This window comes from Leptonotus elevatus, chromosome 7 (assembly GCF_054856555.1).
Source record: "Leptonotus elevatus isolate MCC_2025b chromosome 7, RoL_Lele_1.0, whole genome shotgun sequence".
Lineage (NCBI taxonomy): Eukaryota > Metazoa > Chordata > Actinopteri > Syngnathiformes > Syngnathidae > Leptonotus > Leptonotus elevatus.
The window spans coordinates 26,137,186-26,205,780 of record NC_141245.1 but is presented as its reverse complement, the minus strand read 5'-3'; the positions used below and the strand labels follow the sequence as shown (position 1 = coordinate 26,205,780).

The 68,595-nt window shown below is 43.4% G+C and overlaps 8 protein-coding genes across 11 annotated transcripts in view; 3 read left to right on the top strand and 5 right to left on the bottom strand.

The window, feature by feature from the left end:
* Positions 1-13,735, bottom strand: part of nek8 (NIMA-related kinase 8) — a 15,098-nt gene extending 1,363 nt beyond the window's left edge. Inside the window, exons 1-16 of one of the 3 annotated variants that reach the window (XM_086081067.1) lie at positions 13,648-13,664; positions 13,527-13,576; positions 12,576-12,781; positions 12,055-12,287; positions 11,426-11,557; positions 11,128-11,336; positions 10,845-10,924; positions 9,686-9,861; positions 9,050-9,197; positions 8,045-8,121; positions 6,952-7,069; positions 6,725-6,869; positions 5,996-6,159; positions 5,069-5,221; positions 2,415-2,573; positions 979-1,692 (exon numbers count right to left, since the gene is read on the bottom strand). In XM_086081067.1, the coding sequence (XP_085937193.1) occupies positions 1,664-1,692; positions 2,415-2,573; positions 5,069-5,221; positions 5,996-6,159; positions 6,725-6,869; positions 6,952-7,069; positions 8,045-8,121; positions 9,050-9,197; positions 9,686-9,861; positions 10,845-10,924; positions 11,128-11,336; positions 11,426-11,557; positions 12,055-12,287; positions 12,576-12,711 (1,959 nt within the window). In that variant the 5' untranslated portion in view covers positions 12,712-12,781; positions 13,527-13,576; positions 13,648-13,664 and the 3' untranslated portion in view covers positions 979-1,663. Of the gene's footprint in view, positions 1-978; positions 1,693-2,414; positions 2,574-5,068; positions 5,222-5,995; positions 6,160-6,724; positions 6,870-6,951; positions 7,070-8,044; positions 8,122-9,049; positions 9,198-9,685; positions 9,862-10,844; positions 10,925-11,127; positions 11,337-11,425; positions 11,558-12,054; positions 12,288-12,575; positions 12,782-13,526; positions 13,577-13,647 lie in introns of those variants that run through there. The other 2 variants (XR_015095610.1, XM_086081066.1) reach the window with 2 other exon arrangements.
* A 4,630-nt stretch (positions 13,736-18,365) lies between these two features.
* On the bottom strand, positions 18,366-23,970 carry proca1 (protein interacting with cyclin A1). The gene is made up of 5 exons (XM_086080521.1): positions 23,486-23,970; positions 22,912-23,044; positions 20,866-21,000; positions 19,572-20,773; positions 18,366-18,890 (listed from the first exon to the last, which is right to left on the bottom strand). The coding sequence occupies exons 1-5, from the start codon at positions 23,781-23,783 to the stop codon at positions 18,487-18,489; spliced, it is 2,172 nt and encodes a 723-aa protein (XP_085936647.1). The 5' UTR covers positions 23,784-23,970; the 3' UTR covers positions 18,366-18,486.
* Positions 23,642-30,764, top strand: LOC147171703 (uncharacterized). The gene is made up of 6 exons (XM_086080523.1): positions 23,642-23,750; positions 26,815-27,020; positions 27,102-27,195; positions 28,775-28,921; positions 29,014-29,109; positions 30,228-30,764. The coding sequence occupies exons 2-6, from the start codon at positions 26,895-26,897 to the stop codon at positions 30,368-30,370; spliced, it is 606 nt and encodes a 201-aa protein (XP_085936649.1). The 5' UTR covers positions 23,642-23,750; positions 26,815-26,894; the 3' UTR covers positions 30,371-30,764.
* Positions 30,389-38,183, bottom strand: LOC147171702 (ras-related protein Rab-34-like). Its single transcript, XM_086080522.1, has 11 exons — positions 37,914-38,183; positions 36,694-36,773; positions 36,417-36,508; positions 36,268-36,333; positions 35,111-35,212; positions 34,954-35,018; positions 33,704-33,755; positions 33,357-33,438; positions 33,172-33,262; positions 32,269-32,376; positions 30,389-32,181 (listed from the first exon to the last, which is right to left on the bottom strand). The coding sequence occupies exons 2-11, from the start codon at positions 36,766-36,768 to the stop codon at positions 32,114-32,116; spliced, it is 801 nt and encodes a 266-aa protein (XP_085936648.1). The 5' UTR covers positions 36,769-36,773; positions 37,914-38,183; the 3' UTR covers positions 30,389-32,113.
* Positions 38,184-38,428: 245 nt separating this feature from the next.
* Positions 38,429-47,230, bottom strand: tlcd1 (TLC domain containing 1). The gene is given in 5 exon segments (XM_086081539.1): positions 38,429-40,828; positions 40,830-40,961; positions 41,039-41,121; positions 43,465-43,547; positions 46,801-47,230. Coding segments are annotated over 5 exon segments (804 nt in total). The 5' UTR covers positions 47,007-47,230; the 3' UTR covers positions 38,429-40,528.
* A 2,028-nt stretch (positions 47,231-49,258) lies between these two features.
* On the top strand, positions 49,259-53,579 carry ca4b (carbonic anhydrase 4b). Its single transcript, XM_086079793.1, has 7 exons — positions 49,259-49,316; positions 49,546-49,710; positions 50,027-50,172; positions 50,238-50,330; positions 51,103-51,169; positions 51,956-52,119; positions 53,363-53,579. The coding sequence occupies exons 1-7, from the start codon at positions 49,259-49,261 to the stop codon at positions 53,549-53,551; spliced, it is 882 nt and encodes a 293-aa protein (XP_085935919.1). The 3' UTR covers positions 53,552-53,579.
* A 2,121-nt stretch (positions 53,580-55,700) lies between these two features.
* Positions 55,701-59,903, bottom strand: LOC147171699 (RIMS-binding protein 2). 2 transcript variants are annotated; one of them, XM_086080106.1, is made up of 5 exons: positions 58,604-59,433; positions 57,392-57,548; positions 56,782-56,903; positions 56,340-56,411; positions 55,701-56,281 (listed from the first exon to the last, which is right to left on the bottom strand). In XM_086080106.1, exons 1-5 carry the CDS (start codon positions 58,871-58,873, stop codon positions 56,216-56,218), a joined length of 687 nt encoding a protein of 228 aa, XP_085936232.1. In that variant the 5' UTR covers positions 58,874-59,433; the 3' UTR covers positions 55,701-56,215. The 2 variants fall into 2 exon arrangements, with proteins under 2 accessions (XP_085936232.1, XP_085936231.1); XM_086080105.1 differs by having other exon boundaries at positions 55,701-56,411; positions 58,604-59,903.
* A 103-nt stretch (positions 59,904-60,006) lies between these two features.
* ywhag2 (3-monooxygenase/tryptophan 5-monooxygenase activation protein, gamma polypeptide 2) lies at positions 60,007-67,402 on the top strand. Its single transcript, XM_086080107.1, has 2 exons — positions 60,007-60,397; positions 64,082-67,402. The coding sequence occupies exons 1-2, from the start codon at positions 60,311-60,313 to the stop codon at positions 64,736-64,738; spliced, it is 744 nt and encodes a 247-aa protein (XP_085936233.1). The 5' UTR covers positions 60,007-60,310; the 3' UTR covers positions 64,739-67,402.
* Positions 67,403-68,595: the final 1,193 nt, after the last annotated feature.

Sequence of the window (68,595 nt, the reverse complement as noted above, 5' to 3'; positions counted from 1 at the left end):
AAATAGTCTTCATTAGACTAATGAATACGTATCATGTAAGGTTTATTTGGTAGGTTTGTGTTAAAATGATCACACACAAAAAAAAAGTGAATGTGAATTTGTCATGTAAAAAAATGACATCCATCTTGAAGTTAGGCTTGAAATATTTCTGTTATCTGTGCTTCTCGCCACGTCGAGAGCGCGAGCACTTCCACCAGCGTCTGTCAGGAAGTGCTTCATCCCATCAAGTACGATGCGAGCAGCGTGTCCGGGGATCGGCACGCCTCGGCCGGCGCGGCTCGTTTGACTGACCAGTCACTTCAACGCTCCGCTCACTCTTCTGTCTGCTGCGCATTGCAAACACCTTCCTTAACGGCAAATCTTAAAAGAGGCGGGCCTGGAACCGGTTCGACACTCATACGGGCCTTTTGCCGGCTCGTCACGCGCGTGACGCCGGACAATGGCGGGATAACGGCGGCTTGATGGCGTCCACTCACAGCCAGTTGCAGCTCGCCGTCCGTTTTTTAAAGGCCTGTGCGAAACCGTGCTGCTTTGTGATATGATCTCAATTATTTTGACGCGATGAATGAAGTGAATGGAAAATCTGTTCATCTGTTCCAGCCTTCAGTGGACTTTTTGGACTGTGCAATATTCCTTTTTCATGACTTTAAAACCTTTTCACACTTTTGTTTTTAACTCATTTGCTCCCCAAAACATCCAAATACGTTCTTTTAAATATTACCAGGCTCCCAAAGACGTTTTTATGAGTTTTTTTCTATGCTAGAGCATAAAGAGAACAGCTTTGACGCAGCCTCTGACCTGAAGAGAATGCACAGAGCAATGGTAGTTATTACACAAACGGCCAGCAGGTGGCAGCAGAGTATAAGAGATCAACCAGGGCCATGTTGCAAAAAAGTGCTTTTCTCTTGAGTTTTCAGCAGGTTGGTGAATAATGATGAAACTTAGCTATAGTCTAATGCTAATTGCTGCAAAAACGGAAACAGATAGAAGCGGTTTAATTTTTCTGATGAAATAAGACACTCAAATCTTTCTTTTGGTAGGTTTCATAGCAATAGAACAGAATATTCTTAGGGCCTTTCAAAATCAGTCAAACAGCCGGGAGCAAAGGGGGTTGCTTCAGGGAAAATGGCTGCCAGTGAATGAATTTATTTAAAAAGAAAGATAACTTTAAAATCTTTAGAAAATTATTTTCACAGGCGGCACATTTTGTGTTCTTATTTGGAAAAATGGAAATGTTCTTTCAGTTGATGTACGTTTTACTTCCCGATTCTTATGCATGCAACGATCTTGTTGATCTTTGACAATAACGTCTCGTGGAGGATCATCTCGCACGTATGAGCGTGTTTTTCGAGGCTTTTTTCTTGTTGCTCGTTTTGACATCGATAAATACGGGTAACCTTTCCTCTCTTTGTGCTACTCCATTGTTGTAACATTTTGGAAGCTTTGTGGAAACACTTTGTTCAATTTGTCCCGTTCCAAGTGCACAAAAACAAAATCCCTACGCACACGCACGCACACGCGCACGCAAACGCGCACACTCACAGAACTTGTCCAAAGTCTTCCTCTTATTTTCATAAGAAGCTTTTTTTGTTGATGGCGTGAAGTGAGAGGACGCGCAAGTGACCGTTCGGTCCTGAAGGGAACGCTGGGAACGTTCACGTCGTCATCTCGGTGCCGTTTCATCGAGTAAAGCTGAAACAAGCAGAGACCAAAGAAACCAAACATGAGGAATAAATAATTGATCAATCAACATGCCAATAATGATAATAATAATACTAATAATTGATAGTTTGCACGTTTTATTGTCTGTCGTGAGCGATGTGTTGTCTTCAGGTCAGCTGCGTTTTCAAACCGCAGCGACAACATCTCGAAAACTCGCTGTCATCTTCTTGAAATCTGCATCTATTTCTAACGTGGGATCCAGGAGGAGAATTTAATCCCACCTTTGCTGCTGGAATGGATTTGTGGGGTTATTCCAGATTCAGCGTTGTCGTCCGTCTCGAGGAGTACAAACGCTTCCGATTTGGATGCGATCCGACCCTCGGGAATCAAACTCAAAATGGCCGCCGGCGTCTGCTCGGCCAGGGCGTCTTTACCAAGTGAAAATGGCTTTGGGGGATATATTCAATAATTTGTTTGATGTTTTATAACCTTGCAGTTGTCAAAGTTCACAACCAAGTTGTGTCCACACATTGCGATCAAAACTGAGGGAGCAATCGGACAAAATCTCGAGTTATTATCACTTCAAACTAAAATGGCCGACACTTCCTGCGTCTCTTTGACCTCGAACTTTATTGTGGTCTACTCATGATAAAAATGCCTACTAAAGTGTTTCAACCACATTTGGTGGCTGGATTAGTAACCCCCCCCCCCCCAATAAAAAAAAAGAAGAAGGCCAATAGGCAAAATATTACGTTTGATTGCCAGCAGGCTGTTGCCATGACAACAAGCCACCGAGGTGACGGTGAAGGGGTGGCTCTCGTCCAGCTGCAGCGCCTTCGGTATCCCCGAGTCCTCCTCTTTCCTCCCCAGGCGTCCGCGGGCGCCTTTTCCCCACGTGTACACGTCGCCATCTGCCCACACGCAAGATGAGAGCAAATTCAGCTCGGCACGCGACACGCACGCACGCACGCACGCACGCACGCACGCACGCACGCACGCACGCACGCACAACTTGATCAATTGCTTTGTTTCACCAGCTTTTAGTTTCCCATAAAAAAGAAAAATAATAATTCAATTCAAAAATTGGCTCCAGAAAGTAGTTGCTCAGTTTTGTGGGGACGACTTTTTTGGTTCTCATAAAAAAATTATAAAAATGTGATTTATTTCATGTACAGTAAAAACATGTACAAATCAAGATTATTTTAGTTAACGAAAACTAACATTTAAAAAACAACTTTGTTAACGAAATAAAATAAAAACGAAAATGCTTTTTGAAAAAACTAACTGAAACTACATTTTATGTTTACAAAACTAACAAGAATTATAGCGAAAATTTCCTTCATTTTAATTTTTGGTAATCAATTTAATGCATGAGCCTTTGGGGATTATTTTGAATGTGATTTTAAGAATATTTATTTCGGCATTAACCGGAATAAAGACGTTTGAAAGTGCGTCACAAATAAGTGACGTCATGTAGCAGCAGCCAATAGAAAAGCACCTTCAGATGACGTCGCTCCGAGAAGACAATTTTGCTGCTCCAAAGGCTCGCCTGCTTTTTCATTTAACTCAGCCCAAATGCAACGCTAGCTAAGAAATGTGGTACTTTTTACTTTTTTCAAGTAATACACATTTTAAAAAAACAAAAACAAAAAACAAAAAACTAACACTAATACTGAAACTAAACTAAAACTAAGCATTAAAAACATTTTTTTTAATAAAAACTAACAGAACCCCTAACTAATTCAAACTAACTACTTTTAAAAAAGAGAACTCAAAACGAAATAAAAACAAACCAAAATGAAAATTCCAAAACTTTAATAACCCGAGCACACACACAAACGTCGCAGGGTATCTCCTGCAGGGGCGACACAATGGCTCCATCTGCCAACAAAGGCGTCCCTTGATGGGCAGAAGCGGGGGGGGGTCATTCACTGTCACAATGTGACATTTCCCCATTTGTACCCTCCAGCGTGACACACGCGCGCACACACACACACACACACACACACACACACACACACACACACACACACACACACACACACACACACACACACACACACACACACACACACACACACACACACACACACACACACGTACACACCCTACACCCTTTGTGTGGCCATCCATGGACATAATGCATTTCCTAGCCCCGCCCCCTAACACCAAGCTTCAAAAAATGATTGGCTACCCCCATTCCTTACCCAACCATAAGCCAATTCAAACCTAAACTCTAAAACCAAGTCTTGACCCTCAAAAAGAGGTCTGAAGTTGTGGGGCCCTCCAAAATGGCCCTACAAGAACAGTCTGTAAAAACTCGGAAATGGACCCCACAAAAAACAAAAAACACACGCGTGCACATCTGTGACAAATCATCTTCAATCCCCCCCCCAAAAAAACGGTTTACATTAATGCCATCCATTTTCAGCCTAGTGCCCCCCCCCCCCCCCGTTCCATGAAAGATGCAAGAAGGGGTACACGTCAACCCTCCTTTGCTTATTCCATGCCTAAAACAATGAGTACAGATCTGAGGCAGCGCGATTCCATCCAGCCATTTTTATTTGAATTTTTAAGAAATGTGAAAATAAAACCGAATGGAAAGACTAGAAATTCGCACCCCAAAAAAATTATGCTTAGATGGGGTGGATTTTGAAGCGTATCGAAAAAAAGGAAAATGCAAATTTTGGCGGTGGAAACACGTTATGCGAATAAACGCTGACAGACCGCATATGACGTCACACGTACGTTCGTAGTCACAAAGCAATGTCGGACGATGACGTAAGGTATGTTTGGGGGGGGGGGGGGGGGGCGGGGGGCAAACAGAAATCTTGTTGAAATTAAAGAAGCGAATATTCATGCCATTCGAGATGAAAAACAGCAAAGAAACGCTACGGTTGATCAACAATTACAAAAGCAAACTCGGACGACGTCATCGCACGGCGCAGTCGCTTCCTGGTCTTCTTCTTCTTTATTTCTAAATTACTGGTGGATCACATTTCTATGGCGTATAGCGCCACCTACAGCTGCGGAGTCCCGTCTCAATAGTCGCAAAAGAAGAACAAATTGAAACGGGCAGAAGTCGCATGTCCGTTTTGCGCATTGTCAGTAAATTTGCTTAAAAATTTTCAAAACATTTGGATGGAATCTTATTGATAAAATAATTGACAGATTAATCGTTAGTTGCAGTCCAACACTGAAGAAAAGCCGTGGCCTAAGAATTTAAGGTGCACATTATTGATTGATTGACATGATTACCACCACCTGGCGCAATAGAAAAAAACGATACTACAAACGATTGACAAATAGTAGACGATTGCAGTATTCCAGTTCTGCACAAAGAAACGTAGGCCCGCCGAAAAACGTCACCGGGCCAGTGAGGAATTCCTCGTGGCCGTGTACTCACCCGACCTGATGGCCAGCGTGAAGGCATCTCCGCAGGCCGCCACGGCGACGCCCTGCAGGCCGGGCACGGGGTGAGGAGCGCGGCTGCCCCGTCGGGAACTGCAGCCCGTCTGCCCGTGTTGGTTGCTGCCAAAGGTGATGCACTGGCCGCTCTCTGGAGGGGGACAACCACGCAAAGGTGAGCGGCCGACCACGCAAAGGTGAGCGGCCGTCCACGCCGCTTTCATGACGACAAAACACCTTGACGCTCCCGTTAGGTTTCTTTCTTTAGGAGCATCTTTTTCAAACTAAGGCCCATGAACCGCAAAACAATTTGGAAAGAAAAACGTTTTATGCATGCATATGGGGAACGCGCACAAAAACACGCAGTATGTGTGGAGCGCAGGCTCCCTCTAGTGGTATGCAAAAGAATCGCTGAATTATTACTTTTCTTGCTTTGAAAGGAAAAAACCCTTCTTAAGAAGAAAAAATAGCACGTCCGCCTCCCAGTGCAAAGGTTGTGAGATCAAGTCCGGGCTTCGGCCTTCCTGGGTGGCGTTTGCATGTTCTCCCCGTGCCTGCGTGGCTTTTCTCCGGGTACTCCGGTTTCCTCCCACATTCCAAAAACATGCATGGCAGGTGAATTGGACACTCCAAATTGTCCATAGGTGCGATTGTGAGTATGGTTGTTCGTCTCTGCGTGCCCTGCGATTGGCTGGCAACCAGTTCAGGGTGTACCCCGCCTACTGCCCGAAGCCAGCTGGGATAGGCTCCAGCAACCCCCGCGACCCTTGTGAGGACAAGCGGTACAGAAAATGGACGGATGGATGGAAGAAGAAAAAATATTTATAAACAAAAAAACAAATTCTCACTTGAGTTTTAACCTTAAACAGATAAGATTCGATTTTGCGTTTTGAGTGTCGCAAGAGGCGGGTTGATGTGATCGGACCTGTCACGGCGACCGAGTGGGCAGTGCCGATGTCAATGCAGACGATCTTCTCCTTGTTGAGCGGCGCCGAGCGGACGGGCGCAAACGAGTGCACCTCCTCCACCTGGCTGGAGGGACTGGGCTCCTCGTTGGACGTGATCTTGTCCAGGCCCAACTTGTTGAACCTAGCAACAAAAAGTTTCCTCAGGTGGCTGCAGACGACGGCCATGTTGGTTCGCGACAAGTCATCAAAATGGGCAAATGTACGCACACTCAGCAATTAAGTAGAAGTACAGATAACAGATCATTTTTAAAGAAAAATTAATCGGATTCACCAATTAATCGAAACCAATAATTGACAGATGAATCGATAATTATCTTGAATGTAAGTCAAGGATCGATTGTGAAATGTACTCAACCCATTAAGGCGTAACTGGGTTAAATACAACAGATTTTGAACATGCCGTCGTAAACAACAAAAATGGAGAAAAAAAAAGAAATTCTACTATATAAATATTCCAAATTGAAACATGATGTGCTCCGAGCCTGAGAAGCCACAGGAAGAAGTTCAACTTGAGTTACACGTTTGCTCCTAATGAGAAGAAGAAAAAAAACGCATGTTGCCATTTTATGCAAGCAAAACAAACGCAGCTTTACCTACACAGTTATTAAGAGAAAAACGCACCTTACATTCCTTTCTAATCCCAAAGTATGAGTACTCAGTTACTTCCCACCGCCGCAAGTAATGACCTGTTGCTTCCGCATGCCAGGATGCTGTTGCCGGCGCTGATCATCATGGAGCAGTCGACGCCGCACACGACCCTTTGGGCCTCAACAGGTAAACGCACCTGCTGGGGACGGTTGTGGGTGTCCTGGGTGCCGAGACCAAGACGACCTGGCGGGCAGAAAAATGACAACAACCAAAAAGATGGCACGGTCGATACGTGAAGAATTTTGACGCCGCGCCTCGTGATTACCGTTGTCTCCTCTCCCCCAGGCGAATACTTCTCGTTCGTTGGTCATGGCGAGGACGTGGGAGGCGCCGCACGACACCTGCGCCAGCTCGTAGCCGAGCAGCGCCTCCACGATTTTGGGCTGAATGGAGTAGAGGAATTTCATTTTGTCAATAGCGTGGACGTTGAAATCAATGGCGGTCATTCAAATGAGGGGGGGATCATTTTTTGATGCCTCGGACAGATCATCCAATCGTCACGCAGTCGCCGAATGTCTGGGCCGCCGGCAACCGGAGACGCTGAGCGTCCGATGGGCAGAAATGGGAAAAGTACCGACAATCTCTACTTGAGTAAAAGTACAGTTACTTGTGTAAAAAAAAAAAAAAAAACGACTTTGGGAAAAGTACTCAAGTAAAAGTAAAAAAAAGTACAAGCTCTGAAATGTACTTGACGAACAGAAGTCAAAAGTATTTTTACCGAATGTTTCCTCCTATGTCAATTTGCAAGATATTTGGTAAACATCGGCCAATTGACTCTCTGACTTGCTATCAAGTTCAAATGATCCTCTGGAGTGGCGGCGCGCATTACCCTCAGATTTACGGGTTGTTCTAATCGAGCCAATTGCACGTCATGTGATCGCGTGTCGTAGAGCCAATCACAAAACGCCGCGTGTGTAACGCGGGATACATCGTGGCTGATTTTTCTCCCGGGTCAAGCGTTTTAATCGTTTTCATGCATTTAAAAACAAAAGTAATGACCTTGTTTCGAAAATGTATTGAGTAAAAGTACAGATACTCATGTTAAAATGCAACGGGTACAATTAAAAAGGAGTCTAAAAATAAATACTCAGGAAAGTACAAAGTACTGAAAAAAAAATACTCAAGTAAAGTGACAAAGTATTTGTACTCTATGAAGAAGAGTCTGACTGTGTAAATGAATCAGATCTGGATCAAACTCAATTTGCTGTTCCAGCGTCGAACCATGGATACATTATGGATAAATGGCACGGCGACATTTTGTTTGTCAACAAAATAAGCAGGAAGTTCTTGATAAACATAAACAAGACCCGAAATGACATTAAAAATGTGCCACTATTCTCCGTGTGGATGTCGCGTACCTGCGTGACGTCGTTGAAGTTCCCGTGGCCCAAGCAGCCGTTGCTCCCGCTTCCAAAGGTCATGATGATGCCCCTGTCTGCAAATGACTTCATTACGCAACACCGGAGTGACATTTTTGAAAGGTGGCGATTATGGAGAATCATAATAATAATAATAATAATAATAATATGATGATGATGATGATGATGATGGGAGGCGACGTCACATCAATTGGATGACACGTACATTGCACGTTAGCATGAGCTCGTGGGTGGCTGCTCGCGCCTTCATTCGCCGCTGCAGCAGCAAGCGACAATTGCGTCAAAAACGTAGACGGAAGGAATTCTCGACTAATGAGCGTTAACGGCCGGCAAACTGCAAAGCGTTGAAGAAGTGCACGTTTGATGACTTTCTCTCACGTGCGCTTGTCGGATGAACGTAATTTGGTCATTTTAATGCAGCGCGGGTTCAGTTGCCAGAATTGAGTCCGCCGTTTGCCTCCCGTCAGCCGGGACACGCCCAGCACCAATTCGCAGGTCAAAAGGTCACAGCCAAGGTTAGTTTAAGTCAACGAAAACTCAAATTCAAAAAAACTATTTTGTCAACCAAATAAAATAAAAACAAACTGAAACTACATTTGATGTTTTCAAAACTAAAACTAAATATAATTACAGCAAAAAATGTCCTTTGTTTTTGGTCTTTGGTAATTTGTTTAATAAATGAGCCTTTGGGGATGATTTTGCCTGCTTGACTTTTGGCTCGACTCGCCTGCTTTTTCATTCAACTCAGTCGAAATGCAACGCTAGGTAAGAAATCCAATACTTTTTTCATTTTACCGTGGTGTTTATTAAATATTGCGCAAAAGTAAAATACAAAAAATGAATACTGAAACGAATCATTAAAACAAAAACGAATAAAAACTTACAGAACCACCCTGAAAACGAATTAAAAAAATAAAAAAAAAAATGCCAAAACCATAATAACCCTGAACCAGAAACACCTTGGCTCAGGCTGGGATCTCTCACCTGTCATGCAGGTGGTGAAGAGATCTCCGCAGGAAACGGACTTGATGGTGACCCCGGACTGACCTTCCAGGAAGCGCGAGATGAACTGCGGCTGCATCTGCTCCACCACTCCGGGCAGACTCACCTCGACGGAGCCCACCGACGGCGCCTGTTAACGTGATCAGAAACAAAACCTTCTAAACTAATTATACGCGCGGCGCCTCAAAACGTTGTTTCCCCAATACGAACGCGGGAGGTCGCCGTCATGCTTGCTTGCTTCATTCTTGGGGTACAGAATCTGTTATACTCTTTTCTGATATTCTCCCAGACTATAGGGGGCAGTGTAGAGAGGCGACAGCATACAAACAACACTCCACCATGAGAGAAGTAGAAGACACTGTGCTAAAGGAAGCTATTGCTCGCCCGCCACGTTTCTTCATTGTTTTGATTTCTGTAGGTGCGTGACGTGTACATTTCGGATCTTGTGGACACCAAGTGAAGCGTAGGGGGAATTTCGACCCCTGGTCGCCCGCCACTCATTTCAATGGGGGATTTCGACCCCTGGTCGCCCGCCATTCATTTCAATGGGGGATTTCGACCCCTGGTATGTAATGTAATTTGCTTGCGTGACGAGGACGTGAATTTGTCCTCACGCACCTCCCAAGTGATGAGGCGGCCCGACTTGGTGACGCCCATCTTCTGCGTGCGTCCCAGCGCCACCTGCAGCACCTCGGTGTTGAGCATGGGCAGACGCAGCGGGGCCGAGATGCCGCTGCCCCACGTGTACACCGACGACAGCGGGAGGGAATGCAGCTTGCCCGCACTTGAGCCGTCTGCACAAATCAACAAGCAGCAGCACACTTTCAGCTTGTGTCCGCGAGGGGACGGACGGGCGGGATTTGGGACTTTTGCAAAAACGTGTCAGAGAAAATAATACCGAATAGAAATGTTCCCGTTTTTCAAACGGTTTTCTTTTGATTGAGCAGACTGCAAGAAAATGAACGATGTTGCGCTAAAGTGCAAGTGTAAGCATAAACAGTTACTTTTGTTTTTATTTGATTTTTAATTAGACATTTTTAAATGTATCTCAGTTTTAGTCAAGTTTCAATCACGCTTGTTAGTTTTTATCATAGTTCGTCAACTTTTCGTCGACTATAACTAATAAGTCTTTATTTTAGTCCACGTACAAAACGTCTACATTTAGTCAACAAATATGTTTTAGTCAAGACAATCATTTTACCCTTGTATATATATTTTTGTCAGCAGATACATGTTTAAAATGTTAGATCTAAAACTATTTCACATAAAAGGTTCTCTCATATTTTTGATGAAAAACAACCTCACACACAATTAAAGTGGCTATTATGGCTCCATGCTACGAGCTAGTGCATTAGCCGGCATGAGTTAGCGCCGCGGCCACCTTAACATTATTGTTGGAACGTTATGGCCGTTGGATTAATGTTACATTATAACTTTATTCATTTATTTTTAAAGCTTTCGCCGTGAATCCACTTCCTGTCTGTCCCATGTGTTTGAGAAAGTTGCACTCGCTCGCTGCGGATTTGAAAGAGGGTGTGTCACATGACAGTGACACATGAGCAGACAGGATTTTTTTCTTCTCCAAAATGTCTATGGACTTCAGTTCACTTTTTCGTCTCACCTTCATTAGTCGACGAAAATGCACACTGATTTAGTCTCACTTATTGTTTATTAATGAAGGTTTTAGTCTCGTCTGGTTTTCGTGTGCTGACGAAAATATTTTGGTTTAATTTTCGTTAACGAAATTAAGGCTACGCCGTACGAGATCTTTTGCTACCTCTGGACCTGCCGGTCGGCACTCTGCCTCCAGTTCTGCCTTGTGGCCCCGTCTGCACAGTGGACAGTGGTTTCTCGATCCTGCACACACAAAGACATTTCAACTCGTCGTGTGACTGCCGGTCCGTTTTCAAATTCATTTTATTGTCTATTTATAGTCTACCAAACTTCGAGTCATGGTGCAACATGGAACTGGCTTAAGACTTGATTTTTTTTTATTTTCATTTTTTTTAATTTTGTGATGGACTGGTTTGGGGGGCTGAATTTTGCAAAAGGATGTTCACCTGCGCATCTTGACGTTGCCGATGTCCGTGCAAAGGTTGAGCAGCGGGCGTATGCAGATGGGGAGCGCCATGATTTCGTTGAGTTGAGGCCGCTTGGAGGGATCCAGGTTGAGCATGTTGAGGATGAGCTGACGAAGTTCTGGGCTGTAGCGGTCTGAGATGGGCGCAAAAGTGCCGCTCATGATCTTCAGCACCAGGGCGGGGAGGTTCTGAAAAAAACGTCAGCCCAAAAAAAAAAAAACTTTTTTGAAGGAGGTCTTTAAGTGAGTGCTTTTGAAATTAGGGGCCGCGTTCTTACTGCGGCCTCAAAGGCTCTCTTGAGGCTCGCCAGTTCGTAGAGGACGCAGCCCAGGGCCCAGATGTCACTCTTCTGGTTGTACGGCTTTCCCTCGCATAGCTCTGGAGAGATGTAACATGGCGTCCCAACCACCTGCGCAGCCAAATACACTCGTTACGGCATCATCAAAGATATTGCAATGCAATTGTGCTGACAAGTAATAACATTACAAAAAAAGCTGTATTTTATTTTCAACAATTTTTTTCTCATTTTTACTATTAAAAAAGAAACAAATGAAGCAACTTTTTTTGACGGAAATATACAAATAAAAATATTTTGTCCAGAATAAAGTTAGGATTTTTGTTTGGAGGCGGAATATACCGGGGTATATATTTTTAAAAAATCCTCCAAAAAGCATTTTTTGTGGAAAAATATACACAATTTTTCTTGAAAAAATATGGCTGTTTTTCAAAAAAAAAATATTTATATAACTTTGTTCTCATGAGATGACTTCTTTTTTTCTTTTTTTTACTACAGCTCATTCTCGCAACTTCATTTATTTGGTACTTTTTTCCTTTTCAGTGCGGCCCTCATTTTCCTTGGTAGAACGGCGACGTCCCCGCATGCCGCTGAAGAGAAGCGCAACTCACGGTGTACGCTTTGCTTTTGCTGACCAGGATTTTGGAGATACCAAAATCGCCAATCTTGACGATCATCTGGTGCTTGTCCAGCAGAATATTCTGCGTCTTGAGGTCCCTGTGCAGGATGAGCTTGTTGTGGACGTGGTAGAGGGCCAGCAGAATCTGCACAAAGAAGTGAAGGATGGTGTCCTCATCCAGCAGGGAGTTGCAGCGCTTCTGGATGTAGTCAGCCAGGGTTCCACCTACATGTCAACATAAGAGATTTGTGTTTTATATGGCAAACAACCTAAATTGGCCGTTATCCTTTCAGGCATGGCTTCTTGAGAATTCTTTGTAGATCTACTTGGAGAAATGTTGTGCCTAACCCAAACAGAAGGCACTTACGGATGTCATCAAAGCCCAAAATGGCCGCTTTGACCTAAAATGGCAGCTTCCTGTGTCTTTTCGGGCACGCCTTCGTGTGACTTTTCGGTGGGTCTGCACATGGCAAGCATGTCTGCTAAATGTCATGTGGCCTCTATTTGGCTTACCCGGTGCGTACTCCATGGCGATCATGAGCGCCTTGTCCTCCAGGAAGTTCTCGTAGTACTCGATGATGTTGGGGTGGTTGAGCAGCTTCAGCACCTGACACTCGTTTTGCGCGGCCAGGCGCTCGTCGCGGGACATCTGCTCCACGGGGATCTCCTTCAGGATGACCAAACCGCCGTCGCTGCGCCGCCGACATAGGTGGACGATCCTGAAGGACCGTTTGGGTGTCGGTTACATAAGCCTCTGGAGCATATTGACCATTCCAAACATCGAGACATTTCTGATATTTCCGCAATGCAAATGCTTCCTTGTACACGTTGTAAACAAACAGCGTATGGTATTGCTTTTGCCTGTGACGAGCATACAAACCAGGCAGATTGTTGTAGTGGTCAAATCATATTTCATCCCATTTTGAAATCAAAATAATCCTCACAAATCAAATTACAACAATCCAAAATCCAATGATTTTCAATGGAGTTGACCACTTTAAACTCGGAATTGTCAGTAGCCCATGTTTTTAACATGTAGAACTTTTATCAAAGGAATTAATGACTTTGTTCAAATCTAATTTTCTACCAAATAAATCAATCAGATTTAGCCGAAACTTAACATGTCACACGAAACGTACCAAACTTTTTCCTAGTGTTCTTTTTCCGTACACGTATGACATACAATGTGCAAGAAAATTGCAACAACATGTTGGAAATAGTCGATTTTCAGTTTGTCGCTTATTTTGACGGCTTGTTGCCAACTTTCCCAAACTTGTAGGGCCTACTAGCTGTTGTCATTACTGACTGAACATTTTAAAAATATAAATGTATATACTATGGGTCATTTGAAACAAAGTTAGAAGACGTGTAAATATAAAACGAGTTAGCCATATGTTTAATGGCCGCGTGTGTGTGTGTTGTCCACAAAACAAGCTATTTATTAGCCGAGCGTTTTTGACTCACTTCGTCAATTTTTACACGTAAAACGTGAGCCTACAATCGTTCCCTGCAAACTGCGACAAGTAAACAATGTGTGAAGGTACGAAAGGGGTTGGATCGATGAGATGAAGACCGCTTGCTTTACCCGAATGCTCCTCTCCCGACAACTTTGATTTTCTCGTATTTCTCCATCACGTCGGCAGAACAAACACTTCCGCCGTCTCCCTTGGCAACCCGAGCCTTGGCTACGGGAAGTGTTGAGGAACAAAATAAAAGGCGAAGCGCAAAATTGAAATTCCGCTTCCGTTTGGTTAAATCGAACTTGTCAATACAGTTCGAGTCAAGTTCAGACCATTATGGAATTTAACTGCGGACAGCTGTAGAGTAGAAATTATTCAGCACAATTAATTTAATAGCAAACTATAATCTGATTAAATAGCCGACCAATCCAAAAGGCACTGCTGGGTTATTTATCATCCATCCGGTCGGTGCGTTGCCACTTCACTCTGTCTCGCGTTGCAGCGGTTTCTTTTGTTTTGTTTTTGTTTTTGTGGCTGTTCCCAGCCATGTTGTCAACCTGTCCAGGATAATTTCCCTCTGTCTGCCTTTGCTTCTCTTTCCATGTTGTTGCAAGCCCTCCCCTCTCCTATGGTAATGTGGCATGTCTCGCAGTTTTCTGTTGCATTTTTAAAACATGACTGTTTTGTTTTGGCAAATTCAAAATGAGTTACTGGTTGTCTGAAGCAGAGATATCAATAAAATTCAGCTTCATGGTGCTTCACACAATGTTTCAATGTATTTGTACATGTTAGACTTATAGTAGGACTCGAAAGTATATTTGTGTTCAAGTTCATTTTAATTATCGGCTTACTTATCGGTTATCGGATCTTTCTAAATGATTGATTTATCGGTATTGGTTGAAAATAGCATTTTCGTGCATCCCTATTTTTGTGTGCGTATTCTTGGATTCCAGTGGCGTATACGGCCCAAAATGCTCGACGCCGACTTGGGTGCCGTCTGGAGGAAAGTGATGTGAAATGGAGACCGCGTGCAGGATAATAAACACTTTGTGTTGTGACAAAGAAAGGCCTGTGCAGCAACACGACTATTACCATCCATCTAAAAGCACGCGAACCTTCTGGCGAAATTGCTTCCGTCGGAGCTGCAGAAGGAATGAAGATAGCCGAGCGGGGGCGGCGAGAGAAATCCGGCCGGTGTCTTTCTCACGAATATAATATCTGTAGAGAAAGCGGCTTGAGGAAGTTTGTGACATGCCTCGGACCGGCTCGACGACATATTCCAGTGCGAGAGGCGGCGCACTGAAACTCACACAGGATGTTTGTAGAGGACTTGAAGCTTCACCTCTCACAGGTTGTTATGTATATACCTGGCGGCGCCGTCCACGTGACATCTCATAATAATGCATGAGAGTGGCGTTCATATCACCATTTTTGTTTGCTGAGTGTACCTAATTAAATGGCCGATGAGTGAAGTGACATTTGGAATCCCAACCCAGTCTTAGTTCAAACCCTACTTTGTAACCCATACCCAAGGATTCGGACCCAAATTTGAAACCCTGAAACTGAAAATGTGAACTGTCTTGAACCCCCAAACCTTTATTTGGAACAATAACAGTAGTTTTTAATTTTTATTCGAATTTTCAAGAAATGCGAAAATAAAACTGAATGGAAACGCTAGAAATTCGAAAAAGGGCCAAAAATTAAAAAAATAAAAAGTTTTTAGCTTAGATGGGGTGGATTTTGAAGCGTATCGAAAAAATGAAAATGCGTATTTTGGCTATGGAAACAGGTTTTGCGAATAACCGCTGGCAAAACCGGATATTACGTCACGCGTACGTTTGTAGTCCAAAGCAATAGCGGAGGATAAAGTAAGGTATGTTTGGGAGACGAACAAACATAAATATATTTTTAATTAATTAAAGAAGCTAATATTAATGGCATTTTAGATGGAAAACAGCAAAGAAACGCTACGGTTGATCAAGAATTACAAAAGCAAACTCATACGACGCACGGCGCAGTTGCTTCCTGGTCTTCTTCTTTTAAATTACTAGAGGCTCACATCTCTATGGTCTTTAGCGCCACCTACAGCGGCGGAGTCCCCTCTCAATATTCGCAAAAGGAGAACAGATGGAAACGGGCAGAAGTCCCGCGTCCGTTTTGCGCACTCAGTAAATTCGCTTAAAAAATTCAAAACAATTGGATGGAAACCTGACTACTGGCTTGAAACCATACCTTGAAAGTGAAGCTCTATCTCTGCCTTGAAACCCTCCTAAGCCTGCCTTTTAGGTCTAAAACAGTTTGAAACCCGAACTCATGCCTAACACGTTCCCCAAAGTGTACTTTTATGTACACCCTAATCCCGGTGAGACCTTAATGTAAAACCTTGACTGGAATCATAACCAAGGCTTGAAACTCTACCTTAAAGCAGACTTGAAGTTGAAACCCTCATTTAATTTCAAACCCTAACATTTGATTTAAAACCTAATACGAGGCGGATGTGACAATGATGGCAAGAAAATTCAATGTTAGAAATTCTAATTCAAGTAAGATGGCCCAGACAATTCTTCCTGCGTGAGAGGCTTCTGCAAAAGGGCATTCCCGCACTTTCCATGTGCCACCCAGCGGTTAAATGAGGAACTGCACTGTACATCCATCTCAACGTGTGCTTTGGCGGACGTCGAGTTAGTTCATCTTTCCATTTCCTGATTCCTACCTAAAAGCTCACATGTACAGTCAATGAAACACTAACAAACTAAACACGTGTCAATTTGGGGGGAGACTGGATTTTAAGTGTGATTGAAAAATTTGCATGATGTAGTATAGTATTCAATTTCAATAGTAATGCAAACACACAGCGATGACCTCATAATTAGAAACACTAATAAGGAAATCTGAGTGATTGCAGTTCATTGTTATGAGCTCTTAACAACAACAAAAATCTGATACCTCATATCTCCTCATCTCGGCTTGATATTGATTGATTATATTTTGGGCAGGTCTGTCACTCTGGGCCATGAAACTTCAGAGCTGAAAATGAGTCCCACAAGTCAGTCGCAATCACACCAAAGACAGCCCAAGTGGGGGGTCAGTCACATTTGAAGGGGGGCCCGCGTCTGCAATCACAAATCTGGAAAAGAAACAAGACGCTCTCTCAATCACTTTCACAGAATTGACAGCAGAGGGCAGCGTTGCACTTGTTAGAGCGGCCGGAAGTCGCTTACCCGGCCGGCCATCTTGCGTTGCCAAAGCGTGACTCACTTGATGACATTGCAACGTTTTTGCGTGATTTTCTGTCTCGGGCAAACTCGGTCCTCCTGCTGGTTTTGGATGTTTCCCTTCTCCAACACACCTGAAGCTCATCCGCAAGCTCTGCCTGATAACGATCCTGTTCATTGGAAACAGGTGCGTTGGAGCAGGGAAACATCTCAAAGCTGCAGGACTCGGTCCTCTTTGACGCCACTGCTTTAAGGCACGAGGAAAAGTGGAATGGGTCAAGTGTAAGTCGGGCTTGGACAATTCTGAGCTTACGTCACAAGTCAAAATGGCGGCCTCGTCCGTGAAAAGAAGCTTACCATTCATTGAAAAGCTTTGGATTTACTCATTTGATTTGTGAGGATTATTTTGATTTTAAAATGTGGTGAAATGTAAAAACTTAAGAGTTGAGGGCAGAAACTTGATTGCCAAAATGCCATTTGTTGAGGTAAAAGTGCCACATGACAGAAATTGGACGGAACTGCTCTATATGTTTTTTTTTGGGGGGGGGGGGGGTAGTGTGCTTAAATTTGAGTTTGATTTAACTTGATGTCCTGAAAAATTGCATATATTTTTTTTCACCTTCTAAATTCTGGCATAATGAGGTGAACTTGTCCGTTCAAAATGTCTCTGTTGGCTGTGAACGCAGCCTTGAATGCTTGAGTGACTTCCCAAAAAGTTCATTAAGAAAGACTTGCTTTTTGTTTTCTACGGTCCTTGCGTGTTTGTCGACCATCCGACGCGACATCGGCCGCAGCCTCCCTCTTCCTTGCATGATCGGCGACGTGACGGACGGACGGACGGACGGACGGACGGACGGACGCTCCAAGTGTTAGGCGAGCATGTGAGAGTCAGCTGATCAGCAGGATTTGGGCGTCTTTGGCAGGATGTGAGGAGGAGAAAGTAATTCCGCTAAGTCTGTTAGGAGAATGAATGTGACCTCGCCTCCAAATCACACTGAGGGTTGCGAGCGCAAGGTCAGAGTCCGGCCGGCTGGAACAAAAGAGCCCAGTTCATTCAAAACTGGTCCGGCCTGCTCTGCGTGCATTTACTTGGGAAAAAATGAGGCGAGAGCCGAGCGTAATGCGCCTTTGAGGCCGAGGTTGCCCGGCTCGGGTCGCCGGCGTCGTGCCGCAAGCCCGAGAGCCAACAAATTGCTCTCAAAATGAGTTCTGGAGCTTCTGATTTGCAAACAGCAGATGCCAGAGTTCTTCCGGGTGGCACAAAAGTGACGATGGACTCGCGCTGATTTGAGTCAAACAATGACAACCTTGTGCTCCAAAAAAATCCACGTGAAACCAGCGGCGCTTTTGGCTGAGCACGATCCACGTGAGCTGGTGGCAAAATGTTGGAGTCACTTCCAAAGGGACAGACTGGGAAGCAAAAAAAAAAAGCATCCGTTTTTTGCTTGGGTTTGTCTTTTGAGTAATTGTGCAACGCTAATGGTTAGCCTCACCGCTAAATAGCGCAAAGTGGCCCCAAGTCAGCTGCGACGGGTTCCAGCAAAACCAACCTAAAAATAGATGAATTGATTTTCTTCTTCTTTTTTGTACCTGTCCACACCCACAACTCAAAACTAAACAACACAAGCTGCAAAACACAATTTGCCACTTTTATTGACGATACGCTCAATACAACGACGGATCGTTCACTACAATCAAATGTGATTTGTTTGAATCTTCAAAAGACGACTGAACGCCATTTGCAAAAAGTCAGCTGGCGCCCGGACCGGCTTTCCTTCTCCTCTTCCAGGCAAACTGCCGTCCGGCTCTCTCCATGGAGCGCTGCACGGCGCTCACGCGAAGGCCGGCGTTCGCCCCGGCTCTCCGCTCGTCCACCGTGGCGGGCTCGGGTGCCGATGTCAAACCTGGGAATTGCCGGATGGTTGTCGCTTCCTTCGCAAGCTTTTGGCTCCTTGCTGCGTCGCTACTTGCAGTTGTCCATGTTTGTCCTCGGGACATTCGTGTGCGGAGGCCGTTCAGCGTCCGCCGCGCGGTTGTCGCGATGTCCCAACTTTCGGGCAGCTTCTCGCCGGGGCTTGCCGTTGCCCTCTGACCCGGCCGCGCTTTCCTGCCGCCTCGCTCTTGCGATCGTTTTTTTTTGCCGTCGGGGGTGCCTGGAGACCAAAGTTATTTTAGTGAACCGAAACTCGTGAAAAAAACAAAACTAAAATTCCCCAAAATTAAGTAAAAATGATCATGCTTTTTAAGAAACAAAAACTACATTTTATGTTTACAAAACAAACTAAAACTATAATTAGAGCGAAAAATGTCCTCTTTTTTTTTTAGTCTTTGGCAGGTTTATTATAGTTTTGGAATTTTCATTTGAGTTCGTTTTTATTTCGTTTTGAGTTTTGTATTTTAAATTGAGTTAGTTTCAATTCGTTTTCAAGGTGGTTCTGTTAGTTTTGATTAGTTTGAGTTATTTCAAAAATGCTTAGTTTGTCAGTTTCAGTATTCGTTTTTTTTTTTAAGTGACTAAAATAACCTTGGCCTTTGAGGATGATTTAAAATGTGATGTGAAGTAAATTTATGTCAATATTAACCCAAATAAAGACGTTTTCATTTTATCATCGTGTTTATTAAATATTATGCACAAGTAATACACATTAAAAAAATAAAATGAAAACCCCCCAAAAACGAATGCTCAAACTAACTAAAACTAAATCTAAGCATTAAAAAAAAAAAACTAAAACTAATCAAAACTAACAGAACCACCGTGAAAACTAAATTGAAATAACTCAAAACGAACTATAAGAACCTCGCCGGAGACCCGGGAACAGGTGACCCGCTCTCACCTGGGCTTTGACGCTCAGGTTGCGACACGAGGGTTGTGGGACTGCGAGGTGCAGGTCGCGGGACCTTCTCAGCAGGACGCTGTTGTTCTGGTCGTGACGTCGGGATGGAAGTGGCGCTGGTGTTGAAGGCGGGCTGGAGCTCAGATTGGCCCATCTCTTCTTTTTGTGACGTCGGCACGACGGGGACGGAAAGGACATTTTGGATTTCAGCTCGCGGGATCTTCTCGGCAGGCCGATGAACGACCTCCGTGGCGGAAGGCGCCAGCGCTTCCTCCTTTTTCCTCAGCCGGCTGTTTGTTGACAGGAAGCCGGCAGGAGGAGCGCTTTCCTCCGCTGCCGACGCGACGCCGAGGTTGCTGCTGAAATGGACCGCAGGTGGAGGGATGCGTTTGTTGGGGGGGTTTGCAGACGTCAGGACGGCGGGGACGGCGGGGACGGTCGCATCGCCGAGATTCTCCGGGATCTTCTCCGGGGAAGTCGCACGGAGCTTCTTCTTTTTCCTGCCCTTCCTCGCTCGCTTGGTTTGCGACGGAGAGCCAGCAGGAGGTCTGGATTCTTCTGCCGTCAGAGGAGACGTGACACCGAGTTTGTAGGCGGAGCCCACGGCAGGTTGCGCAATCTCCCCACCAGGCCCCGGTTCTTGTGTCATCGGGATGACGGCGACGTTTTTGGCGGAGTCAAGCGTCGGTCGAGGAATCTCCTGGAGGGAAGTCGGAGGAGTGGGCGGCCCGTTTTTCGCTGGAGAACCGGCAGGAGGTCTGCTTGGACTGGACCCGCCAGTCTCCATCGGCGGTTGATCCTTCATGACATCATTGGAAGGCTCGGAGCGAGCGCCACTCGTCCGGCGGCTGACCTTTTCGTTGACCTTTTTGCCGCCTGAAACCGTCACTTCTCCTTCAACTTGAACTTTGTGCTTCCTTTTCTGCCCTTTTCCTTTCCTCTTCACTTTGTCTTTCATTTTCTTCTTGTCTGATCTTTGCCATTCTTTGCCAGCGGCGTTTGCGGAGGAGACGTTGGCGATGAAGTCCCCCGCAGCGTTGAGCCCGTTTCCGAGGGAAGGTTCCGTGGCGGCCTGCGCGCTGCTCTCCTGCTTCCTCTTGGGCGGAGCCCCGGTCAGCACGTCGATGGCGTCGACGCCGCCGTAGTCGTACGGGACGGCCTCCTTCAGCACCGCCACGGGCAGCGTCTCGTACCGTTTGCACCTGAAGCCATGGGCGGCAAACCAGAGTGGGAGGGAGGGGGGAGGGGCGGCGCGACGCGACGCGGGCGGCCAATCGGAGGGAGTCATACTTACAGCCCGTACCAGTGGCGCTCCGCACACTGCTCCTGGTAGAGCAGCTGGAAGCAAGGCGCTGCGATCACGTTGAAGAAGGCTTGGCCCATCACCCGGGACGACGTGTCGTTGACCCGGCGCAGGCAAACCTTCAACCTGTGGAGCAGGACACGCAAATGACTCGCAAGGGGATGGAGTCCGTCCAGTCCAGGGAATTGGGGTGAAAGGTCGCCACTCGGTCTATCGGGAATAGTTGTGATCGTACAAGTTGGGGGTTGGATTTGTCCAAAGAGGAAAATTGTTGTCAGGGATGTCACGATGCGATATTGTGGTGGCGTTGGCATTATATATATTAAGAAATATAAGTTTTCCGCTATATCCATGCCACTCGGCCAATATGGCCGCCGCCATCTTAGCAGCATAAAGTATCGCAGTCTATGTCGTTCATAACGCTGTGTTTGGCCGATGGAGAAAGCGGCGCTTTAAATATCGCGGCATGACGATGACGACGTTGCGGCAATTCTAATATCGTGATATCACCATATGGCGGTTATCGTTACGTCGCTAATTATGATGACAAAAGAGTTTCAACATCATCTGAGAAGTGAGGAGTGACGTGTTCAAGCGTTTACTGTTGGATTCCATCAGACATGAATCTTTGCAGTATGTTAACATTTGTTTCAGTATTATTAATTATGGCATGACACGTTCATTACACGCATTATGTTTGCAAAAATAGCTTCCTACATTACATGTTAATCACGTAGTGTTTTGATGGTGTTAGAGTAGACAATATTAAGTATTGTACTCTTTGCGTGTTCAATTAACTGAATGGTGAGATCCTGGTGAAGAAGTCCCTTTGCAAAGGTAAATAATTATCAGAAGCTTCTGATGACAAAAGCTGACGACACTGAAGCCGTGTTCCATCAGATTGTGTCCGGCTCTCCGTCATATCATTATTTATTGAAAAGTCGGTGAATACGAAAAGTCTCCTCCCATCAGCCCACAGTACATTTGGTTACAACTCAGTGAATACAAGAGAATCTGTTCCCATGGGTATAAATCAGATTAGAGAAAAACAATAATAATCAGCCTGTGCCTCCCTTCCGACCGGCAGAGACCGGTCCCGGACAAAACTCCCTTTAAGATAGCAAACGTACAAACCCGTTGCCCTTCTTCTGAGAGTGAGACAGATAATACAATTCTATTCATTGAGCCATACTGCTATAACTAAATCCAAAACAGCTAAAATATAAATTGAAACTGAAAAACAATGTTAATAACTTAACAATGGAAGCGTTTTAAAGGCTACGTTCAATCATTCATTTCCAAGAACGATTGAAGTTTGTTCACAGTCAAGCAACGTCCGAGACAAACGGTCACACCGGCCAGCGTCGTCGGTCAGCGGTATTTACTTTTGCAAAATGAGGATTGCAAGGTCGCTGTGAACTTTGCTAATGCTAATGCTAATGCTAATGCTAACGATATGGCATCCAGCCGCTGGAATCATGAAGAGGCAAGCGGAAAAGGGAAAACAAGCTCCCTTTTGGAAGCAATAGGGACAATCGATCGGGGTTAATGTTTTGCTAGGATGTTTTTCAACTGCCGTATCAATAAAGATGGCTGCCAGATGAGTTTTGTCGTGTCTTTTGGGATTGTTTACAATCTTATTCTTGTGCGGACGTAGACGGCCCTCAATTGAGAACTTTGTGCTCTGCTTGACATCCGGACATGAAAACAGAGCGACTCTCTCTCGGCTCGCGTGAGGACATTCTCGTCTGTCCTCTTGGGAGTCCAAAACCGATTTGGCGACTTTCACATTATTCTTCTCATGTGAAACGTACAAACCTCGACGAACCTGGCGAGAGCCGAACTGGTCGCGCGGATCACGAAAAAGGACTTCTTCGCAATAACAATGTGGGACCGCTCCAAATTTGGAACGCACAAATGGCGAGAATTCCGCTCGTCGGCAAGCGCACGATTGGGACAGCGTTGAGTTTTTAACGTGTCATTTATCAGTCGTGTATTTGACGTTTTTTTTCCCGGTGGTGAAAACGTTCCACTTACGCGTCGTCACAGTCGCAGTGACAGATGGAGTGCCACTTGAAATTGGTGTGTCGGTATTTGGAGGAGAAGGCGTGGATGACGTGGGGGCAGTGGTCGTGGGTGCGGCAGCAGCTGTCCGTCTCCTCAAAGTCTCCTGACAAACAAACAAACAAATCCGTACAAAAAAAAAAAAGTCAACTCTATGCTTTGCGAAAGTATTTGGCCCGCTTCATCTTTTTGACCTTTTGCTTGTTTCAGGCTTCAAACTGATATCAAATTGACATTTTTGGGTGAAGACAATTCAGAGGACATTTGAAACTTTTTTAGAGCATTCGCCAAAGTTGAGCATAAAAGCAGCCGTTGGTGCTCGGACGTGCGTTTCAAGTGCAATTCTGATCCTGAAGACTGAAGAACACAAACGGGCCGGCAGAAATGCAAGCAACAATCGGGGAACGCCTGCAGCAATAAACAAAGACTTTTTTTGCAACAGTCCACTTTTTCCCGCCGTGCATCGTTTGGGCTCGACCACGAGCTACGTACGAACGTACGCAAATGAAGCAGAACGAGCGAAGAGGAAGGCTTAGCGATGTCCTACCCAGTTGGTCGTAATGGTCTGCCATGTTTCCAGCGCCGCACCACAGGGTTCCGGGATACGTGAAGCCTCTTTTGGATCTCCTGGTCGGCACCTCCGAGGGCCCCCCGGGCCCCCTCCTCTTGGCCTGCTCCACGCGCGTAAAGGGCTGGGAGCCCCGGGGGCCGCCGCCGCCGCCGCCGCCGCCGCCGCCGCCGCCGCCGCACTCCTGGGGCAGCCGCCCTCGGGTCGGGACGACCGCGACGCCCACCGCCAGCTCTCTGTCCAGGTAAGACAGAACCACCAGGACGACCCACCACATGGCCGAGGGCAGGCAGAAGTAAGCCGCGCTGGGGTGGGGCGGGCCCCTCGGCTCCTCTGGGGGCTTTTTAGCCTTTCTGGATGCCCTCCCACTTGGGTGGTGTGATGATTAATACCTCGACTACACCGGGAGGAGTTAGCCGCTAATAGACTTGATTCAAAGCGGGGCTGGATGTAAACATGGGGAGGGGGAGGGGGGCTTCTGGGGGGGGGGGGGGCTCTCAATGCAACGACAGTTGACCGCCAGTAACCTACCAACCCCCTCCACACTTTGCGCACCCACTACGACTAACGAGTATGAGGGACACGCTGAAAAGACACAAATCTGGAGATTTGAGGGGAAAAATTTGCGGTCCAATTCCGAAAAGCTCAAATTGACATCAAATCATGTGCAATGAGTTCAATTGTTGAAATGCAGACTGGGAGATCGGGAACGCTTGAAATGGGCCGAGAAAGGCGGAAGGAGAGAAATCCCAACATTTGGAAATGCGCTCATGAAAATCTGACAAATGGGAAGAGTTGTTGGTCTGAATGAGTTTGACTCTTGGAGGAATAAAAAGACGGATGGAGAATATTTCCTTTTTCAAGAAATGGTGGCATTTTTGTCAAGAATACATTTTATAATAATCTTACAGGATTTCTTTTAAGAAAAAGATTTTTAAAAGACATAAATAAATGCATGGGAAAAACACAAACAAATAAATAAATAAAGAGGGTTTTTTTCTTTTTGGGGAAAAATCTGTAATATAGAATTTTAAAAAAAGTAATCTGACAGAAATAGTTGGTTGTTGTTTTTTAAAGAAAAAGTATTTTTTCCGAAAATTACTTTTACGAGATTTTTGTTGTTGTTGTTGAAAAAGCGGTAATCTTCATGGATTTTTTTTTAAAAGAAAGATATATTCTTCGAATATCCAAGGGTGTGGGTTTTTTCTCTCTCTTTAAAAAAATTAATAAATAAATCTCGTAAAAGTAATTTTTGTCAAAAAAAGAAAAAGAAAAAAAGGTGTACATTTTCAAGAACAAATATTTAAGTTGTTTTTTTTAAGATACAAACAAAATCCTCTTCCCCAATTGTAATTGAGCAAATCCTCCTAAAATGAGGACTTGCGTAGTCTATTTGTTGTTTTTCAGTGCAACCCTCCCTCAGCCACCCTCAGCCACACTCACCCCCCCCCCCCCCCCCCATCTCCCTCCGTGGTGAGATTTACTTTGGGAACACGCACGGAGGTTCCCACTTCGCCATGGAAACAAGCATGTGTGGCCCGCGAGCGCCATCACAAAGCATGAGAGGCGAGAACAAGTCCTTCTGTGTGGAATCTTTAGCGGGCGCGGATCCAGGGTTTGTTTCTCTCCCGGGGCTTAACCGACACATGGTGGGAACGAGAAAATCATCACGGCTTCAGGCGCGTCTGCCACCCGCCATGATCCTGAGCGTCACGTGGCAGGCACAGGATCACAAGCGGGCGCGGGTGCGGGCGCGGGCGCGGGCGCGGGCGCGGGCCTCTCCAGGCACAGGAATGGGCGTGGCCGACTGACGTCACATCAGCAGAGGCATCGTGGGCAAATCCTGGCAACGATTCCATTTCCACGCTTACTGTAGTGTGGATGATAAAGGCGCCTTCTGTGCAAGTTATTTGCCCCGCGTCAACATTTTTGGAGGGATTTTGACGGATTTCATGTCGTACGATCTTTTGTTACCAACTGGCAAATTTTACTTACACAAAATGAGAATGTCCTAATCCCTTCCAAATATTTCTTGTACAATTCAATATGCGCACAAATACTTTGAAAGTAACAAATAAGAAAAGTATTTGTTTGCTGCAATACATTGGTGAGTTGTCACTCATAAGCATTGAGTGGAAGACTTTTATTGTACCTTATTCTTAATCTTTTGTTTTGTTGGTTTTTGAGTTGCTTAGTTTTTTTTAAATTCCTTATAACGTCATCTTTATGTTTATACCAAAGTTTCAACAACATTTTGGGGGCAAAAAAGGAATTTAAGCAAGTCAGCCTTAATTTCTTTAGAAGCTGCTGTGTGTATCGCCCTCTGGAGGACAAGAGAAGGCACTGCATGTGTGGGACTTGCATGCTTACGTATATATTTTAACTTCATTTATGAGAAATAGAGTTGCTTTTTTTTTTTTAAAAGCTAATCATTATTTTTCCAATGAAATGTCATATTTTATTAAAGATAAAACATTTGTACTTCTTTTTAGTGAAAAACAAAAAACTAAAAAAGAAAAAGAAAATTATTTTCAGAGAAAATGTTTCCAATTTCATTTTTTTTAAACGCATTTTTACAATTTTATGAGTTATGTCATATTTTTTAGGAAACACATTTTTACAAGACAAAAGTACATTTTCATCAAAATGTTTTGGGGATATTTTTATATTTTAGAAAACGGAGTATGGGAGTAAGTTGTATTTTATTTTAGTGCTGTCAAAGTTAATACAAAGCGTTAACTAATTAATTAATCACAAAAAAATATCACATTAATCATGTATTAACAGATTAATGGCACAAATAATTTTGACAGCGGATGGTTAGCATAGTGTGTGTTTGAGCAATAAACAGCTACATGCATTAAAGTAAAACATTTAATGTTTGCGTATGATACTCAGAATATTTGTTCATGTCAAACAATTGGGGTCTTATTTTTCCATTTTCAATGATGCAAGTAATTTTAACTGATTCGGATGAGCGTGTGCAGTGGATCCAAAAATGTTGAAGACGTCCTCATAACACATACATGTTGAAAAAATGAACACATAACAGGTGCTCTTTAATGTTGATAAAAAAAAGCCTTCTTAATTAAGCGATTAATCGTGATGAATCCAAATTTAAAGATGTGATTAATCTGATGAAATCATTCGACAGCTATTTTATTTTTTACATTTTATTTTAGAATATTTGTTTTTACAATTGAATTTACAATGAATCCCTCCCAAGTGAGCAATGAAGCGTGTGCGTTTGTATTTTCGGACCGCAGACCTCATGTGAACTCTTCCCTCCTTCCTGCGACTAATTTAAGTGTGGCAAGCGGCCCCTCCCACTTGGCCGACCTCTTTTCTGGGGGCTGCCGGTTGACTGCGGCTCCCTGAGCGGAGCAGCATGGATGTGTGGGAGCGAGCTCCGGCAGACGCTGCTCGCGCCTGGTACTTGGCCCTAATGGCGCCCAACACCAAAGGGCCGGGATTCGCCTGGCTGGACCCGTCCAGACTTTACTGCAACTCACAGGTATTTGTCTCAAAGTGCTTATCTTGAAATGCTGCGGCCATCCGTCCCACCGGCCGCCATTTTGCCCCCCCCCCCCCCCAGGCCCTGTCGGACTGCGTCAACGACCTGCTCGGACCCTTCCGTCACGACGCCATCGACTTGGTGGCCGGCATCGACGCTATGGGATTCATTCTAGGTACCAACTCATTCGGGATTTTTTCTTTTTTTAAGGGTCAGTGGTAACAGCCCCAAACAGGGCCGAGAACTGTCTGTGTGCCCACCACATTTGCACCGGTCCCGTCAGAAACGTGCACAATTGTTTGTGTGGTTTTGTGATTTGTTGGCTGTTAAATGATAATATTCACTTACGTTATTTGTACTTGTACTTTTTCTAAAGTTGTATTCTCCAAAGAATAATGTTAAATTATGACCATAAAAACATCAGGCGTTAAAATACAAATATGAGAACAAAGTTCTATTAATAATTTATTTTTATTTTTTTTTAATGGGGGAAAAAACATTTTATTTTAGCAAAATAAACCAATGGAAAGATTTTTTTTAAAACTTTCATTCATATTTTTAAAAATAAATCCTCTTTTTATGAGAATAAAGGGATTTTTTAAAAACGGATTCCATTTTTAGAAAGTATTTTTTTTTCTAAATGAAATTTAAAAAATAAAAGACTGAAGAATAGTTAACTTCTTTTCTAGTAAAAGTTGACGTTTTGCAAAAATGAAGTGACATTTTTATGACGAAACATTTAAGCATGGGATGTAATAACAAGAAGGAAACATGCAAGGGTCAGGGGTTCAACATTTACCAGTCGTTCTTTTCAAATGATTGAAACGCAATATCAACATTTCTTGTATACAGTTGACCCCCCCCCCTCGCCCCCCCCCCACTATTTTATGAGACTGTCGAAAAGCAAACAGAGCTTTTAATCTCCAGAACAAAACCCTACAGTGCATGCATTTTACATCGACCCAAATGGCCCCAAAACAAAAGTTGAGCTGCTTCCAAATAATAATGAGCAGCGAAAAGGGTAAAAAAAGAAAAAAGGTGTTCCAATACTTTTGTAGGGGTGGGGGTGGGGGTGGGGGTGGGGTGGTCTTCTTGGGTGTCAGTCAAGCCAAGCCACCGGTTGCCAGAGTGACTAAAATTAGTTGTGCAAGAATGTCAGGCAGAACTTCAGCTCAGTCAAGACTCGACATTTGAGAAAGCAACTCGAGTGCCAACGTAGCATTTTCATTCGCGTGCGCAATATGAAATAAGAAAAAAAGAAACCATTTAAAAATGCGTAATTTGGTCCACAAACAGGTCAAAAGAATTTGTATTCATAACCAAAGTCACCGATGTGTAACGAGAATCCACAAATGTGTAACTGAGGTCACAAACGTGTGAATATAAATATGCAAATGAGCATGCGTGAACACACATATAGTTATATAGAAGTGTTACACCACGAACCGCATGTTAACGTTAACTCACAATCTCACTCACTGACTGTCTCTGAACTTTTATTCTTAATACGTTTGCATTTCATCTTTGAGAGCGGTTTGTTTCTGTATATGAAACGAACGTGGGTACAAAAACGTTATGGAAATGCGACGTGGTTTTGGTCATCGCGGATAAAGTTTTGCTTCGGTTCCCATGAAATGTGAGATGGAAAAACGTCATTTCAATTGTTGTTGTTGAACGTCCTGCGGCAAAATTCCCTCAGCGCAGCGAAAACGCTTTCAAAGTGCGACGACGTGAACTTTGAACTTTCGGTCCAGGGGCGTCTATCGCCAGCGCGTTGGGCAAAGGCTTCCTGGCCGTGCGCAAAGCGGGACATCTTTGCGTGAGCAGCCATCGGCAGACGTACAGCGACTACACGGGCGGGGAGAAGACCATGGAGGTGCGAGACGACGTGATCAAACCGGGTGAGCCGCTGGCGGGATTGGCGCGACGGCGGCGGCCGAGCGGTTTTATGGGCCAGAACCTTTTGGTGCAATTTGCTGACCGTGTGTTGAAGGTGTGCGGGTGCTGTTAGTGGACCAGTGGATCGAGACCGGAGGAACCATGAAGGCGGCCATCCAGCTGCTGGAGAGGATGGGCGCCGCCGTAGTGGGTACGACTCCAATTGAAGCTTTTTACTTGCAATACACGGCAGATTACTTCCGAGACGGCAACGAGCGGCGTTTATTTATTTATTTTGATTGTACAGGTTTGTATTATTTGATGATGTCTACTATGTGCGCACTTTATGGCTTCAAATCTCATTGTCCTTTGTATAATGACAATAAAGGCAATATAATATAATTTAACATTATTTTCAAAAAATAATTTTATGGTTATTTCAAGTAATCAAGTTTCTGACTTAATTCTTCTAACTGGATAAAAAATAAAATAAAAAATCCCCCCAACAATACTTTGCAAGGAAGATTGTCAGAATTTGACATTGCAACTTTTTCCTGCTTTTTTCTGACGTTTATCAAGAAACAATTTTACAACCGTTTTTTCTCCAATAATGCATTTTTTTCTCGTAATTTCTGTTTATTTGCTTAACTTTGCAACCTTTTCGCTCAGTAATAATTTGTTTTGTGGTAATACCACAACATAATTCCCGAACAGATTTTTTTCTTCTAAAATTTATATAAATATAAATATTATATAATAAAAATTTCCTACCTTTGTCTAAACTTTGAAACTTCTTTCACTACAAAAAATGCAACAATCATTGTTTGTAATTTTATAACAATGATCCTAACATTGTGACTTTTTGCACACACAAAAAAAATCAAGTATTACGGAAATATTATAAAATATTTCTAACATTATTTTAAAATGAAAATTCTCCTCATTTTTTTATGCCAACTTTATACTCCAGCCTTTTCTGTTATAATATAACTTTATTTCCCTATTCATTTTTATATTACATTCTGAGCAAAAAATTAATAAAATCCTATAATTTAGTGGCTCTTTTGTAAATGTTTTTCTCATATTTCAACTTTATTATGCAAACATTACATTTAAAAAAAAATCCCTTTTTCTCATAGTATTTTATCTTTATATAATTATGACTTTAAGATACCCGAGCCCTCATCATTTTATTATGCTGACACTTATTTAAATTGTTCCTCTTGTCATAAACGAAGACCCCCCCCACCCCCCCCCCCCTTTCTATTTATTGACTTGATTTTATATCATGTGACGATTTGGTGAAAGTATTTGGGACGTGTCGCGCAGGTGTGGCCGCGGTGGCCATGGAGAACACGGAAGGAGGCAAGTGGATTCAAGACAATTACAAATGCTCGCACTGCATCCCTGCGGAACTCCAGAGTCAAATTGACGGCAAACATTTGGATTCCTTCGAAAGCTTCCAGAAATGAAAAGAGGACTTGACGACATGTTCTAAACATTCCTTTCAAAGAAAGCATTTTATTGTTGACTTTTGAAAAACATCATCGTAGTTGCAGGAACACGACGCAACCTTTGAAAAATGTTTCCCTTTTTAACACTTGATGGCAACAAAAGAGCAAGTTTACGTGCGTTACTAATCAAGTTTGCATCCTTTCACTGTCAGTGTTGTTTGCAAATACATTTTTCTTTCTATAATTGACAGCAAATTTGGAAAAAGAAAAAAAAAAGGCAGGTAAAGTGCCGGCACGTGCCCTTCGACCTTTCGTAATGTACGTCATTTGCATTTGAGTTTGGATCAGCTGGTCCCTTTTCTTTGGCATCGAGGCGGCAGCGTGCTTTCTCACATAAAGGAAGAAAACGGCTTTTGTTTTGGTCATGCATTTCACACCCCTTTTGCTTGCACAGAAATTGTGATTCACGCTGCTGACAACTGACATTTCGGGTGGTCATTGTCGCTGAAATACTTGATTTAGCAGCAGAACATGTCTCGTACCATCGTCTCCATACACGAGCCACTGTTAATATTTTAGACCTTTATACTTATATTTTTAACACATGTTCACGCTTGCCCGGGTTTAGTTAGCGGTAAAACTTCATTTTAAAGTATACCTGAATGCATCAAAACAAACCCTGTGATTCTTTTATTGGTCGGGATGAACATAAACTGGAAAGAGGAGCACATTTTTGCTGAATGTTTGAAAAAAATGATGTACACAAAATAATATAGCATTTTTTTTTCTTAAAAAAAAAAAGAGTCAGCAATCAGCAATCACCATCTTTGTGAGTACTCATTTTCAGAGCTGCGCACTTTGATGTTGATGACGACGCCCACCTTTCGGCACGTGCGCAATGGCACGAAGCCTTGAAAAAATGATCACGTTTGCGTCTCGGGTGAGTGCAGAGACCGTCCGGCTCACTTTGCGAGGCTTCGTGTCATAAAGCGGGTATTGATGAGTAATGGAAGTGCTCAGCTATACTAAGATTTTACAAGAATGAAATCATATTTTGGTTTAGTATAGTTTTGGATTTGAGAAAAAATTTGTAAAGTTTCAAGGAGAAAATAAAATTGTCAGGAGGAATAAGCAGAAAATGGATGGATGGATATATTTTTTTAATAACATTTGTTATATTTTACAGAAAAAAATAGTAGGAGTCTTAAAGTTGTCTATTTTTATTTATTTATTTTTTAGAAAAATGCTTAGGTAATTAGGGTTTCTAAAAAAAAGTTTTTCAAGAATTATGTCTCTTTTTTTTTCAGGACTAGACGTTTCTTTTCTAGTATAAAATTTTATTTTTCCAAACTTTTGTCCCTTTTTGTCTAGAAAAAAAAATCTCAGTCACTTGATTTGTTGCGTTGCATTCAGGTATGCTTGGAATTGTCAGCGTCCAAAAGCAAACTCAAGATGTATATAGAGGGTACATTAGGGTAAAAGTAGTTCCTGTTCTTTTTTCAGGCTTCTGATTGGCTAAAATAACACTCGGCAGCCTGAAAATACGTCTGAGTGCGGACATCTTTTGCTGAAAGGCAATCGTGCTGCATTTGAACTCCCAATTTGTACATTAGGACTCACACGTTAGCAGCGCATGAAGAAAAAATGGTCACCGGGCCAGGAAAATGTGACACCTCCCTTCGTCCCCTGTGCCGCGGGCGTCCTCCACAGCACAGCGGCGTCCTTTTTTCCCTTGCGTACCTTCTGCCTTTGAAGGCGGCGTCACTGACAGCACGCCGGCTGCTGCTTCTTCTTCTTGGACGGATTGCCGCTGCCGCTGCTCTGGATTTCTGTGAGGATGGCGCAGTTGTCAAACGTAGTTGTCGGCCACGGGCCAGCATTTTGACCGGCTTCCATTTTGTTATTTGGGTACTCACTGACGATGTTGCCGATTTGCCTGGTTCCGCTCCTCTCCAGCTCGGCGAGGACGTTGGTCTCGAACGCCAGCGACGCCACCCGGAAGAAGAACTCCTTCACGTTCTCTCCTTTTGGAGACAGATATTGAAATCCTTGAATGCATTTTCAAAGATATTTGACATAGAAATAGTCATCATACAATTTTTTTTTAACTCATTCACTGCCAGCCTGGTAAAAATTGATCTTTGACATCTATGGCCGTCTTTGGCAGTGAATGTGTTAATGACACAGCGAGTGAAACTGAAACAGGAGTAAAGATGCATTTCAAAGAAAAATATTTATTTTCTATGAAAAAGTAGTACTCTTAGATGTAATACAAAAAAAACGGCCAGCAGGTGGCAGCAGAGTATAAGAGATCAACCAGGGTCATGTTGCAACAAGCTCTTTTTTGCCAGCCTTTTCAACAGGTTTGTGAATATTGATGAAACGTAGCTCTGTTCTAATGCCAATTGCTGCAAAATGGAATCAGACACAAATGTATTTTTTTCCTGATGAAAGAAGAGACTCTAATCTTTCTTTTGGTAGCTTCCATGTTTTTATAGCAATAGAACAGAATATTCTGTGGGCCTTGCAAAATGAGTCAAAATCCCGTAAAACAGTTGGGAGCAAAGGGGGTTGCTTCAGTGAATATAGGGTTAAGGAGGGTGTAACAATAGTGTTTCTACTTGACAAAATATTGTGTCTTTTGTCAGATGAAAAAGGTTATGCTCCTAGAAAAGCAGTCATCTTACAATTTAAAAACAATAATGTGGCGTGTCATGTATCCGGGACTACATTTTTCCCCTCCCAACTGAAAAATATTACTTTAATTCTCATTCTGAGTCGTGTAATTGTTTGCATGTCGCCAGCAGCATTCGCATCACCTGTGAGCGACGACAGCGCCCAATACTCGGCTCGCATCTCCTGCGCCACCTGGAGGGCGTCTCGTTCCATCTGAGCGTACTGAGCAGGAGACTGGCAGACAAACAAGACGACAATCATGCGCTGTGACCCGATTGGTGCGTCCCGTCGGACAAGACGCGGTTCACGGAAGAAAGTCGGGACTGACGCTCAGGTCTTTCTTGGTGCCAACCAGAAAGAGTTGAACCGCCGTGGGGTCGTTTTCTCTCAGGGCGTCTTCAAGCCATTGCCTGAAACGACACGACGACGGCTGACGTTAATACGCATTACGGCGCCATGTCACGTCACATGCTAACCCCAACCAACCCTTGCCTTAACCAATACTAACTAACCCAAATCCTACTCCTAACCGTAAAACAACCTTTATTTTGGAATTAAGACAGACCCAAGCCATACTAACTCCAACCAATCCCAAATCCCAACCAAAACTAAATTAATTAAAACCAATCTAAAAAAAAATTATTCCATTCAAATGAAAAACGGATGCTACGTTACCTGCTGTGGTCCAAAGACGCCACGTCGGTAACATCAAACACGATAATCACCACTGCAAGAAAAAGCAACGCGACGTCCATGAGATCGTTTGAGTGGCTTTTTCCTAACCAACATGCGCCAACGGTGCACGTGCAGGTGGCAGAATGCGAGTGACGACCGCAGACCTGAAATCAAAACTTGCCACCGGATGTCATACGTCTTATAATAACACGAGAGCGATGTGATGGGGGCGCCGTTCGCGAAGCGGGGGTCCCGACACGGGCCCCACCTCTCAACTTCATTTGTTTCTGTTGAGACGTTTTCACTTCCCACGAAATAAAAAGTTGAAAAACAGACACCAGTGAGATGCCCAATACTAATATTAATTATATATTAATATGTATAGATAAATGATTGATATGAAATATCGTACTCAATACCTTACACAACTTTTAACAAAGGAGCATTCATATAAATACAAAAGTACAAAATGGCACGTTATTGTATTTAAATTGAAACACAAACCATGTTGATGGATTGATGCACTTTTCATCTCTTACTTGGCACTTACACACAAAATGCCAGCATATCAACTCGCACGACTTTATTGACGGACGCTGGTCTTTTCTATTTGAAATGTGGACGTAACCAATGGCAACTGGGAAAGCACTGATCACGATTTTCCGGCCGATCGCTGATCTTTCAGAAAGCGTGACCAGCCGATCGTGACTTTTGCCGATCCCGATTTTTTTCATAGAAAGCAGCCATCGTCAGTGTTCCAATCTTGTTTGAAAAGATAAAAACCTTATTAGTCATCTCAGCAAAAGGGGAGAAATGAGATCAGTGGAAAAGATCGGTTTATTTTTACGGGATTGGCTGATCATCGATCCCCCAAAATGAAGGAAATCGGCCGGCCGATCGATGGGGGCACCCCTCATGGCAACAACATAAAGTGGTGGTTGTCAGGATCATATTGTGTCTCATAGATTTGCATCACCTGAGCCGCGTCAAATGTGCTCGATCGTAAATTGATCACGAATTTGACGCGTTAGAATGAATGTAATGGCCGAGTGAGGATTACTTGATTGTCACCTCAATACAAGCCATTGGAAGAGTTGGTTCGAGGTGGCAGCTACGTCTACCACAAAAGGTGAAACGATTTTCTACGTACTTTCAAGCAATCTACCACAAGCCACACGAGTGGCGCCACCCGGTGGACATTGTGGTGAAAACGTGGACGGATGAACGTAGCCAACACGAGAGTCGCTCACCCTGTGCTGCCCTGTAGTACGTGGAAGCGATGCACTTGAACCTCTCCTGGCCCGCCGTATCCCACCTTACACGACCAGATGAAAAGTGCAGAGTCACACAAGGTCCACGTGCAGCGGGGGACTCCGCCGGCGATATATTTGAACGCTTCAGACTTACAGCTGCAGGCTAAAAGGAACGCCGAGCACCTCGAAGCGCTCCATCTCAAAGTCCACACCGATGGTGGCCTTGTAGTTCTTGTCAAAAGCGTCCTTGCAAAACCTGAGCGGGACGTCACCGACTGTTAGCACGCTAGCGCTGGATCCGCTCGCATCTCAAGTAATTTGCCGACAACAACATGAGAAATGCTCGTACTGGCTTTGCTTTGCGTTAGCGTGTCGATTGACTCATAACTCGTATTTCAAGGCACCACTACACTTAATAGAAAAAGTATCCGACGACAGGAAATGGCGTGAAATCGTCATAAGACATACCTCAACTCTGCTCAGATGCGAGCATAACAACCGTTAGCATGCTTGACACATGAGCAGGTTGTTGGCATGCTAGCTTTTAGCTAGCCAGCTGTTAGCATCGCTAGAACTTCTATTAGTACATCGTAGGGCTAAGGTTAGTTCTCACTAGGAACGCTGGCATGACGACCGGGGCCAGGGGTTCGGGGGTACCGCCCGTCTCCCGGTGCCCCCCTTTCCCCTTCCGTCCCCGGTGTTCCACCCTGCCACGCCACTGGAGGTGGAGTGGGCGCGGGTGCCCTCGCTACGCCACCGTCCGGCCCCTCTACGGCGCCGATTCCTCGGTACGGGGGGCTGGTGGGGGTGAGGTCGGAGGGTGTTGGCTTGTTGGGGTGGGTGGCTGGTGGTACGGGTGGCTGGGTGGGGGGGTCTTTGGGTGCCGGGGGCGGCAGGGGCGGGGTTAATGAGAAGGGATTCCAGCTTGATACACACGAGAGGCTGACATTTTTTTTGGGGGGGGGGGGGGGGGGAATCCTGCGGATGGGATTCATCTTGACCTTTAATTGCAGGATTGGGATGCAACAGGATAAAAAGTAGATAGTGGGATTGTCGAGTAGGTTTTGGGGGGGGACTCGGACCGATCCAAAATGGGAGCAGAAAACCAGAGGCAAGGTGCAGCGATGGTTGTTTTCAAGCACTTTATAAATAAAGTTGAGTTCATTTTTTCCAAATTGCTCTTTTTTCCTCTATTCTTTGTATGCCGTTGGCAAAAGTTGACTCGCAAAGTAAGAATGTCATGGCTCAATGCTACTGTTGTATTTTGACTGTGCTTATGACAAATAAACATTTTGAATGTTGTAACGTTACCTGTTAATCAGACAGGTTTTGCCCACGGCCAAGTCGCCCACGACAATGACCTTGGCAATTTTAAACCTGCAGAAAAAGAAGACACGAGGCATCAAGCTGCGAACGCCTCATCATCATCATCATCACTTCTTCGTTGCCCTTGAACGCACCCGACCGTGCCGGTGCGCTGCTCCAGGCACGCCGCCTTCACTTTGGGGTTGAAATGGCGCTCGACGTGGAGTGCAGCGTCTTCGCAGAAACACTATGGACGGATGCATGGATGAGGTCATTGTTCAATGACTTTATTTTTTTTAAACCCTTTTACATACTGTTTGGGTCAAATAGCAATAGAAACATCCTAAATGTCATTCATTTGCACTGAAATGTGTTGATCTTTTTTGTAACAGGATGTAAAGTGGCGTTGATGACATGAAATGAGTGTTTTACGTGAGGGAGCTGCGGGATGATGCGATCCTTGCGGACTGGCGGTAAAACGCTCATGGTTGGACCTCGCCTCGACATCAGCCCTGTTGGGTGGAGTTCATACATTTATTCGAGAGGGGTGTTTAAATGCTGGAAAATTCATTCCCCCCCCCCCTGTCAAGTAATGATAAAATAGCTAACACTCCACGTAGCGTCACCACGACCAACATTAATCTGCAGGGGCGTTGCGTAGTAGCTCTTATTGTGAAATTTTGAAATCAAAATAATCCTCACAAATCAAATTAGAACGATCTCAATGCTCTTCAATGAGCTTCCTTTCACCGAGTTAACCGCCATTTTGACTTGTGACGTCAGCTTGGAATGAGTGACACTACTGTACAGAGGGAAACTAGCATTGTGCTAAATCTGGTGTAGCCATCTTTTTAATGTCACTGCACATTCTCCTTTTAATAAACTAAACTCATATTCAATGATTGTCTAGTCCGCTTCGGTAATACTTGTTGTTTTTTGCATATGGTAATTGGTAAAGAACACATTGTGAGCCACGTGACGTCTGAATTGTATCTGTGAGCCTGTCTATTAGCATTAAGATGGACGTACTTTAAGGAAAATAGTTTGTTTTGTTTGTTTTAGATTCACAATCAAGGCATCGAGTGGAGTTGAGTCTGTTGCCATGGTGACGCTAACAGACCAGCAACGCGTCCAACCCCTCTTAAACTTTGCCCGCCTCCTAAAAGTCTCCGGCATTTATCGACACAATGCACGACTTGAATCACACTTTAGTCCAAACGGTGTTGAATTCATTGTGCGAATATGTTTTTACACAAATCTGCGACGGTTGTGTGTGGTCGGTCCTACGCGAGGGCTTGTTTGAAAGAATGCTGGCGGAAAGGCTGACTCGACTTGAAAGGAAAAAACGGCACACACACAAAAAAAAAAAAAGCAGGCTGATTTTGTAAAAAGACCAGACAACTTTAATCGGTTTATCATCTTACTTTTAATCCTATTGTTCGTAAAATGTGGAAAAAGACGAATTGACAGAATCGCTCGGTTCCAGCTCGACTTCCAAAGGCAACATCACTCCAAATGTATCCTTTTTTAAAATGTATTATTAAAACCTTTATCTCACAATATAGCGTCAAAGCACACTTCTATGAAAGAAAAGTACGTGAATTGACGTGAACGCTGCAACTGGCAAAAAAAAAGAAAAAAAAGGACCATACCTTAGCAAGACGAAGAGCTTGTGGTGGTCGCTCTTCTTTTTATCCGTCTTAAGTTTGTCCTCACTTTCAGCTCCAATTGCCATTCAATGTGAGGCCAACGCGGTCATGTTCATAACAGGAGTGACAAATTGTGTCTTTTTGTACAGAATGGTGGCGAAGAAATCTTCGTAAAGAAAAGAAGAAAACGAGAGAAGCAGCAGCAAAAACTAAAACCGCAGAGCCCAGATGATAGCATTTCTCTTCAGCACACCGCGACCCCTGCTGGACGAAAGAACAAACTACCGGATGTGATGGGAGGAATGAGGAAGTACAACCGGACGTGATGTATACGAAAACGGATGGCGGTTGATTTCAATACTATATACATACGCACATATATATTATATATATTTCATACATTATGTTTTATTTACAGTAGGAACACAGCGCAACATACAGACAAGATCCAGGGGGAGACAAACAAACAAAAAGGAAAAGAAACATTGTACTACAAAAACATCAAGCGTACACAAATGTCCCATGCTTTCCTCTTGAGTGTCCAATAATTTATTGTTGTTTCAAACATAAGAAAATTAGGTCTTTGATTAACATCTTGAGACGTTTGAGTTCCGGTCACACAACAAAACCATTGAAAAGTCAAAACTCTTATTAATGGAACATTATTTTCAATGCGCTCAATGTAAATACTATACGACCATAACTGCATCACTTGTTACTTGCATTTCTTTGGCGCTTAAAAGAGGTCAAATGAGTAAAACAATGACCATTAAAGCCCCAGCAAAACACATTCAAACTTTACAAAGCTGTTTAATTTGCAATTTCATAAAACACACACACATTATTGTCACAGTCAAGTGTTTGAGCATTAAAGAATAAAATGTCTGAGTTTTTTGTTTTTACAAACACAACGCAATATTCATAGTAGTTTTAAAAGATACTCTGGTCAAGGCACTGCGGAACAGGTCAGATATTATTCCATCTTCCATGCACTTTTTTATTGTTATCTTACCTGAAATGATATAAAATGATAAATCATATAATATTTGGAAGCTGTTTGATTTTATGGCACAAGGTAAACATTGAAAAATGCGTAAAAGTCCACTTATATTGCAGACATTCCAGTCTTTAAAACCTGCAAGTAACCTGAAATTGACCCAAAAGAGAAAAGTGTAGCCTTTTCCATGTTGAAATTCTTTTTCCTGTCTGTGTGCTAAAAGCTACCAGCCACCATAAGAACACTTCCGAAAACCGACACGTACTTGAATATTCGGCAAAGTGGCCAACAAGGTAAGAGGCGACCGGGTGAGTGTTTGAGTTTGGCAACGGCTCACATTCACTGATTGGTTACACTTAATTGACGAGTGGAATTTTGGCCGCTCAATGTTGAAGTGATGCCTTCATAAAAGAAAATACACTCAAGTGCTTTCACTTATGCTTGCGTGTGCATCGTAGTTCATACTTGAGGCTCAACAAGGATTCAAACAAGGATTTCAACCCAAAACCTTTTGATTGTGTGGAATAGCAGAGAAGATGTTTTTTTTTCTTCTTTACAAAAAAAAGTTCAAATATGCCTTAGGAAAGTGTGCTATTCTGCTTACGATGCTTTGGGGGAGGAAGCTGGAGTGCCCAGCGGATTCAAACCCAGAACCTCTTGACTGCGTGGCAGACCAGTTAACAACTACGTCAGCTTGGCCAGGTGGAAATGGTGTCAGTTTGAACATCCAATGCGAAGCCGATCCCAGCTTTGCTTTGGGGCAGGAGGCGGAGTCCACCCTGGACTGGTCGCCAGGCCAGCCAATCACAGGACACAGACAAACAATGGACTGGTCACCAATGAATGCTATGGCACATATATACGTACACAAGTATTCACACGTGCGTACAGATAAGTTAGCGTCTCCAATGAAGCTAGCATGCATGCCGTTAGCCGAATAGCATAATTGACTAAGTTAGTGGTTGCAAACGTACGTCGCAACAATGCGGCTTGTCGGGAAAGAGCACATGAAGTGCAATTCTTCACTAACATTTACTCTTGGTGATCATTTTGTCCACTGACAGCACTTCAATGACGTTCTCAAATGATTTCAATTCTCTTTCTTTATAGCTTTATTATGTCACTTCATATCGCTTGAGGTTAAATTGGAGTGAATGTCGCCCCTGAACGCAACTGAGTTTGACAGCCTTGGCTTAAGCCGTTTTTAACTTACCATCACAATATCAATAAATAAAAAAAATTACAAAAAAAAAAAAAGAATCCATCGCCATTTGGGTGATGGGAGGCGACAAGTTGTCATTTTTCTTGTTTTCCCAAAAAGCGTTCAAATCTGCCTGAGCCAAGTATGCTATTCTGCTAATCATGCTTTGGGGGAGGCGGCCGAACTACGCAGCCGCCATGTTTCTAAATCGTGAACAAAAAAAAAAGGCATCAAATGTCACCTTTGAGGCTTCAAGTGTTGCCCAAATATCAAACCAAAGGACCCAAAGTACTTCTTAAATCAATCAGAGTGGGGAGAAAACACGAGCCACCAAATGCCAACTTTCCACCACGCGTCATTCTCGAACCTGCTCGGTCCGTTTCTTTCCTTGAGGAAGCAAAAAAAGTTGCTCCCTCCCCCTCAATCGCTGACCAACTTCTTGGACTTGTGCGTGCCGTTGCGGACCGCGCACTCGCCGTCGACGACGCCGTCGTGGTGGTGCCGGAAGAAGTCGGAGCGGACGAGGCGGCAGAGGTAGATCAGCATCATGACGTTGGTCACCGTCAGGGCGAAGGTGAAGAAGGCGGCGTTGTCCAGCTCGGAGTAGTTTCCCACCACGTACCAGGTGACGTAGAACTGCGTGGCCAGGCGGATGGCCACGAAGGTCCATATGTTGAGCACCTTGTTGACGCGGTAGGCGGCGGACGCGGTAGGCGGCGGACGAGGTGGCGCCCGCCAGCTTGAGCAGCAGACGCAGGTGCAGCGTCATGCTGTTCAACTCCACGAACAGCGTCAGCACCGCGCCGGCCACATACAGGTGCGTGTAGAGCGTGTACAGGAAGCAGCCGATCACCTGGCGGGTATTGGCACATGGGATTCACATAAACGCGTCCGCCGCGTCGATTGAGACGCACGCTTGAGTTTTCTTACGAGTGCGTGGTGGATGAGGAATTCCCAAGACGATCGCGCGTGTCCCGTCAGGATGATATCGGCCGCATCCTGCACAAAGTATCCTGAAAACATTGAAAAAGAATCAGCCACAAGACATGCATTTGATACCTTTTCATGTCGTTTCTGTTTTAGTAGATAAGTAGGCCAGTTTTGGTCCTGGAAGCTTTTTTTTTTTTTTTTTTACATCATTCAGCCATTTCAAATCCATCCATCCATCCATCCATTTTCTGTACCGCTTGTCCTCACAAGGGTCGCGGGGGTTGCTGGAGCCTATCCCAGCTGGCTTCGGGCAGTAGGCGGGGTACACCCTGTACTGGTTGCCAGCCAATCGCAGGGCACACAGAGACGAACAACCATACTCACAATCGCACCTGTGGACAATTTGGAGTGTCCAATTCACCTGCCATGCATGTTTTTGGAATGTGGGAGGAAACCGGAGTACCCGGAGAAAAGCCACGCAAGCACGGGGAGAACATGCAAACTCCACCCAGGAAGGCCGAAGCCCGGACTTGATCTCACAACCTTTGCACTGGGAGGCGGACGTGCTAACCAGTCAGCCACCGTGTCGCCCCATTTCAAATCACATTTCATTAATTAGATTGCATTTACGGCATTTTTTATACGGCATTTAATTTTATTCATTCTTATTATATTTTAACTTTGATTAATTTTATTTTTTCCACCTTACTGAATTAAATATACAAAAAAAAATACTAACATTAAAAGGATCATTGTGGACCTGGCCACTTTTTTTTTTACTCGCAACTGCCACCTCTGGCCTAAAGCGTAACTGCAGCCTCTGTGTAAAGCGTGTGCATTTTCATTTTCATTTGTTACTCAAGAATTGTGTATTAAATTGGTAGCCCTTGGCATTAACCAGTAACCAGGAAGTAGCTCTCAGTTTCCAACAGTTTGGTGACCCTCCCTGTGTTAGCGTGACGTCTTTACTGGCATCGCTGACTGGGAGGAAGCTGATCAATGTTATACGTTTGAATGAATGACAAATCAGATTTCCTGCTCCAGCTAATGCTAATGCTAATGGGGCTAATGGTGTCCTTTTATTTTTGCACGTCTGCGTATCCAAGCGCTTGTTGTCCTGCAGCAATTCCATCCACTGAGAGTCCTTTTGTGCCTGGGAATGACTGGCACGCTGTGGCCGACACACACACAAGCACTGTGTGTGTGTGTGTGTGTGTGTGATTGTGTGTGTGTGTTAAAACAACAACACAAGCAAGTGTTGTCAGCGGCCAAACCTCCAGAAATTTGTGACTCAGCGGTCACACCTGAACCGCAGAGACAACAAAAGCGAGCCCCGGGAGGAATGATCAGTTGATGGGTCGCTGCGGTGGTTTAAGCGAGCGCCAGTTTATTGGCTTTTGACAAACAGGTGAGGGGGCGGGACCTTTGGCTTTTTCTTTAGCGGCACCTGAGAAAGTGCAGGGGACACGCCCCAGCGCAGCCGCGCCCGTGCAGCGCGTCATCAACATTTCTTCTGTGGGCGTCTTGACTCTTGATCCAGTCGACCGGCACGCAACATTTTGAATTCGATTCTTTCAAATATGTTGAGAAATTGCCCATAAGAACCCCTCCAAATGTTTTATATATTTTTTTTAAATACAGAAATGTTGGCCACAAAAAAACCATGAAAAAGTGAATCCCCGAAGCCAAACTACGAGTATCCACTTGAACATTTGTTTTGAAATTGTAAAAATAAAAATAATAATTAATCCCATCTTGGAGAAAGTTTATGAGTTAGTTTGTTTGTATTTTTTCTGTAAATGTGATGATTTAGTTGAGTTATTTTTAGGTGCAATAGTTTTAGTTGAGTTTATACAGGATATTTATTGGATGCAAGATTTAAAAATAAGTTTTGTGCAATAAAAAGTCAAAAGATTTTTAAAATAAATATTTCCAAATCAAAAACAAGGTCGACGACTGTACGAAGAATTTCAAGTACAATAAAGGCAGCACATAAAACAACTTCTATGGCAAAATGTATAACAACGTACAAAGCAAACATTTATGTTTGACTTGTTTTCATCTCACAATTATAATCCCTCAAAAATGGAGTGACGTGTGTGTTTTGTCTTTGCTACATTGTGGGGCCCATACAGTCGTGTTTTCCCAGGTTTAACTACCATTGTGGGGACCGGCTTGAAATTGTGGGGACATTTTGGTGGTGCCCACAAGTTCAGACCTCTTTTTGAGGGGCAAGACTTGGTTTTAGAGTTTAGCTTTGAATTGGGTTATGGTTGAGGTTCGGGTCAGGAATGGGGGTAGCCCATCATTTTTCATGCTTGGGGTGAGGGGGAGGGGCTAGGAAATGCATCAAGCCAATGAGATGTCCCCATGATGATACAAAGACAAGTGTGTGTGTGTGCGTGCGCAACGATGAGTTCACTGACCTGTTGAAAGGCACACGAGCAGGTACGAGAGTGGCGTGTGGTAATAATGGAGGTCACGCAGCGTCTCAGGCCAAACCAGAACACTGCGACCGGAGAAACTTTTCGTGAGCAGTCGTTCAAACAGAAACGTATATAGAAAAAAATAATAATAATAAAAAAGTATATAGAAACATTGGAAGTTTATGTTTAAGAGGTCAAAATAAGTTTGTGGTGTGGCTTCGACATCAACGCAGTTTGTCGGTCGGTCGTTTGTTTGTTTGCAACGCACAATTGCCAACACGGAAACATTTCTGATATTTTATATTAACGGCTTTTGCCTGTGACGAGAAAAGAAATCTCTCCGAAAAACGTGTTTGTGCGCTGGAATGTTGCAAGTCAGACAAAATTAGCTTTCCATGTTTTTACCTGAACACTGGAGAGAGAAAATGTGTCACGAGAGTCGCGAGAGTGGAACCGGACCGTTGCAAACGGAGGCTAACCAGGACCGCAGTGTTTTGTAGTCAGCACGACAAGAATCCTTTCTGAGTGCTCAACTCTATGATTTGCTTTTCTCGCCATTTTAGGCATTAACCAGATTGCATCATCATCTCTATACATGGCAGCGCCGTGCTAGCTATTAGCTATTAGCTATTAGCTAACGTGCCAGATGCTCGCCTTGATGTTCTGCCATGTGGCTCATTTTTTATCGAGCAACTCTGAAGTTGTGGGTTCGATGCCAAGCCATTGTGACCACGCGGAAGTATCCTTGAGCAAGATACTGAACCCCGGAGTTGCTCCTGATGCTGCGTCATCAGGAGGTGAATGAGTCGTCGAATGTAAAGCGCTTTTAAGGTGGGAAAACGCCAAGCAGCGTTCGCAGGCAGATTGTTGGTCAAACGACATTTCATCAAAAGTTGAAAACATCCTCACAAATCAAATGACAACAATCCAAAGTCCAACGCTGTTCAATGAGCTTCCTTTCATTAAGTAAGACCGCCATTTTGACTAAATTGTCCATATCGGCGATATAAAGCAAAGGCCTGCAAAATGAGCACAATACATACACATCACTATCTGCAGTTAAGTCAACAAAAACAAAAAAGAGAGTGTAAGAGTTGACAGACAAAAAGTGATTCATCTTGTGTTTTCCATTTCAAAAACGAGCACAGCCCCAAAGCTGAACAAACCCTTTCAATATGTTTGCACTCTGCGTGCTTGATCTTCACGCGGCTTTGCCGTCCGTCACTGACGGCAGCGCGACAAATTCAAGGACAAAAAAGCTCATGCTGGAATTAAAACAAGTCGTCGTTGCAATATGTGCACAAACTGCGGAAGAAAGCGCAGCAAGTTGCTGAATGTTCAAGTCGTTATCATGGCAAGCTAACGTTAAGCTAGCAGCACGTAGCAAGGTTAAGGTCTGCAGGATGGGAATATTTTCATGTGGAAGGCGGAGGCGGTGCAACGGCGACGTGCAATTATGTCCGCATCTTGCGTGACGAAAAGGACGGAGCTGCCTTTAACACAAATCACTTCAGACACCTGAAAAGAAAAAAATGGATTGGAATATTTGACTTTGTTGAAACAACTGCTCCACTAGCAATATAAAAGGTGTCATGTTGGGATAGTTATGATAAAAAAAAATGAAGTATCGGCTCGAGAATCGGGAGACAGATCCTCAAAATCTGTTAATTGTGACTCAGACTTAAGTGCAAATAAAAAAAATGGGATCGGGACTTCCCCACCAGTATTATTATTCTAACAAAATTGTTCAAATAATAGCATTTTTGGGGGGCGGGGAGTTGATTTTTCAAGAAAAAGTCTTACCGTAATTATTCGAGAAAAATATTTGTCCGTTTTCTAATTAAAATGTTCTATTAAAAAAAAATTCTTTCTGGAAGAGAATAAAGTCATTTTCAGGGGTGGGGGGTTAAATTTTCAAGGTTGAAATTGTCTTCATTCTCTAAGAAAAAATTTTTTTTCAGTGGAACCAATGCCAAACCCCCCCCACCCCCAACCCAACCCCACCCCCACCCCCTTGCGGAAGCGTATTGCTGCCACACCAGGAAACATTTTCAAGAAAAAGGTTTTTACACAACGTAGCAAGCAAGGTCAATTCCAGATTTCTCCAAGGTCAAATAAAAAACAAAAGTTTTTCAAGAAACATGTCTTAATGTCGTCAATGAAACATTTCAAGGGGCAAAAAAAAATAAAAAAATGTTTTCGAACTACTTGTAATTAATGTGCTTCACGTCGACAAGCAAAACTGTCGTAAGTTTCCCGCTGAATCGGAAACTTGAATGAGTCACCAAAAGTTGGTCTTAAGCAGCAGCGGCAGGTTTTTCCGGTTGATATCCAACCGATACGAGTTGGACCCGTGCTTCGACTGCTTGCAAGCATGCAACAAGCTTTTCTGTGGCTCGTCCAAACATGTGCCCCGACACACACACGACACACACATGACACACACACACACACACCATGTGACTAGACAATGGTGCCGCAGTGTCCCAGGCTACACGCACACGCACACGCACACGCACACAATAATGAAGCAGAACAATTTTGTTCCTGTGCTTAAATCGAGTTTTCAGTCACGTGTACTTGACTGTAATATTTTCTTTTCTGACCACATTTTACTTTGCGTCCCTCCATTTGAAATCAATTTGGCCAATCAAAGTGTTAGATTTGATCCGTTTTGAAACTAATGTTTGCCAAAACGCACCATCTTTTGGCATCTCCTCCAAAAACCACATACAATTATTTTTCAGTTGTTATCAAAGGCTCATTTAGCTTCTTTTTTTTTGTTAGTCAATTGAAAACGTGAGCAAAAAGCCACGTGACAGCAGCTAACTGCTATCAAATGTAGAAAGCGAAATGGCATATGTTTTCCTTCCTCTTGGCGCCACTTCAGAACTATGTTTCGCCAAAAGCTCGCATTAGCCTGAGCTATGTTAGCCCATAAGTGGGGAAAAAAAATTAAAAACACGGAAGTATGACACGGCAAAAGCAAACAAAAAAGCGTGTCAGCCGCACGAACATTAAAGTTTGACAGCAAGCAGGCGGCTGCAAAATAGCATCGTGTGGGCCGCAAATGGTCCCCGGGCGGCGAGTTTGAGACCTCTGCTTTGAATATTGTGTTACTTCTGCTGTTTTGACAAAGTAAGAGGTAGCAAGTACTGCTGACTTTTCAACTGGAGGAAATAAAAAGAATCATCTACTCGTCGCTCCTTTTCTGCTCTTTTGACAAAGACGAGAAAGTTTTGTACCGAATCGACATCCGTTTGGTAAAGTATGTTGTCGCGCTTGTTTACTTTGAACCCAGCCCATCCACAGTACACACCCAAAAAGTGCTCCTACCTGGAGACGGCCCAGGTCCCGGTGAGTATGGAGTGCACCATGGACAAGGAGAGGTTCCTCCACTTCCACGTTCGGAACTGGTCCTGGACCACCTCCTTGGGCGCGGGCATCTTGCGCAGAAGCCCGTGGACCACCCGAAAGAGGAGGGAGAAGAGCACCACCGACGGTCCCGGGGGCCTCTTAAGCGCCGCGTCCAGGGCCTCCATCCTGGCTCACCTCGGTCCCCCCTTCGCTATCCAGTGGGAATGGAGTGGAACCTGCTCGGGACTCCTCGTGGCGTGCGCGCCGCCGTACCTTTTGGATCGCGCTGTTTCCACGCCAAGTCGAAGAAGAACAAGTTCTGGAGGATTGGGCGTGGAAGAGGGAGGAGGGACGAGGGAGGAGGGACGAGGGACGAGGGAGGCTTGAGCGTCCTCTCGCCTGTTGCGTGAAGGGCGGAGGAGCGTCTCGTCGTCTGCACCCATGCCGACGCAAAAAGAGGGCGGGGCAAAGCAGACGATCCGCACTCGAACGCGCGCAAGATTTGAAAAGTGATAAATGCATGCGGGTGCGAGTGCACTTTGAAGGAGGAGCATCTTTCACTCGTCGCGCTGTTGTCAGCACTTCAATGATTCTTGCGTTGTTTTGTAGTAGCGATTTAGACGCACGCGCACACACCTTGATTGGGAAGACTCTTCTTGGCGAGGGTTCAGGAACGTCAAGCCGCCGCTTGGCGTTCTCCACCTTTTTGTTTCGTCGCGTCAGAAGTGAACTGCTGGCGAATTCGTTCGTTCGGTTTTACTGCCTCCACGTCATGGAATTCTTTACAGACACAACCGAAGCTCCGAGTTTACGCTCGGATTCGTGCTGAACCGGAACAGTGTCTGTTTTTGGGCACGTGCACTTGCAAAACTTGAACTCAAACCTATTCTATAATTCTGAGTTTTGTTGTTGCTGACCTCTTGGTCTTGTAAAAAGAGATCTTGAGCTCAATGGCTTTTTTATATGGTTAAATAAAGGTTATATGTTTAGGAAAAAATGTACTGCCTCAAAACGTTCGAGAACTTCACCAGAGGCGTCAGATTAAAATGACGTCATGAATAAAGTAGCCAGCAGAGGGCGTTGAAGCCTGCAACGGCACAAACACCAACCATTTGAAAGACTCGACGCTTTTATTTTTGTTTTGTAAACACGTTTACATCGTTAGTTGAAAGAATATAATTGATTGTTTTCAACTCATTACACGGGATGTTTCCTTCCTTCCTTCATGTTTACTTCTAAACATTCTTGTCAAAATTAACCACGCCCACTTTCTTCTACGCCACTATGGCGCGTTCAGGAACGCTGGGAATTGAGCAATTTTCCCATCTACTTCTACCCGGTAGTCCTACTATGGACGCGTTTTGCTTTTCCCTTTCATCGCTTTATTTTTACATTTGTTGAAATGTAAGGAATATTATTTATTTGATAGTTAGGTTTTACTATTCTAAAAAGTAAACATTTGTATGCAGTTTTTTCAAAGAAGTGAATTCAAAATAAATAAATAAAAAAATTTTGTACAAATAAAAAAATAACAATAATAATATTGTTTAAATGTGTGTGATTTAGTAAAGCAGTACATAAACATTCCTTTAAAAATAAACAGCCTCCATTTTTTTTTGAGCCACTTGCAACTCATAGGCCGGCAAAATTAATCGATTCTTAATCGTTGTCATGATTTTGGCTGCCACGATTAAACTAACCTGATCGTCAATGATATTTACATTCATATGTGGGTTCTGTTGGTTTTGAAATTGAGCACTTTCTCAACCAGCAGTCAAACAACCATCAAGGGGTGAACGAATATTTAAGGATTTATTATACTGCACATTTAGTCATTTCAGTAGTTTAAAAAAAGTACGGTTATTTATATTACTTGTCATACATTCCTTTTTCAACTTTCATTTTGCACAAAAAAAAAAGTTGACATATTGTTGGTTGAAAAGTACAATATAGTGCAGTAAAAACGCAGATGCTTTCCCATACATGATGATTTTTTTCAAATAAATAATTCTGATTACAATATTCATCAAAAATAATTGTGAATATGTTGCCAATAATCATGCAGCCCTAATGTATCTGTGGGGCGACCGTCTGAGCCTTGGGGGCCACCCATGTGATCCTTGGGGGCCCATGTTGGTGACCCCTGCACCAGATGTTGACTCTTCTGTCAATTCCAGTTCCCAAAAAGAATCGATTGACTTTTTTTTCCCTGACAAATCGGAAAAATACTGCTTACAACTTAGGTAGGCTGATCTTTGAGTCCTTAACCTGTAATTAACAATTTTTTATCTTTTGTGTTTGTTCTTGTTCACCTATCTGAAATGAGATGTCATAAACGCAATGTGGGCGGGGCAGGGGCTGCTCAGGTGGTCCTGACCTTATAAGAACAAGAACTCATGTGATGCCTTTGACCAAAAACCGCACCTGCAGTTCGACCATGACAACAATGTGGATCTTTTTGTTTGTTTCCTTGCTGGAGTTTGTCTCAGGAGCAGGTAGGAGCATCTTCATGCTACGCTAACTCCACAATCAAAAAAAAGGAATAATCACGTCATTCAAAAAATGGTGTCAATGAACGCCTGCTTTTTAGATTGGTGCTACCAGTCCCAAGTTTCTTGCAATTACAGCTGCACAGGTAGAACTCAAATAGTGGCATTATTATTTAAAAAAAACTAAAACAAAAAAACAGTGTTGGAGTGCCATGATTGATGGTTTCTGTTTCAGGGCCTGTCGAGTGGGGGAGGATTTTTCCTCAGTGCGACGGCAGGTCGCAGTCGCCGGTCAATATCGTCAGCAGGAAAGTTTTACCCGACCAACGACTCACTCCGCTGCACCTTGTCGGATATCAACACGCTTTTCACGGGAACCTCTCCAACAACGGCCACACAGGTCCAAAGTCACATGATGACAACATTCATTCGGGGGCACGCTGGAAAGAAAAAAAGATGGCAAAATCACATTTCTCATATTCAAACTTTCTTTCATGACCAAATACGCACAAAATTCATTTATCTTTTTTTTTTGGGGGGGGGGGGGGCGATTAGCTCAACTTGAAATATTTTTCTCGACAAAAAGTACAGTATCTCGAATTAAAAGAACATTTCAACAGAATTTTTTTTAAAAACAAAACTAAAAATTCCATTTTAATCAAATAAATAGAAAAAAACGTGTTTGATGTTTCCTTATATTTGGTGTCAATTTACAGTACAACTGGACTTACCTGGCGGGATGCAAATCCAAGGAGGAAATCTGCTCCAAACGTACAAAGCACTTCAACTCCACTTCCACTGGGGCAAAGATGGCGGCCCGGGCTCGGAGCACACAATAGATGGAGAACAATATCCGATGGAGGTAAGTGAGCAGTTTGCGTTTGTTCGCGCTAAGGAAATGTCCAATCCTGCGCTTTCCTCCTCCAGATGCACATCGTGCACATCAAGGAACAGTACACTTCGTTGTCGCAGGCTGTGAAGGATCCGGCAGGCGTGGCCGTTCTCGGGTTCTTCTTGCAGGTCAGCCATTTTTCCACAGAAAACTTGATTGATCTGCATCGATATGACAGATGCAAAATGCACTGGAATGCATACAGACATAAAATGGCTCCGCGATAGAGCCTTGTGGTATACCAAGAAAATGAGTAGAAAAAAAGGAAGAACAAAGAATAGTAAAAAGGATATTTTATTTCAAATGACTCAATATATGCGTTACACAAACAATACATTACCAGTGTAAATGAAAGAATGTAATAAATGTAACTGTTAATTGTATTCATTCAATTATTATAGTTTACTTGTACAAGTTTCTTATGAGATTTGCTGGATAAAATATTGCATTGAAATAATATTAGATCAAATGATTGAAAAAAAATATTAATTTAATCATTTTTTTATGAATGTATTGTTTTTGTGAAGTTGCAGATAGCAAAGAAATGATTTCACAGCACAAGAATCAATCGTGATTTGCGATGAATAAGAAATGAAAATAATGTTGATTGTGTCAGTAAATAAACTGAACTGAACTCGCATTAGCCTGAGCTATGTTAGCCCATAAGTGGAAAAAAAAATTAAAAACACGGAAGTATGACACGGCAAAAGCAAACAAAAAAGCGTGTCAGCCGCACGAACATTAAAGTTTGATAGCAAGAAATGATTGCTTTCATGAATCATTTGACAAAGTAAGCGAGCAATGACGTCCATGCAATGTTGTTATTTAGTCTCTTCATTTTTGATTGATTTGAACAAAATATTGAATGAAAATTGTGTTTTGAATCCATTTGTGTTTCAGGAATCAAATTCTGCTAACAAGAAGTTTGATCCCCTCATAAAAGCTCTGACGAGAATCCGGCACCCGTGTAAGTTATGACATGATATACGACACACGACACACGTGTGGGGGGGGCAGATGGGGGGGGCAATTAAGTGCCAGAGTGTCAGTTACTGCCTTTGTGATATGATAACTTAAGTACATGACACTCGTGTGAGCCCGTCGAGTGCCAAAGTACAATTTGAGAGACGATAAGACGACGACGTCGTCGATTCCTGTTTGCGTCTCAAGAATGGCAGCAAAGCGAGCTGCTGCTTCCTCGTTGTTTGCAAACACAAATGTCGAAATAAGGCCGAGCCGCGAGCTTCACGGGTCGGGACGGGAGTCGTTGCGACCGTTTTGGATGACACTCGCATTACGTACGCCACATTTTTACAAAAGAAATGGAGGCAATTATTTTATTCATTTCTGTCACTTGAAGAACGTAGCCAGAGTCCGCCCCTTTTTCCGTTGGGCCAACATGGAGCCGCTTATGGAGACTTTTATCACTCATCGGATTGACGACTATAACGTGGTCCTTTCCGGTCTTCCCAAAAAGCACATTTCAAATTTCCGAGCATGCACGTGCCGCTGATGAGGAGCAGAAGGCGCGAGCGCATTTTCAAACGATTGATGTTACGCTTCTTCCGCCATTTTTTTTTTTTTAATGCCTTCACGCTCTGAAAGATTTTCCTTCATTTTCTTTCTTCATTTCAGCACTTCGCTTCAAAAGGACACAAATGCATTCATCTTGCAATTCTACGTGTCAGTGGCTGATTTGATGCCATCGCTGACTGAATGCATTTTCTGACCGTTTCCTTTTTTTTTTGAGCAGCCAACACAACGAGGGTGCAGGGCATCTCCCTGCAAATGTTGCTTCCGGCTCACGCCGACATGAGCCAGTATTTGCGCTACCACGGCTCCCTCACCACGCCCGACTGCGCCCAAGCCGTCGTCTGGACCCTCTTTGAGAGCGCCGTGCCCCTCGGCAGACAACAGGTGAGGTCGCCAACACTCCATCGTTCGGTCATTCGACAACAACAAAAGTCATGTTTCTTTCCCAATTATTCATAAGGCATTGCAAGTTTTCAAAATAAAAAGTTGCATTTTCAGTTTTAAAAAGGTTAATACGAGCAGATGAGAAGTTGTATTTGAAGGAAAAAGTCATAATTGTGCGAGATAATTTTCTTTTTTCGGAGCAAAATTGTAATGCTAAGCTAATAGTTGTGATATGAAAAAAAAATCATGATAAACACAGTTAAATTACCTGAACGTTTTAAAAAGCCATAACATTATGATTTTTATTTTATTTTTTCCCCTGAGTGGGTTATGGGATCAAATGGTATGAATTCAGGTTATTTAATACTTCAAATAGGAATGCTGAGAAATGCCGAGATGTGCTGAACTGTTGGATGCTGCGTCACAACACGTTTCAGCAGACTCAAGCCACAGTATTGGGAAAGTATGCCCCCTAGTGGCTAGGAGTGGCGCACTGTATGATCAACTTTGAAACAATCTCCCAAGTTGTAATGTTATGAAAAAAGTCACTTTCTTGAGATAAAAGGTTGACATTTTAGGACCATGAAGTTGACATATGAGAAAAAAAAGTTTGACAAAAACAACTACAGATGTAATTAATATTCAGTGTGATTGTTTAGGTTGAAGATGAGCTTCTATTATTGTACGATGGAGCCTCGCTATTCGTGGGAGATTGCGACGAAAATATGTTTTTTTTTTTTTTAACTAGAAGTATACATCATTAAAAAAATTGGGGATTCAGTATTCTACCACCAATAATCGTTTTCCACAAAAACAAGGGGTGAAACCAAAACATAAAAATAAAATATATTGATCAGGGTGATCACACTTTTTTCAGTAAACAACATCTTGATTTTTTTTTTTTATATTGATGACTTAACTGGGTTATTGCTGGAAAGTGCGTCTGCAAAGTTTTGTCCTGGTCTCGGCTTCTGATTTTGGACATTGACAGCCGATGCAATCATATTCAAAAGATGAGAATTTCCACAATTATCAGTTTTTTCAAAAGTGTCAAATTCAGGCTGCAGGCTCTGATTAGCTCACGCAACTGCAACTGCTTTTTTTTTTTTTTTTTAAAGAAGGCTAAAAGCCTCATTTTCCCGATGACTTACGCCTCAAATGACAAGGGAAAACTTTTGTTGACGAAGCGCTTCCGCCTCCTGGTGGAAGTATACGCGTGTGACGTCACTGACCTTTTTGGCAGCTGGCCGCCTTCTCGCAGCTCGTCTTCTCCAGCGAAGGGAGGCCGATGGTGAACACGTTCCGAACCGGGCAGCCCCTGAACGGCAGGCGAGTGTCTCGCTCCGGTTCCGCTTCGCTCAGACCAGCTCACGTGATCGTGATCGTGACGTCGACGCTGCTGATGCTGCCGATGCTGCGGCGCTCGGCGTGAAGCGCACGTCACGTGAGGAAGGGGGAGGGGCAAGCCGCTCTGGAGAAACAACACGAAGAAGACACCGCTGCAAAAAATGATCAGCCAACGAATCTTCTTTGAAACGCGAAGAAAACTGAAAAGTCAATTCAAGCGGACGTGAGCCGATTTAGTGACTAACTGACTTGCAAAGACACAAACTTTCATCCGAATTAACATCCACGCAAATAAATAACTACATAATTGATGACTAACATGACGATCATGATGAAGATGGTAAAGTTGCAGCTACAATTATGTCCACCGGGCGGCAGCACTCAACAGTGACCGAATCTTGAAGTGTTGTTTGCACTTTGCAGTGAGCTTGCTAACTTTGTACAGAACCTCAACAGGAGCATGACAGCGTTTAACGTGATCACTGTTGCAAAACAAGCGGTTGGAAGTCTTCCTTTTTTCTTTAGAAAACAAAAAAGCCTTTTGGGGTTCTGCCTGGTGGACATCAAACAAATACTTTTCAGTTCCGGTTGGTCAGGTCAGCAGGAGTGACGAAATTTCGGCCACCTGGAAGTCGCCTGCCAAACATGACAAAAAGGTCGACACCGGGGATGTTCAATTACACTTTGGAGGCCTTTGCCGTTGCAAGAACAATTCTCAAGGCTGTTCCACAACATTTGTTTGCGGTTTGTTCCTATTAAAACTAATGTCAGGAATATGTTAATATACCCCCCAAAACAAAGAAATACAACGTTCTTATCCTAAAAACGGCAACAAAATAAATAAATTAGAGATGTCAGACAACCATTTAAAAAAAAATTATTCACATGACTTCAATAGATCATAATAAATAAATGTACAAATCAAATAATTTTTTTCCTAAGTTTTCATACTAAGATTTTTTTTAACTAATTGAAATATGGCTGCATCTTTTAGTCATTGATACAGTAATTTCATAATTCATAAAATAGAGTTAAAACTAAAAAGATGTACTGTAAAAAACGAGTGTGAAATCGATTTGTGTTGAGGTGATTTATCTGCCACTAGATGGCATCATTGCATTAGTAAGACGGTAACAACTCAGTGCCTATTAGGAGCTATCTCATCTTCAACATGAAGTAACTTTGTGAAAATGTCAAATGAAACTTGATCCCAGTCTCCACAAACATACGCATTATTATGAAATTGAATCCTACCTTTTGACGTGGACGTTTCTGCTGCATGCGTTGCGACTGGAATTCTCCCAGCACAGCCTCTCCAAGTCGTCCAAGGAGTTTGAAAGTTCATTCTGAACACAAGCGGAACGGGTGTGCACACTTGTGCAACACTCGTTTAGATTTACGTGAGCTATCAGAATGTTTTGTTTTCATGATTTACAATGTTGTGGTGTGATTGAGCCGGTGTGTCGAGTATGTCCATGTGTCCAGTATACAAACACAGGAACAGGAACAAGAACAAGAACAAGACCGCTTTGGATATAATCCAATTGTGCAAGAATAGACGGGCGATGATGCAGCTCAGCTTATCTGCAGTGTCATGCACCCCCCCCCCCGTCCGTCCTCACACGTTGGAGTGCAACTTTGACTCACGAGTTGAACGCAAATGCCGGCAATTCGCGCCGTCTTCTGCATTTGACCACTTGTGAACGTGATGTCATCCATTTTTACAGTCACGTGCAATTTACATTTGCAGTTTTTTTGTGTCTGTTGAAAAAAAATGTCAACTCTCGATTAATAAAACAAAATGGTGAAATATTCTAAAAACATTAAAATGCTGAAATTGCAACAAAATGGGACATTTGGACCCGATGAAAGGTGCGATAAAGACAAAAAATGTTTCCAGTTAAAAATGATGTATACGTGCTATGTTTGTTAAAAATACGGTAAATATTACCGAGGTCATTCACAAGTTTGCTTTTTTGTTTTAATTCATTGAGTAAGTATTTCATGAAACAGAGTACTTTTGTTCTGTTGTACAATCGTTTTTGCATGAATAAACAAACTCGTAACTACTATTAACTCGTCATTTTAAAAAGTAAATTTCAAAAGCTAAATTCTGATATTTGCAAATGCTTTTTTTGAAGGTAGTGGGGAATTTTATTTATTTATTATTATATACAAATAATAATAAAGCACATGCATTTTTATACAAGCAAAAATAAAATGTGCACAAAATGTATTTATTTAGTTTTGTCTTTATTTGCAAAAGCAGAGAAAATGAAATGGAGCAAAGCTTATTCCCATTTTGAATGTTTTCTATATTCTCTCAATTTTCATCGATTTGTTTGGTGGATTTTTAGGAATATTGACTGTCAATAATTAGGTTGACATCACAAACAGCAATTCTATACGCGTGTACTCTATAAAATGTACAGTAAGCATATTGAAAAAAAGACATTATAGTTCAGATGTTATTTAGGAAAAATATATAAATATAATAATATAAATATATCATATAAAATGTGCGTAAAATTTGTATAAAAAAAAAAAGAAAAATCCTTAAGGCTAACATCTTATCATTTGCAATCAAGTATTTGGTTTGCAAAGGAAAACAATTGAAAAAAGAAACACTGGGCGTGTTTTGTCATTTCCTTCCAAGAGAACAAATGAGAGAAAAGGAAAAGTTTTGCATTTTGCAGTGATGTGGAAATCTTTTCCAGGGCTGGACATGATCATTGATTGAATTAAGATTCTAATCCCAAGGCAGCAGCTGCAGAAAGTTGGACGGCACCAAACCTCGCTGACCTTGCAGATCGCCCTGAAAAGAAAGTTTGTGAGCCAAAAAGAAAAAGCCATCGTAAAAGACTGGGACTTACGTAGTAGAAGCCGTCAGAATCCATATCGCCGAGCACGTAGATGATGTCGCCCGAACGAAAGCCCAGTTCGGCCTGCGGGGAAGACGACGCGTGAGAAGGGATCGGACCTCATCGTTATGACGACGCCATATTATATATTATAATCCAATCGTAATTGCGCTGAATCCATTTGAAAACGTATCGTCCTTGAATCGTATCACAGCGCATGCATTGAGGAACGTCCTGGATCAAATTGTCCGTTATTGCAGAAATGCGCACACTGGCTGGCTATTAAGTTGTCTTTGAATAATTTAGCAAAAAGATCACGGCTCGCTAATGTCAATTTTGGTGCCAAAAGAACACGTACGCCATTAATCGGAAGGAAAAAGTCACGAATGAGTTGATCCCGATGTCTCGTCTCCAGAAATGTGTGTGTGAGACATCATGGCGCGTCGTGTCTTACCTCGCTGTCGACGTTGGGCGAACTTTCCCACGGGTCGTAGTCGAACAAGGCCACCATGCGACGTACGATCCCGTCTTCGGGAACGCTGGACGTGTCGCTCACGTCGGGACTCAAAGACAGTCCTGTGTAAACGTTTGACAACTGACGGTTACACTCCAATCCTCTAGGTGGCGCTAACAAGAAAATGAGGGTCGACTAACACGTGGAGTGAAGCCATCGTCGGCCATCTTGCATTTCCACACGCACACTTAACTTGAATACTTGAGCATCATTTTTATTTTCTGTCTTCTCGGTGAAAAATCCATGATTGGACCAATAAATCTGAGAGATTTAATTTCGTTTCATTTCATGCGATTATATATTTTCCCTTCTAAAGTATCTAACGTCTCATGTTTCTGTACTGGCATCTGGGCATGAATCACAAACTGGTAAGACTTTTCACCAAAACAAGTGGTCAGCAAAAGCAGCAACACAAGACGAACATGTGAAGTAACAAACTCATTAAAATGAGCGACCGACAACTGCTGCTAAACAACGAGCTAACTGGCTAATGAACTAGCAAACAAGCGAATAACGAAGCCGTGAAAGGACAAGAGAGACCACGCGGTACCTGTCTGGTCGACGGGGATGAAGCCCTGCTGCATGAGCAGATGTTTGAGGTCGTGGTCGTCCACGGGGACTTCGGCCACCAGGTTGCTGGCCACGTAGCCCGAAAGGCCGCCCGATTCGCCGTGATAGAAGCCGTCAGCGTCCTTGTCGCCAAACACCTGCCAGGTCGCGCGCACCACAAATGGGAGGAAGACATGGAAAGGTTGGCAGGCGGCCGCGCGCTCGCCATTCTGCCGGCGGCGCGCCCAATTTCAACGGAGCCAACGTATGGAAGCGATCACGTGACTGCCACGCGGCGCCAACTACCAATCACAGGAAAGCTCTGCCTGTCAAATACAAATACGAACCCGCATTTTTTCTGCTGGGTAAAATTTATTTTCGTTTTTCTGTTGCCGATTTTGACACGTTCCCCACATAAGAACAACATGGATTATTTTTTTATTTTTTACTTACCAAGCTTATATGCAACATTTTCAACATGAATATCATGCAAATCAACAGCGATTTTTTTCCCCAATCAATCAATCATTTATTTCATTCATCTGTAAGGTTTTGGCTGCTCATCCTCACACTTCAATGCAATAGGTCGGGTGTGATTGGTTATTAGTTAAGATCCAATCATGAACAAGAAGTGTTCAATGATACGTTTCATTGGTTGAGACACGCACACGTGTCATGTCCACTGGCGCCATCTACGGGTCTGAAGGGGATATACGTCTGGACTGTCAATAGGTCGTTTGCGGCTGAAGCCAGAGGGCAGCCATCTTACGTTGCCACTTTTACTGACAACTTTTGTTGTTGTCACTGATCAGGGCGTGTTTTGCGCGAGCGTCCCTCTATGGAGTCACAAGAGCCTCGCAAAGCGTGAACTTGACTGTTTGCTATTCAGAATATATATTATTTCGTGAATTGTGACTAACAGAGGTTACGTTTACTTTTTTTTTTTCCTGCTCGGCTTTACTTTCACTTGATTGCTGATGGCTCTGACAACATGGTGCAGAGAAACCTTTGAATATCACACGGAGATATACTTGTACATGTAGCGCTTGTGGAGATAAAATAAATAAATAAATGAATTAATAATAGGTGAGGTATGTTGCCTTTTAAACGCATTTTCCCACGTTTTTATGAATGTGGAAAGTGCCTTTTTGGAGTTGCACGCGTGGCCAGCACGGAGCTCGCAAGTCAAGGTCGGTCGGCCGGCCGGTCTCACCTTTATGATCTGCCCGGGTACGAAGGGCAACTCCTCGGCGGCCGTGTCCGGGTTGGGCGACATGGCGGCCGGGTTGTACGGGTAGAGCGCCACGAAGAGTCGGGGCTCGCAGTCGGCGGGCGGTGCCGACCTCTGGCTGGCCGCCTCCAGCTCCCACTGGCGGAGGTCCGCGGGGGTGGCCGCTCGCACCTCGTCGGGGTAGATCAGCACGTCCAGCTCCATGCTCGCCGTCCCGGTGTCCGAGATGGACTCCAGATGGTCCGCCTGCATGCGCTCGCCTTCATCCTCATCCTCATCCTCATCTCAGGTAAGCGGCAGCTAGGCTAATCCTCTTTGCATTAGCTTCACCCCCAAGCTCAACAAAGTGCGCATTCAACATCTTCGTCATTGTAAAAAAAAACACGGCAAGAGTTGTCTCTTTTTTTTTGTTTTTTTGAAGGCGAGACATTGTACAAGCAGACGCACAGAATGCAGTAGCCTATATAAAACTTCTGAATCACACAATTCAACAAGTCTCACAAAATTAGTGGTAAACACCGAGAATTGGCTTTCTCGTTTCTTTCTGCCTTGCAAGGAAGGGGATCAAATTCATTGAGTAAATGCAAAGAATGCAGTATAGCCGCTTTTCTATAACTGTTGGATGATCATGAACATATAATTATTCGCTTGGAAACAAGAGTGTTTACGAGTATGACTGCGTGATGAGCCACATGCTGCTTCACCCAGTCATCCATGATATCTGCTCTTGGCCAGACTTGGCTCCTCCCCCCGTCACGACTTGACCCACTTCCAGGAAAGACATCACTTCCTCTTTTGACCCTTAACAAGCTAAGCTTAATGGCCAATAAGCATCTGTGTGTGTGTGTGTGTGTGTGAGAGAGTGAGAAAGAGCGAGAGAGAGAGAGAGAGAAAAAGAGAGAGAGACTGTTAGCGCTTGTCGATTGGTTTTTGAATAACATTTCATTTGAATTATAACTTGATCAAAAATAAATGTTATAGTTGCTGATAGCATACATACAAAGTTACAATTGTACACATTTGAATTTTTATTTTATTTTAATGTAAACATTGACTTGATTGGCCCTTCAATATGCAAAAGGTAACAAATTGTTATAATCATTATTATTGTATAGAATATTTTAAAAATCGATGTGCATTCCTCAAGTTGGCCACACGATGGCGATGTCGATCGTGTCACATTGCTGTCCATCCATCCATCCATCCATCCACAATGCCACGCTTCCGCCAGCTCTCGCCTAACAAGTTGGACGGTTGAACTCCATTACCCACAAAGCCTTGCGCCCGGGCTGCCACTACTATGACATCATTGGCACGGGCAGCCACTTTTGTGCTGGGGGGATGACGCAAGTAAGTGTGAGGGTGAGCGAGAGAGAGGGGGGGGGGGGGGGGAGAGAGAGAGAGAGAGAGAGAGAGGAGACGAGCAGACAGCAGCTGCAGTATTCACTTGCCGTCAGATTTTCACCGCATTGCGAATTTAACTGAGGAGGAAAAAACAAACAAACAAAACAAAACAAGCAGACAACTCATCGAGATCTTGAAATTAACGCCCAACAATCTGCAGGCGAGCCGCGCCGTGCCTTAACAACCCCCCTCGCCCCCTCCCCAAAAGACAGCAGCACCTCCCGAAAATCCCAATAAGGCAAAAAAAACTACTGTCAGCACTCAAATCTGCGCATTTGTCCAAAGATGGTCGACCGCGAGCAGCTGGTGCAGAAAGCCAGGCTGGCCGAGCAGGCTGAGAGGTATGACGACATGGCGGCCGCCATGAAATCGGTGAGTGCCTTTCGTTCATTATTATGTCATCAACGCAACACTTTGTCGCTGACTCCTGCAGGGATGCCGCCAAATATTGGGTTTGGAAATAGATAGAGCTTGAAAAAGAAATTAAAAAAAAGAAAAGAAAAAGTGACATGACGTAAAGGCCGCTCCCTTCGTGAGGTCATCGTGAGCGATGTTTGCGATATTATCTGAATTTTGTGGCTTCTTGTGATGCGCCGGCTCCTTTTGGGCGGTGCCTTTAACACAAGCAAGGCTGCGTCACGCCGGCTCTCCTTTTCTTGTTACTACCGTTACAAAATGTGTTTGTTTAAAAAAAAAAAAAAGTCATTTGGCCCCTCTAATGGGGTCCCACCCCCAAAAGAGTGACGACTCACTTGGGGGCATGTGAGGTGGCTCCTGCTCCCCCCCCCCCCACACTTTCTCCTCCTCCTCCTTTTTGTCTTAGAATGATTAGAATACAAATGATATTCCAAAACTGTTTTAGATAAGAAGCTCTAGTTTATGCAAATTAGCGGCAATGGCGGGAGCGGGTGTGCGGACGTCGGAGGCAGTAGAAGAAGAAGAAGAAGAAGACTTCTGGAATATTCTTTTGTCATATTGCAGTGTAGTCAATATGATATGAAAAGATCACATTGACTTCCGGTGTGTGCAGTACAAACTGCCGTGTCATGTTAGCAACAGCGAAAACGGATTGCAGGCGCAGGATTTGATTGAATGATCACGAAAATGAAACGAGGGTGTTGAAAAGGAAAAAAAAGTTGTGTGCGCGCGTGCGCACGTGTGCTGTCACACTCCCGAATGGAAGGGAATCCCTCGCCATCCGCGCCGACGGACGCTCGCTCGCTTTTCACTCATTTGCCGTCAATTAACGTCAAACAAGGCAGCGGAACATTTTAGGGTACGCGCTCGGTCAACACAAGGTGAGAATTTGCACCAAAAGAACATTTTTGAGGTCATAAAATTAAGAGCTTTGAAGACATGGGACAATCATGTCATATTTGAAGTCATCAGGTAAAGTGGAGAACATTTCGGAGCAAAAGATAAAAAAAACAGGACTTTTGTGTTAGTCATTAGAATATGAAACATCTCTAATTTTAAGTAAAAAAAAGAAGAAGACATTTATCTAATTGAAGTCGTATTTTAAATGCCAACATAAGGAAGTCATTGAAGAATGCATTTTTGAAATATTAGAAGGTGGTTCACAAATATGCATGAAATAAAGGCAATTTAAAAGTCACCAAATTTGGGAGCATTCCAAGCATTAAAATAAGATACGGGATCATTTGATGCCATAAATAATGCCAAAGTTGAACATGAATCGCTACCAACTAAGGCACGTCATCAAATGTGACTTTTTGACGAACAACAAAAGGAAATTGATGTTAAAAAAAGCCTTTAAAATGTTAAAACCACTCAAAAATGTCTCATTTTAAAACGGAAGAAATATTTCCCGGCAGTGATTCGAGAAGGGGACCAATTTGGACAATGATGTCATTGCAGTTGAAAAGAAAAAAGAAAGTCCATTTGAGCCTTGTGTAAGGTCAGAGGGCGTGCGTGCGTGCGTGCGTGCGTGCGTGGAGGGTTTTCGCTGACAGCGCAGCTGCCCGCAGTGCCCTCGGCAACATTTCAGTCATTTGCAGACGGCCCCTCGATTCCCGCCCGCCCCAACGACCAATAAACAAATACTGTCAGCTGATCATAATGCTCATGAAGCAGCATGTGGCTCAAGTTGTTGCACAAAGTTTCCGATCACAAGCCGGCTCCGAGTTTCACCTCCACAACCGTAATTATTTGATCACTTCCTTACATTAACAAATGGATGACTCATCCTCGTGTCTTTTGATTGGACGCCCTCATTTTCCAGATGCGAACGTCTGCGATCACGAATGGCCAACACGCATTTATAGCAAGATCAGCAGCCGGATTTCAAACGCCGCCATCGTGAATTCCAAGTCAGCCGCCAGCGCCGACACAAAGCAAAATCGTCCGTCGGTCTTCGTTATTTCAACCGTATGTTTCCGGCATCGTGTGTGCGTGAGTAAATTTCACCTACTGGACAGGAAGCGCAAAGTGTTTCCATATATGGTCAACACCGTCCGCTGAAGCCAGCCCGCGCTGTGCAATTAACAGAAACTCAATTACAATTTCAGTTATTACCCTCCGCAATGACAAAATCAACATCTTCATAAACAAAAAGAAATGATTATTAATACTAATTTTGAGTTGTTTAAATGTATATATTTGCATCTTTTTACATTTTAAAATGACTCATTTAATCAATCTTGTTTGGTCCAAAAGTGTTTCAAATACATTTATTTGTCTTATTAATACGTTTTACATGTTTGAACATCTTTTTTTTTGTACCAAAAATCCCAATGATTGTCCTAATCGTGATTTCAATTATTACCAAATTAAACGTGATGAATATTCTCTTCATAATGGAGCAGACTTACCCGCCATATTGTGTTCACCCGCCGTCAACAAACGTGCGAGACTGGAAGGCGTTTTTCTGTCCGTCGTCAGCGACGATTACGCTGACAAATGAAAAGCCACGTCTATCAAATTTTTGGACATTTCTCATCATTCATCAGCAAAACAGACGACGAACAGTCCGTCAGTCCCAACAGAATGCTCACCTTTGGAAAAAAACAAAAAACATAACTTACCCAATGTTTGAAGTATTTTCCCCAAGTACCTTTTCCACACTATAAGGCGCACCTAAAAGCCTTTAATGTTCTCAAAAGCCGACAGTGCGCCTTATACGTGGATCAATATTGGTTAAGTAAGCTCCATCTAGTGGATGCTTAACGCAACCCCAGCCACTACAGTAGCTTCTATTCTATGCGCCTTATAATGCGGTGCGCCTTATAATGCGAAAAATACATGAAGTCTTTTTGGAAAAACATGAACGCATAACCGGAAGCGCAGGACTGTGCAATTAATCAAAATTCAATTTAAATTTCAATGATTACACTCGGCAATTACAAAATCAGCATAATCGTAAAAAAAGATTTAATGCAAATTTTTAGTTAAAATTTATACATTTGCACCTCTTTTAAATTTTTTACTAACTAATTTAATAAATTTTGTTTTATCCAAAAGGAACTTGCATAATTAGTGTTTCAAATATATTTTTTTTAACATTTAAACATTTTCTTGTTTTGTGCCAAAAAAAGTCATCCTACTGCACATGCCGCACTCCAACTTAAATAAATAAATAAATATATATTATAATGAACTCTGTTTGGCCCAAAAGGAACTGACATAATTATAGTGTTACAATTTTTATTTTTAAATGCTTTTCATTTTCTTGATGCGTAGCAACAAATTTGAATTATTGCCACTTATTTCCCCAGAATCGGAAGCGACGGTGGCTTTTTGCCAGATCCCGTGTAATCACGGGAGTTTTCCCTGGCGGAGAATTTGGTGCCGAGATTGGCGATGGCGCACCATCTTCTCGTAAATGCTCAGCTTCATGTTGACGTTTGAAAAGTTCTTCGGTCCGAGGAACGCGCCAAAGCGCAAACGATTGCTTCTGGGATGCCAAAGACGCGAAGCCTGCTCAGACGAGAGGCGGAAGGTCTTTGCAGGCGACCAGCAGAATCAGCCCCAAATTGCCGCAGACGGAGTTGCCGCCACGCCTAACGCCGTAAATGCCGGCGATGTGTCCCGCCTCAGGTGACGGAGCTGAACGAGGCGCTGTCCAACGAAGAGCGCAACCTGCTGTCGGTGGCCTACAAGAACGTGGTGGGCGCCCGGCGCTCGTCGTGGCGCGTCATCTCCAGCATCGAGCAGAAGACGTCGGCCGACGGCAACGAGAAGAAGATCGAGATGGTGCGCGCCTACCGCGAGAAGATCGAGAAGGAGCTGGAGGCCGTGTGCCAGGACGTGCTCAACCTGCTGGACAACTTCCTGATCAAGAACTGCGGCGAGACGCAGCACGAGAGCAAAGTCTTCTACCTGAAGATGAAAGGCGACTACTACCGCTACCTGGCCGAGGTGGCCACGGGCGAGAAGCGCGCCGCCGTGGTGGAGTCGTCGGAGAAGGCGTACAACGAGGCGCACGAGATCAGCAAGGAGCACATGCAGCCCACCCACCCCATCCGGCTGGGCCTGGCCCTCAACTACTCCGTCTTCTACTACGAGATCCAGAACGCGCCCGAGCAGGCCTGCCACCTGGCCAAGACGGCGTTCGACGACGCCATCGCCGAGCTGGACACCCTCAACGAGGACTCGTACAAAGACTCCACGCTCATCATGCAGCTGCTGCGCGACAACTTGACTCTGTGGACCAGCGACCAGCAGGACGACGAGGGCGGGGAGGGCAACAACTGAAGCGCCGGCCGACGCCTGCCGCGACAAGGCCGAGACCACCCAAAAGGAAATCAAAATGGCCGGTGGACTTCGGCAGCCGCTTTTTTGCTGACCCCCGCTCGCGCGCGAGCAGCCGTTGTTTATTTTTCCATGCGTTTCCAGAAAAGAGCAGAGGTGAGCGTTAGTTGAAAAAAAAGAAAAAAAAAGAAGGAAAAAAAAAGACCTTTTCACCATGAACGACTTCCGGGTGGCAAAAGCTCAAACATCCACAAAGCGTCCGGAAAAGCGGCCAACCAGGGGTGGCAAATCCAGGGCCAGAAGGTGAAAACCCTGTCACAGTGTGGCTTTAGCCATTCATGCTAGCTAGCTTCTGCGCATGCGCGTCTCAGATCGTGCAGGGGTCACAGATAGCGCCTTGACAAGCACACATCAGATTGCCCAGGGAGCGAGCGAGCTAGCTAGCTAGCTAGCTAGCTAGCTAGCACCTGAGGCTAAAGTCAAACGGTGACTTTGTGGACCTGGATTTGCCACTTTTGCAAATGGCTGACGTGGGGTTGAAACGCTGGCCGAAATTTACATGAGGGAAATTCAGATCCAGTTGATGTTGACGTGATCGTATTTCAGACCAATGGCAGCGAACCAAAATGCTCTTTTGACGACTTCTCGTAGACGTTCCGCACCTGCGACACCCTTGACAAGTGACTACTCGGCCATCTTCAACATCCTCGCCCTCGTATGAACCAAACATTTGAGGACATGTTTTGTTTTCAGTTCAGTCAGACGTACTCGCCTTCTGCCACCTGGAAGTCACCGGGCACCTTTTTGTTGTTTCCAAACATTATGGAAAGGTCTTTATATAGAAAGTATAAGTATATAGCAAAAAGCGAGAATTATATATGCGCGGTGGAACGGGCCGCCATCTTGTTGATTTCCTTGACGCCAATTCACAACATCTGTCAGCCAATCAGATGGCGCCGTCCGGCGGGGGCGGAAACGGCGATGTCACGCTCAGAACTGGACCGTCCAGGCATGCTGCTTACATTTGATGTGTTTTTTTTTCTTTCTATCCTATGAGTTGCTTGTGCGTCACATGACGACACGGCTCGCTTGCAGGAAGTCGTTGCAACCCCCAAGTGGCGCTCAAGCTCACTTGTTTGTGTCACGGCGCGGCTTGGAGCCAGGAAGTCGTCAGGAAGTCGTCGCAGCCCAAAGAAAAGTCATGGGCCATATTACTATATATACATATTATTATTATTATTTATTTTTTCAAGCCCTTGTTCCAGGTCGTAGCTGTCACCAAAAAAAGTGTGACAAACCAAAAGTTGAATGTCGATTTAAGGGATTACAACAAGTATGCTATATTTAAAATAATAGGAATCATCAAAAACGTATTTCAGGAAGTAGTCCTAACCCTGCAAAGATGTCCTCATGAGTCAACTCCGGGAAGTAGTCCCGACCTGGAAGGATGACAAACCTGATTCTTCACTGCTCAGTTCCAGGAAATAGTCACAAGCCAAAAAAACCATCCAATTATTTTGCATCCAAAGATTGCCGCCTTCCACAAAGTCGGACAAATGTAGGAAAATTCACAAATGTCGTTCATTCATTCAAACACATATTCTTCTTATTTTTGTACTAATATTTAAATCACGGCGCGGTTGCTCCAGGAAGTCGAGACAAACCGCTTTCCTTTGTGCTCATTTCAGGAAGTAGTCTGAACCCAGGAATCGCGCCAAACCTCATTCTTTTGTTCCGCAATTCCAGCAAGTAGTCGCAGCCCCCCAAAAGCAACCAATTGCCCCCCCCCCCACATTTGCAACGAAATTGAAATAGAATAAAATCACACGCCAGTCAACTGTGTTTGTAAGTAATTCTTTTTGCATACGATGTTAAAAAAAAAAGATTTAAAAAATGTAATGAGGAATCAGCTTTGTGGTTTATTTCATAAAATGCACTTGCCTACTACGTAACTACTACTACTATATTGTTTCTTCAGTGTACAATGATGATGATGATGATGAAAATGACAAAGCATAATAATAATAATAATGATAACATTGAATATCGTGCATGCTGTTGATGTATTTCTATACAGTAGCTTGACTTGATTCACTTACTGTATATTGTGGATGTGAAGTATTCAGACTGAGTGAGAAAAAAAATGCAGCCTTCTGTCTTCATTTATGTATTTATTTTTTTAAATGACTATTTTCCCAACTGGTGAACGTGGGAATAAAAAGAAAGAAAGAAAGCAAACAAAAAAAAAATTGTACCGGGCGTTGCTTTAGTGACATGCAATATGTGTATTTAATTTGTTAAAAAAAAGGGGTAAAAAAGGATGCTAAAACTTCACCAGTGCTCACTCGAAATGTCGCCAGCTGGTGTTTGTCACACGAAGAAGAAAAAACACAAGAAAAAAAGAGCTAATTAGAACACGTGGCAGTTTTGGCCTTCTTTATTATTTATGGATTCTTTCTGCGCTTTGACAAACGTTTGGACCACATTGGATGAATTGATTTGTTTTTCTACTTTCCTTTCTTTCTCTCTTTCGCTGTTTTCCAGAACGACAACAACATGTTGAATGTGAGTCACGATGTAGCACTTGCACAAGAAACAAAAATATTAGCTATGATGATCTGAAGATGAAGAATAAAAAAAGATGATGCCTGAATGATCAAAGCACCATTTCCAGTGTGTGTTTGTATTTTTGTATTTATAGCCTCATTTGCATACGGACAGTTTTCTTTTCCTTTTTTCTTTTTATTTGAAGACGTGCGTGTGCAAAGGTGTGCACGTGCTGCCTGCGTCACAAATGTTTTCTTTTGTTGAGGACTTCTAGAAAGAATAAGGACAATTTTAAATGTGTTTTCCAAAATAGATTTTGATGGATAAAAAAAAATCCATAGATGACGAACGACCTTAGAAGGATATTTTTCTGTAGTGAAATATAAGTATGTTGAATTCTATATTTTACTATATACAAAGGGCATACGTTTATTGTTATAATACAATAAATACATTTTCCAAACACATTTTCTTTTATAATGATCTATTCTAAATTCTATAATTATTTAATAACAACAATGATAACTTTTTTTAAGCCAGCTACACTAAGAAGAAAGTCACAGGGACACAAAACTACGTTGATGTGAGAGAGCATATTATTTTTGCATATTATTGAAATAGTGGGTTTTTAAAATGAATATTGAAAAAAATGGGGGAAAAATGACACACTGCCCCTTTAAATAAAATGAAATGTCATATTTTAATGTAATAACTCCTAATTATCATGATCATTATTAAATGATATTCAAGTATCTTCTGAATAGTCATTTGACAGTTTGACATACTTTAAATAACAATGAAAAACACTCATTTTAAAAATGTGTAAATTACCTCAACAATAATGTCTTTAAAATGTTTCGAACAATCTAAAACTTGATGAGGGGCAAAAAAAAAAAAGTCTTTGCGGTTGCGTTCAAGGCGCGCCAAGTGATGTCGCCGCTGCGACGCCACACTTTTCCACAGCGCCCGCGTTTATTTGGAGTGCAGAAAGTTCACACCCTCTCTCGGTCTATTTTGTAGTTTTTATTTGATTTTTTGTTGCCATGATTGCATTTGGGCTTTATTTACATTTGTGAACATTCTGCCGATCGGATTCAAAAATGCAAAAAAATGGACTAACCATTTTTGCAGTGAGCAATGACACCCGAGCTAACGTTAGCTTCGAGCTAACGTTAGCATCGACCACTTGAAAATTCCTCCTTCCTGATTGGTTTTGACGAATTGAAAACTGTCTTTCGTTTTTTTTTGGTTAGCATTGTGTTAGCATCAGCAGGATCAAAAAAATGCTTTGCACTTGTTGATTTGTTTGACAG

Coding starts and splice junctions, on each gene's coding strand:
- proca1 (XM_086080521.1), bottom strand. CDS start 23,783: ATGTGGTGGGTCGTCCTGGTGGTTCTGTCTTACCTGGACAGAGAGCTG. Junction 20,774..20,865: donor GAGCGCCACTGGTACGGGCT/GTAAGTATGACT, acceptor CCATGGCTTCAG/GTGCAAACGGTACGAGACGC. Junction 18,891..19,571: donor ACCTGAGCGTCAAAGCCCAG/GTGAGAGCGGGT, acceptor TTTGGTCTCCAG/GCACCCCCGACGGCAAAAAA.
- LOC147171703 (XM_086080523.1), top strand. CDS start 26,895: ATGGATGTGTGGGAGCGAGCTCCGGCAGACGCTGCTCGCGCCTGGTAC. Junction 27,021..27,101: donor GACTTTACTGCAACTCACAG/GTATTTGTCTCA, acceptor CCCCCCCCCCAG/GCCCTGTCGGACTGCGTCAA. Junction 28,922..29,013: donor AGACGACGTGATCAAACCGG/GTGAGCCGCTGG, acceptor CGTGTGTTGAAG/GTGTGCGGGTGCTGTTAGTG.
- LOC147171702 (XM_086080522.1), bottom strand. CDS start 36,768: ATGTCGAGGCGAGGTCCAACCATGAGCGTTTTACCGCCAGTCCGCAAG. Junction 35,213..36,267: donor AAAACCTGTCTGATTAACAG/GTAACGTTACAA, acceptor CGTCCCGCTCAG/GTTTTGCAAGGACGCTTTTG. Junction 32,182..32,268: donor GCAAATCGGCAACATCGTCA/GTGAGTACCCAA, acceptor CCATCCTCACAG/AAATCCAGAGCAGCGGCAGC.
- ca4b (XM_086079793.1), top strand. CDS start 49,259: ATGACAACAATGTGGATCTTTTTGTTTGTTTCCTTGCTGGAGTTTGTC. Junction 49,711..50,026: donor CTCCAACAACGGCCACACAG/GTCCAAAGTCAC, acceptor GTCAATTTACAG/TACAACTGGACTTACCTGGC. Junction 50,331..51,102: donor TTCTCGGGTTCTTCTTGCAG/GTCAGCCATTTT, acceptor TTTGTGTTTCAG/GAATCAAATTCTGCTAACAA.
- LOC147171699 (XM_086080105.1), bottom strand. CDS start 58,873: ATGCAGGCGGACCATCTGGAGTCCATCTCGGACACCGGGACGGCGAGC. Junction 57,549..58,603: donor TACCCGGGCAGATCATAAAG/GTGAGACCGGCC, acceptor GCGACCTGGCAG/GTGTTTGGCGACAAGGACGC. Junction 56,904..57,391: donor CATCCCCGTCGACCAGACAG/GTACCGCGTGGT, acceptor ACGTTTACACAG/GACTGTCTTTGAGTCCCGAC.
- ywhag2 (XM_086080107.1), top strand. CDS start 60,311: ATGGTCGACCGCGAGCAGCTGGTGCAGAAAGCCAGGCTGGCCGAGCAG. Junction 60,398..64,081: donor TGGCGGCCGCCATGAAATCG/GTGAGTGCCTTT, acceptor GTCCCGCCTCAG/GTGACGGAGCTGAACGAGGC.